Source organism: Wolffia australiana, chromosome 16, assembly GCF_029677425.1.
Source record: "Wolffia australiana isolate 7733 chromosome 16, ASM2967742v1".
Taxonomy (NCBI): Eukaryota; Viridiplantae; Streptophyta; class Magnoliopsida; order Alismatales; family Araceae; genus Wolffia; species Wolffia australiana.
This window is the reverse complement of record NC_135850.1, coordinates 2,503,771-2,575,859: the sequence shown is the minus strand read 5'-3', so window position 1 is coordinate 2,575,859 and position 72,089 is coordinate 2,503,771. Positions and strand designations below refer to the sequence as shown.

Sequence of the window (72,089 nt, the reverse complement as noted above, 5' to 3'; positions counted from 1 at the left end):
CATCACACTGGAATAACAATGAACATAATATTATATTCAATTAACTTAAATAAACATGGTGGTGTGATTTGCTTGATGGATACATAATATCCATCACACATGTGGTCCGCGCAGGTCACCGCAATGCTAGGCGCCGTGTGTGCGCAGGCTGTGCGCGAGGTGTAAGTCGGGTTGTATTGTGCCAGCAGACTTAGGCATGGCGCTTGGGGTGCTGAGACGGCTCTAGGGCATGTGGCACAATTATAGGTAGTGTTGTAACCCATAGGCTCGAAGGCTTGAGCCATCGAGTATGGCAACACCAAGGAGGACAAAAGTGGTAGATGTATCAATGCGAGTGCTGGTGGCACATAGAGTTTCTAGGCTAGAATCGAGCACAAGGGGGCATCAAATGGACATCGGGGAGTATGGTACAACCGATTGGCGGATACCTGAGGCCTTGACCCATGGACATACGGCACATGACCTAGGGGCACACTTGTAGTAGTGTTGCTCACAAGCGCATGGGCAGGGTTGCGGGCCTTAAGGTGCAGGAGTGCCACTACACAACAGTGCACATTCGTCCCCATCTTGTTACTTTGGTGTCATCCTTTGCCTTACCCAATGTAATGGCTACAGCCTCACATGTAATTCTGCTCATTATGATAGAATGTCCTAATTTGATGCTAAGGGCCAAGCACTACCATCTATTCTTAACCTCCAAGGATTCTATGTTGTCTACAGAGACTTCCATCATACAAGTGAAGGCTGCTCTACATTTCTGACCAAGCGATGAGGTCGACATGCATTCGATCCAAACATTGTTCTTAGCTTAAGATTTGGCTGTTTGACACTAGGGTTTAGAATGCACAAATTTATAGTGCTAGATGTGTCCCAACATACATAAATGAAATGAGAGGAATTCTAATGGCGTCCATGGAAAGGTGACGTCTGAGTGGCCATACATGCACATGTTGAGAGAGAATGATGGTATGGTGGACAACATTGATGCCTTAACCATTAATGATGGTGTCTTTGAATTTGAGAACTACAGCGCTAGTTTGGCTGCCATGTAGTCTTCATCGTGCCCTGGAAAGCTCATCCATGGGTGAAAGTGGAGCTTAGACCTGATCCATTTGCAGTTGCCTCGAGGATGTGATTTTGGAAGTGCACCAGCAAGTTAATCACAAGTGGAGATGAAAGAGACATGTAAGTTGCCTTGCAAAACACATTCTCAAAAAAAGTGATAATTAATCTCAAGGTGTTTGTTTCAATCATGAAATAATGGGTTTTTACTGAGATATGTAGCTCCTGATTTATTACACCATATAGTAGACTTGATATCATACTTAATACAGATTTCATGTCATAGAGATTTACCTTGAGGAATTCAGCGATAGCATTGGTAGAGACTTTTATTGGACTTCTGAACTGGGTCGAGGTACACTTGCATGTTGTTTTGAAGCCCAACTAAAAAGTTTAGTCCCCAAAAAAATTAATAACCACTGCTCTTTGTTTTATCAAGGGGGTCACCCTTCCATTTAACGTCACTAAATATTTGGAGGTGAGACAAGGAATTAAATTATAATGTATAGGTAAACTAAAAATTATTTTCTTTTAGTCAGTTGGAGTACATGTGGGTTTTATACAAAACACCCATGAAGTTGTAGACGATGAAAATTGGGCACGACACGAAGTGTTGAGCGACTTGCCGTTGTCCATGTTAATAATGTAGATTTTTAAAGAGCATATTGAATTTGAGATAGGGGGATATGAGCAGCACTTTGGTGAAGATTGATCCCTATGAAGTTTTTTTCATCTCAAACTCGGAGCTGAGAGTGAGAATAGTTTTTTGAATACCTCAAAAATCTAGACTTTGGATGAAAATATCATCCATATAGACAATAATATACAAGGGACCATGCACTGTAATTTTTTAAAATAAGGATGAGCCACTATGTGAGCCAAAAAACCTAAGAGTGGAAAAAAATGAGCTAACTTTTTGAAACCATGCGCAGGTAGCTTATCTTAAATTATATATAGACTTACTTAAGTGGCATACATGATGAGGATACTAGGAATAAATTAGCTTGGAGTTGGACGAATGTAGATTGTTCCGGTGATATGTACATGAAGAAATGTGTTGGATATGTCAAGTTGTTGGATCTTGCAATGGTTAGAGGTGGCAATAGAAACAATTATATGACGAGTGATGATTTTTAAAACATGGTTGTAGGTATCATGGTAGTTAATACAGGGAGTTTGCCTGAAACCTTGTATGGCCAAGTGAGCTTTGCATTGGTAAAAGGATCCGTCAGGATAGAATTTGATGCGAAGATCCTTTTGCAGCTGAGAAGCTTGATTTTAGAGGGTGGAAGAACAAGATGCCACATGTGGTTGTCAATAAGGGATGTGTATTCGTCACACATGGCCCAATGCCAGGTGGGATCTTTAAACATGTGGATAGCATAGGAGGGTTCAGACAAAATAGATGCAGAGATGTAGTAGGAGTGTATGGGATATTCTATTGATGGATGATACAACTTGGAGAGAAGACAGAAGCCTTTGGGAGATATGTAGAGGGGGAAGAAGACAACATACACAAGGGAAGTCAATCGTGGGGAACTAGTAGGTGTACTGACCAACGAAGGGGAAGGTGACTATGGGAGCTGGGTGGTTTCAGGGTGCATAAGCTAGGGGCTGAGGGGATAGGGAAATGGACTAGGGACAGTGATGTTTGGAGTGTTGATGTTTTAGTGTAATTTTTCATACAATGGAAATCGTCAGTTTGATTGAAAGGATGAAAATGGATGGACATTTTCATAAAACACTACATCCTGCAAAATGAAGATGTGATTAGTGTGAATGCATATAGATCAATACTAATGATGGCGTGCATTATACCCATGGAAAACACACCGGTCTGACCGTGCGCTTAGTTTGGAGAGGAAGATCAATATCTTGCGGATTCCTAATGGGATACATTTCAAGAATTCATAATTTGATCTATTTTCTGATGAGCACCAGATCCTACGTCACTTTACCATGAATAAGACTCCTAAAGGAATGATGTTTTAGAATACATAAATCACACTATCGCAATGAGAGCATTGTGCTTCAGGTTAAAAGCAGGTTTGCACAAGGAATTTTGGCAAAGGCAGTAATTTGATAAATAGATCTCCTAATTCAGATCTTGACCGGAAGGTGGTTGAAGAGGTATGGAATAGCAAGACTTGTTGACTATTCCATGCTGCAATGTTTTTTATGTTCATCTTATGCACTAATTCATTCTAATGAGATATCGATGCTTGATCCAAAGTGAAAGGCTATAGGCTCGAAGCTCTTAAGGAAATAAGATCATCAATTGGGATGTGGTATTTATTGAACACCATATCTTGAAGGCACCCCTGATTGAGCTAATGTATAAACGATTACAATATATTCTTGTGGAGAAGACGAGTTGGATAAAGGTGGAGGAAGTGACAATTCCAACCAGAGTTGGATAAAGGTGGAGGAAGTGAAAGTTCCACCCAAATAAGTGGTTGAATGTGGTAATACTTCAGATATTGAGGTTTTAGAGTTGTTAGAAAATACCATTGCAACTAGAGAACCCACAAAGTCAGAATCAATGAAGCCTAGTGTCGACATATAATTTTGATTCTCAAATAGAACCCCTTACACACAAATATATCAACATTGTGTTAATGGTGACTGGTGGAAATGTGAGTGTAAGTCAGCATTACAATGTATTGTCCCTCTATCGATAGCCAATGTGAAGTACAAGGCAATGGGTGAAGCAACACGAGAGGGCGTATGGTTGATGGGAGTGATGAAGGCGCTAGGAATCCTAAAATGGGAGGTTCCTTTACTTTGTGAGACCTCAGATTGGTATATGCTTGGTGACAATTTTGGTATACTATGAACATTCAAAACATACTTACATGCAATGTTCCATGATCCACGAGTGACTGATTGTGGGGTAGACTGCTCTTCTAAAAGTGCAAGCTGTAGATATGTTGATGATGATGGTCACAATGGAAAATTTCCATAGGTGCTTCTGCATACTGCATATTGGAGGTATTTTGATTGAGTTTGAGAAGATCTGTGATGATTGGGTGACATGTGATTAGGCTGGGGCATCTGCCAAGGTGGATATTGTTGCAGTGTGTCAAAATCTCATCTCCATATTAGGGGATTAAGGGGTTGACCCCGCCCTTACAACTTCTACATTGTAGATCTTAGAAAATAGATGTGCCTACTTCTAGGATGGTGGCTACTTTTTAAGGGGCCACTAATGTCATGGTTCTCTCTATTTAAAGGTCATTCTTCCTCTTGTAATTTCATCCCAGTTTTTAGGCTTCTTCTTTGAAAGTTCATATTTAACAAGGAGTCTCTCTTTCTCCACCTTCTCTCTCTCTCTCTCTCCATTGGTGCTGAGGGTGTTCTCTTGGCAATGACAGCACGGAAACGTGGCAAGGCTGAAGACAACATTTTAGGCATTCTCCTTGCATTTGTTCATTGATCATCATCATTATCTTGTGAATTCGTTCTCACCTTAATACTCTCGGTGAGTTTTAACTTTCTATAAACATTTTAAAACCTTGGTTAATGGTTCTTTTTAACTGGATTTTCTTCTTGTAGTGAGATCCTCCTTGACAGGGGAGTAACCAAATCTTGATGGGAAAGTCATCACCAAAGGACAAAAGATAACTAAAGTCTCCGCTTGACACCACATCAATAGGATCTAACACATCAGGATGACTGTAGTACAGATTTTTTTCAATAGTTTAATTTTCTGCCTTGAAGATAACTCCTGCTCAGTGTTCTGCTCTAAGCACAAAGGTCGGCACGTGCCAGATTGGAGCGTTGTTCCTCGCTCAAAATTTGACTGTGTTACATTTAGATATAGGTTGCCTATTTAAGAGCTTTTGAACTCATAGAGGTATTCCCTAAATGTGTACTTGGTTTGAGAGGGTCACAAACATAAGATTAATAAGATATCTGAGGATATGTTTTTTTGGAAATATCACATTATGTGTTAAAGGACAAAAACTCTTATTTTAACTCCAAACTCCTTGATAAGTTGCATAAAATATTTATAATTTTTATGTAACTTAAATTCTAAAACAAATCATAAGACCACCTTAATAAAAAAATCACTGATAAAAAGAGTATGGGGTTGAACGCGGAGGAGTAAGCTCACCTTAAACACAAAAGTTCATCCCGAGCTGCCCTTTTCCTTCCTCACCAACCATTATTGGCGAAAAGCTTTAGAATGGATTATTGACATTTCTAATCTCCCCTTATTCAACCGATGACATTGGTGCAAACAAGAGACAGTGATGAATATACCCATAAAATCTCATGTAAAGCTGCCTTGAGGATTGTCAGTACTTATGATCTAATGTAAGGCCAATCTGAGTTTGTTGTTAGGTTTTCTGATATTATGATCCAATTTAAGGTTAATCAGTCAATATTTAAAAACTTTATTTATTTTTAATGAATTTAATTAGGGATCAAAATATCAAACCATTGTCAGATAAGGGGGAATCAAATTATTTAACAACAGTCTAATCAAGATTTCAAATTAAGAATCTTGAGTTCCACACAACATGATTTAGTTTTCAATATTGCGCCTTCAAAATTCATGCAAATAATTTTTCAATAAAGTATCCAAGCCTCGGGATAACCTAACAATAATGATTAATTAACCTAGTGACGACTCTTTAAGGAAACTAATGATAAATGTGTCCAACAAGTTTGCAAGTTCTCCTGTAGAATTTCACAAAGTTCTCTATTGTTCCTATACAACATCTTCAATCCTAAAAAGTAGCATCATTCTAAATTATTTAGGTTTTTATGTATTTTTAAACAACCTTTATGTTCAATTAAACTAAAATATTATGAGTAAAAATCACCAAAATATGATATGTAGACAAAGGTTGCCAATAGTGTGAATAACAAGGCACAATATTGCCCTTGTTAAATTATTAAAACCTTATTCATAAATATTATCCAAATCCTATGGATATGGTAGGATTTAAAAAAAAAAACTATTTCTAAACATTTCTAAAAATTAATATATAAATTTGTGCTGAAGCTTATATATGATTTGTGCTATTGGTAGTGTCATTTATCACCAAGAGAAAATATATGTCTTGAAATTAGGGATAAATTTGCCAATATAGGATTATAAATTGGCAAAGTTTGCATTTTCATAAACCAAACGATAAAATAAAATAGAATAACTTCTTTAATTTCAAACAGACACCAATTGCAATTCACATCATAAATGAGAAATACCAAAACAAATCATTGTATTTCCTTCATGGTTTCAACTTTGAAAAATGCGAACTCATCTCCTTCAATATATTATAAATATATAGTTTTATTCATCTATAGTTATGGATATAAAAGAATACATTTATTTGAGTTTAACTATGTAATATAGGTAGATAAGTTCATGTTGGTCATCATGTTTCACTCACCAAGCCCTTTCTGATTAATATAAATATTTGATGTATGTGGTAGATGAGGCGTAGAGTGCGGAAATAATGGGAAGATGTAATGTTATATAATGCATTAGGCCAAGTGCTACGCGATAGAAATATTTTTCATTAAATTAATAATGATACATATAACTAAATAGGTATTGAGAATAAAGATACATATAATATTTTTCACTCAGCTGGGATTAAGCCAGCATCAAGACAACTTGCTTCTCCAAGGTGATATTCTCCATCTCTTTTTTGCCTCCAGACTTAAATAAACTGAGAACACCTAAAAATATTTATGGGTCATTAGATACCGTCTCTAACTAGGCCTAAAAGTTTTAGATTATATTATAGGTGGCTTTTTCTGATTAAGGTTGTACCCTTGAAGATTCAGCTCAATCTGCCTTCTAGAAATGCAGATATCAAAACCTCAAAGTTTGCCGATTTGAAATATCTAACCTCAATTGTACCTCCTAATCAGCACCATTGCGGCATCATCTTAGGATTTTCCCTAATTCTTCTTTCATTATTGGCCTTGATTTCTTAGTCTTTGTCGGCTCTCTTATCATGAATTGCAACATTTCCTTGTAATGAATTGAAAATTAGCCCACATTTGTATACTCTTTACTTCCTGACATGGCTATGCATCTTTGAATGTGTCCATGTGCATTTAACTTTAAGTCCATTTATTAAAATTTTAATGTTTTTTTTATAAGAAGCCAATGTAATTTTGAGGATAAGGTACTTTATGTACTAAGGAAAGATACTACTCTAGGGGATACCACTCCCTAGAAACGATGCCAATTTGATAAGGCATTTTATTTTTTCTTGTCATTCTATGCAAAATCTCTTTTGAGACTGACTTTTCTTATTAATTTTTATTTAGATAAGTATTACTTTGTCTTTCTATATATGTGGGAGTAAAATCGTTTCCACTGACTGTCTCTTCGAGCTGTTCACTATCATTTCTTGATCAACCAATAATTATAAATAATTTAGGATGAAGAGAATAAGAGTGAAACACTTGTGCCTTTCTGATGCAGAGGATGTGTACGTGGTATGAAGCAAGGAGTAGAAAATATGAGAAGGGAAGAGAATGAATGGAAGAGATGTTAAAGACGTTTGAGCAAGATTTTTTTCTCTAATTGGGTTTCACAATCAAATTAATAATTACAGAAGGGTGTAATTTCGAAAAGGATTCCTGAATGTATCTTTGTTAAGAAATTGAATAGCAAACATAATGATGGAAGAGAGTGGGCCCAAAAAATAGAATCAAGATGAGGCAGAAAACTGCAGTGCAGAATCTGAGAAGTGGTGGACAGTTAATAGACAAAATTTACCACTTCTGTAGAAATTCAACAAAAGAAACTCTGTAATTCTTTAAAGAGACACCATCTTGAAAGAGAAAACTCTTTAATTCATTAGATATTTAATGAATAAAAAGAGGCAAAACCTAGACTGACCAGATAGATACTATTAATGCACGAATTTAACTTGGAAATTAAGGATAGACGTGGTTATGAAAATTTTGTAGCCCATCATTTATCCAAACTAAAGCTTAGTAACCCAATTCCAATTGTTGAAATTTTTCCCGATGAGCATATCATTAAGATTAGCACTAGAAAAGTCCCATGGATTGTACACATAGTTAACTATTTAGCTTCAGGAAGAACCAAGAGGATTGGTCTGAAAAAGAGAAGAATAAATTTATGAGAGAAGACCTAAACTATTTTTGGGAAGATCCCCAACTATTTCATTTAGAGTTTGATCAAATTTTGAGGATATGTGTCCCAGAAGATGAACATAGCAATATCTTAGAATTATCTCATTCATCTTTTTGTGGTGGACATTTTGCACCAAAAGTTACTGCTTCAAAAGTTCTTCAATGTGGTTTTTCTAGCCTACTTTTGAAAAAGTAGGCTAGAAAAATTCATATCAATTTTGAAAAAAATTGTTTAAAATTTCAATCCATGATCAATCTAAGAAAGAACGATGGCATGCCATTAAAACCGATTATCGAAATTGAGATCTTTGATATATGGGGTATATATTGATGGTTGTGTATTATGTGTCCAAGTGGGTTGAGCCAATACTCACTAGGACAAATGATCATAAAGTAGTATTGAAATTTGTAACTCAATATATATTTCTAGATTCTGATGTCCAAGAGCAATCATTCGTAATGGTGGATCCTATTTTAACAGTTGTCATTTTAGATATTTACTTAAGCAAATATGGGTTACATCACAAGATGATCACTCCATACCATCCTCAAGCTAATGGCCAAATCTAAGTAAGTAATAGAGAAATCAAGAAGATTATAAAAATATAATACAGCCTGACGGTAAAGTTTGGAGTGAGAGATTACTCGATGCTTTGTGGGCATATAGAACAGACTATAAGGGACCCATTGGGATGTCCCCTTATATACTCATATTTGAAAAAGCATGGCATCTTCCTGTTGATATTCAACATCATGTTTTTTGGGCACTTAGGAAATTGAATCTCACTATGGAAGATGCAGGGAAGCATCGTATGTTACAGCTCCAAGAATTGCAAGAGTTAAGAAATGATGCCTATGAAAATTCTGTAATTAAAAAAGCCAAAATGATAACCACTTGAATAGAATAAATTTCCATGAGAATCAAAATGTATGGCTTTAAAATTCTTGTTTGACATTGTTTCCAGGAAAGCTTAGGAGAAAATGGGATGGACCATCTATTGTCAGTAAATTTTTTGCTAATCAAGCTGTTTTGATTTCAGATCCAAAGACAGATCGACAATTTAAAGGTCCACATTTTAAAGTAAATGGACAAAGGTTGAAGCCATACCTGGAGCTAGAACCTCAACCTATGGAAGCAATGATAGATTTTCATGATGATCCTGGGGTTTAGTCTTGTTTGCATAATATATAGATTTGCTTTGTTCACCATTTAACATTTCTTTTAATAATTGGCTATCAAATTAGCCATTTGATCTCATTAAATATCTTTCTAGATAATTTAGGGTTTTAGGAGTCTAAATTGCGTGGAGGTAAATGTACTGAACACAAGGATCCACAGCAACACAATAACATCGCTGGCAAAAGAATCACGATTGGATAATCCCTTCCCCTAAAATTTTATTTCTTGCATTAGGGACAAAGCAGATTTTAGTTTGGGCGGGGAGGAAGATTGTTAACTTACAAATTCATGAATCAAGTCAAGTTGTGGGGTAAACTGAGTTTCTAAAAATCCCATGAATCAAGTCAAGTTGGGGGGTAAACTGAGTTTCTAAAAATCCATTATTTTTTTTCAAAATATCTCCCTTCATTTAAACCAACCCCACATTGGGAAGTTGCCCCACTTTGAATCCTTGAAATATGGGCATAGAAGGTAGGCAGTTGTAGCAGATTGAGTATACCTCTTAATGGTAGGAGCCGTGATTCTAGACCCATGATCTCTTTCTAAGTGGCTAGGATATCTGGTAGGGTGAGGAATAGAAATGAAAATCAAAGGGTTGATGTACTATTTTCAAGGTTGAGTGCCGAAAGAACCACCTATCATACTACTTTCCAATGAAAGGGATCTTTGTTAACTGGAATCTTTCTTGGGTTAGGGGTGATCATTCAAGTCTTAGAACACATAATCACTTTTTATTGAACGACCTTTATCCATTTTTTAAATATATATCAGCTTCACCTGTTTGCCTAGCCTACCTTGAGCCAACTCACCCATTAGTGTTTATCCCTATAGGAACCCATCTATACCATCACCCCGTATTACTTATGATATGCTTTATTCTCATAGATTTCTCCTCTTCCCTTTGTGGTATCATTTTCTCACTGTTATCCTTCTCGTTGTCTTCATCTACATCATCTCATCTCAAGATTGTCATGAGTAGCATGAGAGTAGTTTTCTTTGAGATTAATTGGTCAAATACTTCTTTGTTTATAAAGTTTCCAAAATTTGGACCCCTTTGCAAAAAATGAAATAAAAAAGAGAGAGAAAAATAAAATGGGGTTTCTTGTTCCGAAAGTTATATGCTCATTAGTTAAAGGAATTTATTGATCAATACATGCATCATCTCATGCTTAGGTAACAAGCACTTATATAGTCCACACTTATGAAGATTATCCATCGCCATCATTATCATCATTCTCTACGCCCTTCTCCTGTATTCTACTCATTCATCTGTTATTGGGATTAAGCGATCTAAGTATTACCTATCACCTGACATCCCTTACCAACCCTTACCCATTCTTTTGAGCCATCCACCCTTCGCTTCTTTATTTTCTCTTAGTTAGATAGGAATTTCACTACCCATGATTTGTTGATACACATTTGATATTCTGTGCTCAAATGAGAGGATAAGAATGATCACCTTTTAACTTCAAGTGAGGGGAAGGTTAGTAGGGAATCCCAAGGTCAACATAGCTATCACAAGTGAGAGAGTGCCCTAGATTGCAAGGAAAGAGAGAGCACCACATTGATTATAGTATCATACCCTACGAGAAGTAAGCTTCCCTCCTCATGACCACCAGCTCTTTCTGAAAACCATGAGAGAATTTATCATTTGCGGTCCAGAAATGCATGGAAATATTCTTACCTAGAAGTGTACTTGATATCACCAACACTTCATATCCAAGTTCTAGGATCACAATGTGAGTAACAACCCAAGGAATCTTCAAAGCCATCACTAAGGGACTGGCAATGATTTAAGTTGGGGGGTCTAATGAAATGCATTTTTTGTACATTAATCTAATCATATTTACATATTTATTTGCATTAAATTACTTAAATTTTCATGTTATCAAGCTTAATATGATAAAATTTATTTTTAAAATGATGTTCTCTATTTACATATGATTTTTCTGGAATTTGTTGACATTCAATGTGGAAACATATGATTTTTCTAAGTCGAAATATTATTTATATGTATTTTTTGGGTTTTATTTTATTTTATATGAATTTTTTAAAATATCTAAAGTGTTTATTTCACACCGCCACGTGTCACCATTCGATTCATCGAATGACGACGAATTAGAAATAAAGCTAATGATTGGAAAAACCAATCATTAGCTTGGTTAATGATTGGCATCAGCCAATCATTTGGCTACACCATTATGGCATTGCGAAAACTGATGCCATAATGGCATTTAACGAACAAATTTCATTTTTATGTCATTTTCTAGCTCAGGAATGTCATGGATGAATAAAACAAGGAAGCCTTTTTTGCAATCAATGCACGCATGGGCCGAGGAAGAAAAAAACAAAAAATAATTTTTTTCCTTTGTCTTTAAAAGAGTCAACAAGGATGGCTGGTGAAGTGACAGCACGACATGCTGCCACGCGTACATGTAGCACATACGTGTACATGTGGCACGCGTGTGTCAATGGCTGATTGGACGAAGAAGGAAAAACCGCTGACGTGGTGCGCGTTGACACGATACCACATCATCGGCGGGCTAGAATATAATACATTTAATGATATATTATTAATATTCTTTTTTTTTTATTTTAACTGCAGGTACATGTGGCTGCCTTGAATGATGTGAGTATGGAAAATGATGTGGCATGGAATTTCAATGACATGATGATTCAATTGAAACTGAAAAAGAGGAAGCCTCAGCGACGCTGACGAAAAGAGAGAATGAAATCAAGGTCTAAGATTGCTCCAACTTCAAACATCGATATTTAATGATCTACAGCTCCAATTGAGCTGAAACTTTGAGCACCGCTTCATGTCCCCCTCCTCTTTCCATCCATACCCTATGATCTATAAATAGAGCATGGATCACTATGAAATTCATCTTGAACTTACTTCCTACTTGTGTGGGCTGATTGAAAGATAGTGAATTTTGAGATCCATCAAGTGTGTTCTTGATGTCCTCGGTGTGTGGGAAGAACTCAAAAATAGGGGGAGCTTACCGGCACTCACAAATTGCGATGATCCTGGTGGAACATAAGGATCCAAAGTAAGCATCTTCGCCGTACGTTTCTCTTTCTCAGCATCACCGTTAGCTTAATTAGATTTTACTATAACCTTTTTCATTATCATTCCACTCATTGACATTCCCTAATCTCTTCTCTATCTTTCCATCACATAGTTCCTAAATTCAATCACTATCATATCATTCGCATTCTCTATCTCATCCACATATCGCTTAGCATAATTCTATTTTCACTTCCTTTTTTCTTGCTAATTTAAGTGGAACTATAGCTATAGACAACTCATTACTCGATATCACTATCTCGCCTAGTCTATTCTTGTCTTTATCTTTTCTCGTATCGTTAATAACTACAATAAGAAAATTCAATCCTTAATCATCATTCCCTGTGGAGACGATCCGCACTCATCACTAGCTAGATATTCCTAAGTACGGTTAGATATATTTTTATTAAATAATCTCAATTACAAACGACGAATTAAAACTCCTAATATTGAGATTATCAATAGCTATAGTTGTGGTGTCTCTTATGTAACATTGGTCCTTGCATCACCTCAGCATTTCCTGTCAGCCACCAGTTGCCAACCGTTGCTTTTTTACTCATCCATGTCAGAAGCATTTTCACTGATTTGCTACCTAAAATATGAAGAGAATGTATTAGTCATCTTAAGCTCGTCCATCCATTCTTCATAATTGAGATAAAAACATATTCTTTAAAGTCAGTCCACAATAATAGGAGCTTTGGGTGGGGACGATTTAAAGCCCGCACTCTCATATATTTTATTTTATTAACCTTGGGCCATTATTAGATTTTTTCCATGTCATTTATGGCCCAGCCCACTTGTCGTAAAAAAATACTTACGTGTTAATCCCCAGTGGAAAAATAAATATACCTCTAGCCGATATGATTTCCACTCACTATTCAACTTTGATTTGGTAAAAGAAACCTCTCACCCCATGGAAGCACAAGGATAGGGGGGCCTCTACCGCTGAGTTTGGCACAATGTCTTGTTCGATTTTCAATACTTGTAGTTGTCAAAACTCAAAAACATCATTAATGCCACACAACTTGACCTAAAAGGTGAAGCATTAACATGGAAAGCATAATTTATTGCATAACATTGAAGAGTAATTAAAATTTTTATAATAATTAAATCAATAAAAATGGCAATTATGGATGGCCTCAAACTCTTAAGAAAGATACTAAATGGGCTTAGATGTATGCTTGAATTTTTTTACTTTACCGGCCTTGTGATTTGTGATGACACAATGTAACCGCATAGGTATGGTCATAGAGAATCATCGTTAAAATTCAATTATGTGTTTCTGCCCAAATAAATCCTCATTTAATTTTTTATTTTGTATATTATTATTTTAAATATGTAAAAAGACCATTAAACCTTCACAACTTTTCATATAGAGTCAAGCATTAGCATGTAAAGGACAATTTAATGCACAAAATTGAGAAGTAATTAAAGATTGTTGAATATGCACAAGAAAGAATGAAATCAATACCAAGTGACAATTATGGATTGACCCAAACTCTTAACAACATATTAAAAAAAATTAAATGCATGCTTGAATTTTAACGCATTACCAGGCCATTAAAAAAAGTTAACCTTGTGATTGGTGCACAATGGCCTTGTGATTTACAATGACATAATGTCACTTCGTAAGTTTTTTAGAAAATCATCATCATTACTCAATTATTTGTTTCTCCCAAAATGAATCATTAGTTCATTTTTTTCCATTTGGTATACTTGTAAAGTGACGAATATTAATGTGCAAGAACTAAATCAATAACAAATGCCACCGTGTCACATCAGAGTGATGGGCATAAATAATTATCATTAAAATTCAACTATTGGTTTCCATCTTAATGAAATTAAAAGCAATTAAAATCACAAAAAAATTTGGGGAATAGAATTAAAAGCAAAAGAGGAAAACTGGAACACAATAAAACTGTATACAATTTATTAAAAAAAGTGCTTTGACTTATAAAGTGAACATCTCTATAAACTGAATACTGTTTTACAAAATACTCAAAATACTAGAACATTTTGAATGTTTGTGGATAAAGTAATTTTATCATTTCAAGCCTTATACCAGTTTTGTATGCAAATTTGTTATGAAATATTACTATAATAATGCAATAACTATGATGTTATCATAGGTTCAACTATCCTCATCACATGAGAACGAGTAGATAGGGCTATTTTTTATAGATTGGTTTATGTCCTTCTCGAATATTGTACTAATAAGAATACTTAGAATTCATCATTAAAATAGCTATAAATAGTTAAGAATATAAGTTATATCAATGAATTGTGAAGCAGTAGAATGCGTGATTGTCTTCCAGTCCATAAGATTATATCAAGGCATCTACAAGACAAAAAACTGATAGGATGTAGGTGGTATACATTATCAAATATCAAGGAAATGGGACACTTGGAACGTACTGAAGACAAGTTTGTTTCACAGGGCTGCAAAGAGGCCTCAGTTTTTTTATTACAGGTTTTTTACGACCACTGAACCTCAATAGAGTGAAAATTTGGTTTATTTGTGACACTTCGTAATGGAAATTATACAAGCATGTCGTGAAGAATTTTTTCTTCAGAGAGATGTTTATGAAGATATATAAAAATGGAGCAACTATACGGCTACTATTGTGGAATCCCTTGATATAAAGTTTGCAAGTTGAAGAAGCCCTTGTATAGGCAGAAAAAGTTGTGTTGAGCACGATTAGAGTAATACTCTAGCAGTATGAAGAATATGAAATACCAACAAACCAAAGGAGAGAATACTTTAGTGAAGAAGCTTATATTGTCGTACAAAGTATTCATCTTCCTATTTTGTGTCCATAATATACTTTTTAGAGGTAATGAAAAGGTTGATCTCCATTTTGTGAGTAACCTTTGATCTTTGATCCCAGCATTAACATAGTATTGAATTCTTTGAAGAAACCAGAATAAGTGGGAAGTTATAGCTCTTTCCCATCAACCCAAATCTAAAATGTGGTTGAGTGAAGATGATGCATTAGTGAACTGAGAAATAATACCAAAGGTTGTACAGGATACTAATTTACTTCACTGTTTTACGACCTGGTGACCTGACGTTGCCTTCTATATTGGCGTAATGAAATAAATTTATGCAGTCTAAGAGGGTCACCCTTGCCGGAAACATACAAATGCTTTTCATTATTGAAATATTTTTATTACTGTTTTTTATTTCATCAAATTCTAGTTCTTATAAAAATTATAAAACACCCTCATTGAAAGGGTATTTGTTTAATGATGAATAAAAATGGGATATTTTTTTTGGAGAAAATAAAAAATGGGATATTCTTCATTCTTGGATAGTGACTTTATTAATTGGCAAGATCATTTTCCGAAGTCTAGTACCATGAACTAGAAAAGGAGATATGAGAAGTAAAATAGATCAAGGGAATACTAGAAGTGATGGGTCTGTATCAAACCAGCCAACTGCCGTGTACCATAATACTGAAGCAATTATAAACTAAAGCATTGTGCATAACCTAATGCAACATGCAATGACAAAGCATGCAGATTTTAATAAACTTTCCATAAATGCTAAGAGAGACCAGAAGAATATTCATCTGGAATTTTGATTAGGCTGATAAGATACCTACAAAGAGAGTACCGGCCTACTACACAAGCTCTTCAATCAGCTGGTGAAAAACATGGCAAATTAAAATCATTTACTCATTAGCTTGAGGTTATGAGTCAGCTGAAGAAGTCACCCTATGTTTCTGATACAAATCTCCCCATCAGTGCTGGAGGCCACATGTTAGAAAAGAAGCATAAGTAAAAGGGTAAGTAACCATCAAGACGTACTCGGCTATTATTACCTGATTGGGTGTAGCATGATGGAGTCTCAGAGATTGTCCAAAATCCATTGCAGGGGCAGCTAATCTGACAAGTTCTCTGATGAGGACACAGCCAATCCGGCAGCATACTGGTTAACCTTTTGTCATTCATCTTCCTTCATGCGAATTATTCTCTTCCCAATTCTTGGAATTTGCCTCAGTGCATAGACTCAGTCCTGTAATTCTGGGGGCATAAGTTAATGTTCATTTTTCTCTCATATTTCAATGTTTCTTTATCGGATCTTCAGGAGGCCAGTATCAGTTTCTTGCTTGTGTGTTTTTTGTTTCCCTTGAAGTTACCCTATTCAAAAGTTTGTCGTGATAAGAGTCTTGCTGTGAGCTTATTTTTGCCAGTTTTATGTGGCCCAGTCGTAAGCACGAAAATATGAGAACATGCTGGGGTTTCATTGGTTTCAATGATTGCACCATTCTTGTCTACTACACCACAAAGTAGGACCACATTCTTGGGGTTAATTATTCATTTGTCAACATAAGACAACCTAACAAATCTTTCTAGTTACTGAATCAAATTTAGGGAAATGACAAATAGTTCCCTAAATAAGATTATGAAGGTGTTCCAGCAATTTGCTTCCAGCTTCAACTGCAAATCCTCATTTTAAACCTCTAACTTGTATTATCCACTAAAGCTGTCCTCTGAATGGGCAAATGGCAATAGTGCTCAAAGAAAGAGTGAAACCAAAATATGAAAGAACACGACATATGATAGAGTTTGGTTCTAATCCTGTAAAATATGATTTCTCAAAGTCAGAGGATATCATAGTGAGATTTTAAGACAGATAAAATATCTAAAAGATCCACTTCTGCTTTTTTGGGATTTTATCACTTTCCATTGCATCAGCCGATAAATATTCTTCAACCTCTATATTTTTTTCAGCCGTTTAAATGTCACTCTCAACACATTCAGAAATCAATATTTACGTTCCAAAAGGCCCTTCCAATTGAGTAGAATAGAGTGGGACATAAGGAAAGAGATACAGATATAAATAGAGATTTAGACAGAAAGAGAGACAAAGATATAGATATAGAGAGAGCTAGACATATATCAAGATAGAGGAAGAGATGGAGATGGCAAGAGAGGTCAAAACATCTTACCAATGCCATTGCCGCGCTGGACTGCATCACCAAGAGACATTCGCCGCCAGTTCCCAAGTGATGGAGCCAATTCACTAGACTTGTCGTAGAGGCCGAGAAGGCCACCTGTGTGGATGAAGAGAACTTTCCTCCCCTTCCATTCCGCAGGGTTCTCTGCCATGTCTCTCAGCATCCCATACGCTGCTTTCCCACTTCGGCAAACCCATAGGGTTAGAGCAAGAAAGAAGAAAGAGCGAGATAGAGCAGATGAAGGTAAGAGAACCAGTACACAAATAATTAAACAATGAGGAAGAACGCAACTCGGAAACATGGGAGAGACAGATCGCGCGTGGGAAAAGAGAGATGAACAGAGAGACTAAAGAGATCCGAATAGACTTGAAGACAGATGGAATGCATGGAGAAATTTGTTTCTGAAGGAAGGCATAAAGAAATAAGGTAGAAATTAAAGGAAAATAAATAAAGATTGAGAGCGAATGAAAGGGTGAAGAAGATGACAGATGGCAAAGAGAAAAGAGAGGGTGTTGGGAGTAAAGGAATGAAAAAAAGATAAAGTAAAAAATCGGGGACTGGAACAGAGAGATTGTGGTGTACCTGTATACAGGGTCTAGAATAACTCCAGTGGTCTCAGCCACCCGTTTGACAAATGCGAGTTCCTCGGAAGTGCTCATGGCATATCCCAGCCCCTTCGCCTGAGAATACAATGTATCAGTCTCCAAAAGGTGAGTTAGACTTAGACATGGTTGTTCTGTTCTGTTCGTTTGAAACGAATAAAAAAAATGCACAAAAGAACCGCACAGGGCCTTGTTCTTTGTTCTGTTCTTTTTTTGTGCACAAACGAACAAAATTTGCACATTCGAACAAAATTCGCACATTCAAACAAAATTAGAACAAAATTTGCACAAAGCAAGCAATAGAACCACACACAGGCCTGTGCGATGATCCGTTCAAATTTGATATTTTTCTGTTCGTAAAACCGAACAGAACAAACAATTCAAACAACTATGTCTAGTTAGACTTCAAGAAGAGTATTCTCTATCACAGTGTTCGGGCCTGCCAGTTTCATCTTTTCTCACTTTGGCATTGATGGTGGCATTGACAATTTCCAATGTCATCCCAACATTGACTTTGGCAGTCAACAACAGCATCAATGTCATGCCAATAATGCGCCTACACCAATAGGATCACCCCAAAAGGCAAAGGCAAATGTCAACCATTCTCAGAAAGTTGACGATGACGTTGACAATATTTTGATGGTTCACAATGACTGTTACTCCAGGGCATTTGACGATGATGTTCACGACATCACGGATAAACTATCAGTCTGTCATCAACGCTAACCGCCAATGTTCTATGTCAACCTCTTTGGGATATGCCGAACCCTTCTCTATTATTTCAAGCATGAGCGAAAACTTTTTCAAGCACACCTATTTGCTTCTAGTCAACACTTTCAAAGGCCCATAATCTGAGTGCCGAATTCAATGATGCCTTTTTCTAACCAAGAGTAATTTTGAAACAAAGGATTGAGATGGGATATAAATCTTCCAGAATTTATAAACTTGAAGAAGTTCAATATTTTTTACTAGCACTCACATTTTTAATGTCAACCAGGTCCCTAGAAGAAAGCCCAGCATGAAGACCATCTATCAGGCCCTGAACGTAGTCGTAGAAGTAATCAGGGCTGTCACAAACGGAGTACGCATGAACCTGCGGCATTAGGGTTTGACAGAAACATCAGCAAATCATTTCATGGATAATGAGAAGCCAAAAAAATTAGCACATACTTTTGCTTTTAATCCGCTCAACCTTGATCCCAACGATAGACCAGCAATTGTTCCTCCGCTGAAGAAATATCCCCAAATAATCCTTCTTTAGATAATTTTGACATAAATGTCACCTTAATTAAAAGAAGCGATGTACAAAGAGACTGAGAAAGAAGGTAATAACCTGCCGCATGCAACGACAATATCATCAAAGTTAATTCCACCCTTTGATTTCTGGACTTGCTGTTCAACCTCCCTGATCGCTTCGATATAGCCCCTGAAAAGTAATTCCAAATAAATATAAATCCAATGAATGATATGTAATCACGCAAAGAAGAATAACCTCACCATGTCCCCAATGAATTCGAGCCACCTACTGGAATTACATATGGCTTTCTCCCTTCATTTACCAGCCTCTCTTTCAGCAAGTCAGCAAGCACCTAAAAACAATAACACTTTTCATAAAACTCAAGTTTAATATATATATTTTTCTTGAAACAACTCAAGTTTAATATAACTCCAACATACTCTGCACTGGAAAAAAAATTTACTGACAAGATGACATTAGATGAATCCTTTCCTGATTTACAGTCTTGGGTTTTTACATGCAATCAAGTTTCATGAACCAGTTATCATTGAACGAAAGACTATAAAATCTGATGAAGAAATCGACAGACCACGCTCCCAACTTCAGCATATTCTTCTCGAGAGATTAGATCAACATGTGCTCCCACCATTCGTTCCACAAGCAGATTACCAACCAAACCAGGGTCTTCGTCCACCAATCTCTGCATCAAAGAATCCAAATTCAGTGGAAATTCAGAATATAAATCGCCAATTTCACGTTGATCACGACCTTCGCCGTTCGTAGAATCAAATAGGAATCAAGATTAAGGTATCTCGCAGCAACAGCCGTCGCACGGCAATGGTTGCTCTGTATTCCACCGACAGTGACGACGCAGTCGGCGCCTTCCTCCACGGCATCGGCCAAGAGAAACTCCAATTTCCTCACTTTGTTCCCGCTCAGCTGCATCCCCGACAGATCGTCTCGCTGGAAATTTAAAATTTTCCCATCCCGAAGCATCAATCAGGTCAATCGATCTATCGAAACCAAAAAACTCTGAAAAAATTTGTCAATTCAGGAAGAAATCCATCCTCCTTACCTTGATCCAAACCTCGGTATCCTCGGGAAGATCCGGGAGATTCCACCGGTGAATGGGGGTGGGAAGCTGGACGCAAGAGAGAAAATGAAAAATGGATAATTGCGAGGGGAAGATGAAGGCGATGCTCACATGGCCGAGATTGTAGCTGGAAGACGGAACAGGGCTGAGATTACGAGCCCATTCTGGAGGCTGGTAGGTTCTTCTTGCTAAGAACGTCCCGATCGCGCCGTTTACATCGGCCGAAGAAGATGAAGACATGGCTATGGCGATCTTCGAGCGACGAGCCGTAGGAGAGCGATCTGGATGGGCGACGCCGGCGATCGCGAAGCTACCCCGAGGGAAGAAGATCGTCGAGCTCGAGCTCATTCGAAGTTCAGATCAATCCTGGTTTGGAGGATGACTTCCAGAAGAGCTGTTAGTACTTTATATGAACTAAAATCATATGAAACATGATTGATTTAATAAAGACTAGGGAAGAATAAATGTCATCATTTATGAAAGTCCATGATAATAAATCCATAGTTAATTGTGATTTATTTTTGACATGGTGTAAAATAAAAACATAGTTGCACGAGATTTTCTTCATTTTAATGATATTTTTAATACCTTGAATAAACCATAAAAATCAAGTTATAGAACTTGGGTTCTCTTTGGAAGAAACTGAAATTGAGCCAGACTCAGCAGTTTGTGACTTGGATAAAGGGATCTTAACTTTCTTTCTCAAGTATTGGATTTGCTGTGTCTTCCCCTTGTATTATGAATTATCAACTGAAGCATTGTAATTTATTTTAAATGTATACTCAGGAGAACTATGAGCTTTATAAGATGTTTGAAACTTTGCCCATGATCTACAATACAAGTAACAAGAGCCCTTTGGGAAGGGAAAATGAACGGCTAAAGAAGACTACAAGAAGTAATAAGGTTTGCCCATAATTTCTCATGGATCAATTAAGCGACCCATTAAATAAATGGATCAATTAAGTCATTAAAATTAGCATATTGCTTGCTTTACAACATTAGAATCTATTTCATGGGTAAACTATTAAACAGCATAAACCCTATCTACATCGTGAAGCTCTTGTGACAACATTTGACAAGTGCAATGGCAACTTCTCCTTCTCCTTTAAAACCACCACGCTAGGGGGACGAGAAGCAGCTGCTAGCACCCCGGGCCTTCTTTGCAACCTGGCGAGGTATCACTTTCGTATGTCATTCATTTGTTTCGTGATTGGGTGAGTGGGGTCAATGTGTAACTAGGATATTGACTCTCGCACCACCACACGAGGGGGACGAGAAGCAACTGCTAGCACCCCATGCCTTCTCTGCAACCTGGCGAGGTATCACTTTCGTATGTCATTCATTTGTTTCGTGATTGGGTGAGTGGGGTCAATGTGTAACTAGGATATTGACTCTCGCACCACCACACGAAGGGGACGAGAAGCAACTGCTAGCACCCCATGCCTTCTCTGCAACCTGGCGAGGTATCATTTTCGTATGTCATTCATTTGTTTCGTGACTTGGCGAGTGGGGTCCATGTGTAACTGGGATATTGACTCTCGCACCACCACGCCAGGGAACGGGAAGCAGCTGCTAGCATCCCAGGCCTTCTCTGCAACCTGGCGAGGTATCACTTTCGTTAGCCATTCATTTGTTCCGTGACCGGGCGAGTGAGGTCCATGTGTTATTGGGATATTTACTCTCGCTCCTTGCCCTCAAACTCTTGTAAACACACACACACATACATATATATAAACTCTCCCACGTTAGATCAGTCTACGAGCACGACCCTCTGGCACACGCCAACAAACTCGTACCTAGTACCATGTTTTTGCCAATAAAACAAACAAACTATTGGACATCATAGTTAGTCTGATGCCAATAAGACAAACTAACTATTGGACATCATAATTAGTGTGAAGCATGATCAATGCAATGAAGAAAGACAGATGAGACCTTCTCTTCTAACAAGAACAGCCAAAACCACCAATCCCATCATCATACGAAGCTCCTACGCCACCATCTCCTCAAAGCTCTGTCCATGGTACTCCATCCTCCGCCAGGCAGCCTTCTCCGGCGATCTTCGTCTTCTCCAACGAGCCCACGCGAGAATTTTGACTTCCGGCTGCTCAGCCGACCGGCTTCTCGTCAACAATCTCATCTCCGGCTACAGCAAATGCGACTCCATAGCCGGAGCTCGGCGAACCTTTGAAGCATCCCCTAACAGAGACATCGTCTCCTTCAATTCCCTCCTCTCCGCCTTCGCTCTCCACGATCTCCCTGAAGATGGGTTTCATCTCTTCTCCCGTATGGCGTCTCCCACGGCCCTCTCCTTCGCTCCAGTCCTCAAGCTCTGCTCCTCCTCCCTCGCATTCTCCCCCTTCGGCTCTATCCTTCACGCTCGCGCCTTCAAGCACGGCCTTCAGTCCGACTCCTTGGTCTCCAGCGCGCTCGTCGGATTCTACGTTAAGTCCGGGCGCGCTGAGCGAGCCCGTCGCCTGTTTGACGTAATGCCTGACAGAGATAGAATCCTCTACAATGTCATGATCAAGGCTTATTCGGAAGAAGGGTTGGCTGATGAAGCTTTCAGCGCTCTAGCGGAGCTTCATCGAGACGGGATTCTTCCTTGCGAGAGAACGTTTCATCATCTTCTCGCCGGAGGGCAGGCTGGCCGCCATGGCGATCAGCTCCAAGCTCTTGGGTTTAAACTTAATCTGCTTAACAGACCGAAGGGAGATGTTCTCGTCTTTAACAGAGCCCTCTCTGCTCATCTCAAAGCCGGGGATGACAGCAGCGTTGTGCGCAAGTTCATCGACATGAGAAACTCCGGGGAGGATTGTGATCATGTTACAGCAGTGATTCTGACGACATCCATTGCCGGCATTCAGAGTTTCGATTTGGGTAGGCAAAGCCATGGGCTTTTTCTCAAGATGGGCTTCCTCTCCACCGTTTCCGTCTCCAACAGCCTGATCAACACGTACGCGAAGATGGGTTCTTCTGCCAGCGCCCTGAACCTGTTCGACGAAATACTTGAAAGAGATCTGATATCGTGGAATTCGCTGATCTCCTGCTTCGTTCAGCAGTCTATGGCAGAACCCTCTATTGCCCTGTTTCTAGATATGATGAGAAGCGGGGTGAGACCTGATCAGTTCACCTTCTCAACCATCCTCCGTGCCTCTTCCACAGTTCATCGTCTCCACGTTCAGATCCATACAGCCGCCATTAAAGCCGGGGTAGAAGGAGACGTCTTCGTTGTGACGGCCCTCATCGACGCTTACTGCAAGAACAACAGCATGACAGAGGCCAATCTCCTTCACGCTGGGCTTCAAACATTCGATCCGGCTTCTTTGAATGCTCTCATGTCAGGCTATGCAGCAGGAAACAAGCCAATTCTCGCTCTCCAGGTCTTCTTCTCCGCGCTCCGCCGCGGTCTTATTGCAGACCACTTCACCATCGCCACAGCCATGAAAGCCTGCAGCGGGGCTGTTGCTTACAAGGAAGGCGCTCAGCTCCACGCCATGGCTGTCAAGCTCGGCCTGGACTCTGACGTTTTTGTCTGCAGCAGCGCGCTGGACTTGTACATCAAGAGCGGGGACGTCTCGGCCGGGCTCTCCGTCTTCAATCTCATCCCTGAGCCCGACGATGTGGCGTGGACGGCCATGATCGCAGGCAGCGTGGAGAATGGCAATGAAGGCCTGGCGTTATCGCTGTTCCAGCGCATGAGGCAGTCTGGGGCTGTCCCTGAGGAGTTCACTCTCGCCGCCATGGTCAAAGCTTGCGCCTGCCTGACAGCATTGCAGAAGGGTCAGGAGGTCCACGCCATAGCCATCAAGCTAGCCCACGGGCTCGACCCCTTCGTCGCCACCTCGGTCATCGACATGTATTCTAAGTGTGGCAGCGTGGAGGAGGCCTATCAGCTCTTCAAGAGGACCAAGGCAGAGGTGATCTCGGCTTGGAATGCAATTATACTGGGCTTCGCGCAGCACGGAGATGGGAATAGAGCTCTTGATCTCTTCAAGGAAATGGTGGAAAGAGGCCTGGCCCCAGACAAGATTACCTTCATTGGAGTGCTCTCAGCTTGCAGCCATGCAGGTCTGGTCTACAGAGCAAGAGAATTCATGGCAGAGATGGAGCCCGGCTTCGGGATAAAGCCCGAGGCTGAGCATTATTCTTGCATGGTGGACGCGCTCGGCCGGGCCGGGCTGCTGCCGGAGGCAGTGAAGGTGATAGAGGAGATGCCCTTCTCTGGGTCTGCGGCTATGTATCGAGCTCTGCTTGGCGCTTGCCGGAGAAGAGGCGAGAGGGATATCGGAGACTGGGTTGCCACCCGGTTGCTCGGCCTGGACCCTTTTGATGCCTCCACTTATGTTCTTCTGGGGAACATGTACGCTGCCGGAGGGCGGTGGGAGGCAGCGGCCATGGCGAGGAAGATGATGAGCAGCAGGAATTTGAAGAAGGACCCTGGCCATAGCTGGATCGTGGTGAAGGGACAAGTGCACTTGTTCGTGGCTGACGACCGGAGCCACCCTTGCAGTGCCGCCATAGCTGCCAAGGTGGAGGAGCTGATGAGGAGGATCAAGGAGGAGGGGTATTCTCCTGAGGTGGATTCTGTGCTTATGGATTTGGAGATGGAGGAGAAGGAGCGAGCTCTGTTCTTCCACAGCGAGAGGCTGGCCATTGCATTTGGGATTATCTCCCTTCCCCCGGAGAGGACGATCACTGTCATCAAGAACTTGAGAGTCTGTAGCGACTGCCACAGCGCTGTCAAGCTCATCTCCTTGGTCACCCGTAGGGAGATCCTCCTCCGGGACGCCAACCGGTTCCACCGCTTCGTTGCCGGTCGCTGCTCTTGCGGTGATTACTGGTGATTGTTTCCTCAGTTGAGTTTAAGAAAGTATATGGCATGAGCTAGCCTGGAAACAGATATCAACCCACTTCACTGAAATCTCAACACTACCCAATGTATTATCGCAACACTAATTCATGTCAGTCAAGATGGCTCCCATCATTATAGGAGTATAGTTCCGGATTGTCCCGGACGTGGGCGATGGACGGGACGGGACAAATTTTGTCCCGTCTGACGTCCGGATTCAGTGCAGGGACGAAGGATGGGACTAATTTTCGTCCGACGGCTAAAAAACTGTCCCGTCTAGTCCTCCCGAGACGAATTTTCGTCCCGTCCAGTCCTCCCAAGACGAACTTTTGTCCTGTCCCTCGTCTCGGACGAAGGAAACCCATTTTATATTTTTAGAATATTAATATAGATTTTTCTAAGTTTTCTAGGGAATTATGGAGGAAAGAGAATGCGAAGGGCCATATGTACAATTATTTCCGAGCGGTGTCCCTTTGCATGCAAGCTAAAAAACAGGGACTTTGAAACAAATTGTCATTTCAAGGCCACGTACATCTCAACCGTCGGATGTGAATCCGGCGGTTTTCGGTCCAGATTCGTCCGTCCAACGTCGGAAACCTCCGGACGGATGGTTCTTTCATCCCATGGGACGAAAATCGTCCCGTCCGGTGGTCACCCGGAGGAATTTTCGTCCCGAAATTCGTCCGTCTCTTTGGACGAGACGATTCTTTCGTCCTGGGACGAAAAAATCGTCCCGTCGGCGTCCCTGCAATGTACCCATCAATTACTGTCCAAAAAACTGTTAACATCAAGACTCGATTCAAGAAGGGTGTTTTGTATTCTCAATTTTCCATGTCCTTTTCTCCTCCCAGTGATTTAGTATTTGTGGTGATAGAGAAAGCCGGAGACCGAGTTAGAGTGCGATAGAGGGGCCCAAGGCATTATCTTCAACGCGGCACGCGTTACCGTATATTAGCGAAGACCAGGTCCGCTCGTGCATTAAGCGATACTATCGTTGGCTATAAAAGGAGTATTATCCCCACCGTTTCACCCACAAAATGAACGAGCTCTGCTGGGTTTCTACTTGTGCTAACGCTCGCTTGGTGCCCACCCGTGGGCGCGTTCTCAGGCGTATCATCCGACTTAGCTTTGGGTTTCTTCTCCGTCGTTGCCGCCCAAAGAGAAGAGTGATCAAGCGAGAGGTTCTGCGCCGCGATGTCTGCTGATGTGAATGATGACTTCTTTTTCTCGATTTGTGCTTGATTTTCTGTCACTCGTTAGACCCCACCTCTTCCCACCTTCGGACTTGTAAGACGTTGTATAGCTTGTTTTCCTGGTAGAGACGGGATTATAAGTGTTTATTCTCTTGTGGGAGTAGAGTTATGACGTCTGATTCATTCAATCCGTAGCTCCCACCAGTCTCCCGGACAAGCACCGCTGACCCTCCTCGGTATAAGTGACAAATGATGAATCTGACAGAACAATCTGCCACGTGAAGATGTTCCGGCCATTAAATCGTTGATTTTGGATAGGAATTGCTGGGGAAAGAACTCAACAACGTCACCGTATTTTCTCTTCTTCGGCTTTTTTTTCCGGTCTCATGATCAAGGTTCCGCGGCGACAATGAAATCTTATTTTCTAGGGGGAATTAGAGAGCTTAAACGATGATATAAAGGTTTTAAACATCTTGCAGAAGCTGGAAAAATACAAAGATCAGAATAGGATTCGTTCGAACAGCCGTTTGAGTCTCCCAATAGCTTGTACAGGCTGTCCATGCCCGCGTATTAATTATCACGCAATAGATGGAATTACAGCGCGATGGAAAAGAATCAGATTAGAACTTTTAATCTCTTTGAGCAGAGACTGGCTGCATAGGACTTCTGACGCTACGCTAGCCTGTCTGTAACACTGAACGCATTAATAATTTAACCCAGAATCTGTATAAATAAGTCGGCCATGGAGGATGCTGAAGTTGATTTTTCAGTACTACCCAATCATCCGCATCTGGGCAGGCTTTATTAACAGTGAATACAATATCGAACGGTGAGAGTTAGATATTCAAGAGCACTAACTACTTTTCTCTGTAATGCGAATCATCAATCATTTCATTCTTACTCGTCGGACATAGTTGTAGGAAACATGGACTAGTTATCAATTTGCTGCTTTCCTTGTTAGAATTTTGTATATATGGCAACATATAATTGGTTTGGGACAAATAATTTATTTACCGTGCGGAAATAGTTAGCATGACCATATCGCGTATAACAAATTTATCATGTGTGTGACGTAATAATTTATTTGTTTCACTATAATTGTGAGGCATCATCAATGTGTCATCGACGTTAATGAATGTAAAACTGTGGTTATTAGTATGAGCTCTAAGGAATAATGAAGCATGTTTCTTCAGACCTGTAAATCCTAGTAATTGAAGACGAGGATAATACGTCTAAGCATACCTAGGTGATTGTTTGAGACCATAAATAGATTTCTTTAGGGGTGAAACTACACTTATCGGGCCAATTCTATGTTGATGGTATCTGCTAAATATCCATGTAAAAATGTGTTGGAAACCTCCAATTGATTAATTCTCCATAAATACTAACAGATAGATAATAGTAAGCTGATAGTGGAATTCTTAATAATGGGACTAAATGTCTAAGTAGAATTCAAATCCTCTTGTTGATTAAATCCCTTTGTTAGTTGGTTAGTATTTTTTGTATTAACCCTCTTACAGCCTATGACATCAAGAATTGGATTTGTAGGAGCAAATGACAAAGTGTCATTCTGCGTCATAGCATAAAATTCTACAGACATAACCTGCATCCAGTTTTCATTTTTGATGATGTGTCAAAAGAGGTAGGTTCTGCATTATTGGTTATAGAGCAGTAAGATACCTGGGCAATGGACGACTAATGTCTAAGTCAGATGTTTGTTGATTTTTGTGATGTTTTCTTTGAGTTATTATCATTCTAATCGGCCCTTTCTTGTAAGAAAACTTCGGGAAGATTTGTGGCTTTCAATTGAACTTCTGGCTCCAGAGTTCTATCGAATCTACTAGAAGTGTATGCAACGGGTTCTTCAATTGTAGCTGATTGAAAATTAAATATACTCTTAGTCTCTGTAGAAGCAGTTAGATCACTGACCTATGATTGATCTTTAGGGGACGATGGAACACCAGAAATAGTGGGTAAGTTGATTAAGTATTCATCATTATTGATGATGCCAGAAGATGATTTGTTAATTTTACGGGGTTCTGCATGTCATGAGCGACATCTATCACAAGAGATAGATTGTGAGAGTTACTAGATGTAAAGATTGTGTGAGATCCAAGTAATCTAGAAGCATCATTGGTTTTCGAAAATGATAAAAATGGGTAGTCGTTCTCTTTAAAGACAACACGGCAAGAAATTAAAACTTACATGTTCGAAGCGGGAGAGACCTGAAGCCAAAATCCATTGAGCTATATCCCATGAAAACACAATTTTCACATCTGGCTTCTAAATTACGCTTTAAATATGGCCTCAAATATGGATAACACATGTATCCAAAAGTTCTCAATACCCTGAAAATAATTTCTTAGGGTCACTTATTCTTTAGTTTATTTATTTCCATTCTACTAATGAGGTACGTACGAGTTGCTACAACTGAAACACAAAAGTTCTTGGGCATGCTAGCTTGGTTAAGTCATGCAAGAGATGTTTCCACGATATTTTATCTCTGTGATTCCATCCTTTTTAGGGTGCGGGGGACTGCATCGTGTGAAAAAATTGTTTTGAGTTATAAAATATGAGTGGGAGATTAGTGTTCTCCACCCCAATCTAACTGAAAGTAGTTAATACTATTAGAATTTCTTTTTTAATCACTTTTAAGACTTGATAAACCTGGGTAGTACATCATTTTTGTCTTTCTAGATGATGAAGCCAGGTGTATTTATAAAAACCTCAGCAGTATAACATATATGCAAAACTAGAAGGTGATTGAATGGGTAAATGTCCCCACAAGTCAGAATGAATTATTTTAGCAGTTTTATTAGAACTATGAAGTGTAAAGTTAAAATCAATTTCATGAAATTTGGAGATGCTAAACGATTCACACAATTATTGTCTGTTAAAATGAGTAATGGGGATACCAAAGTTTGTAATGACTTGTAATGTTTGAAACTATGGATGCTGAGTTCTTGTAAGACCTATATAAGATGAAGTTCATTTTCCAACATAAGTGACAGGGTTGGAAGGAAAAGGCTCCAAGTGATAGAGTTCACACTAAATTGTATGTTGAGGGAGGGTTAAATTGGTTTTGTTGTCATTCATCAGATAATAGGAATAAGGAATTTCAAACCAAAAATAACTATCTAGAGTTCAATTGTGAATTGATAGTAATTTTTAATTATTCAGGCAACATAAACGACATCTTTAGGATAAAAATGTATAAGGTTAATCTTTATGATAATCATGTATAAATTTTTAAAAGACCACCATTACACAGCTGAAGATGGTCAATTCCCTGGTAATTCCTTGGTAAGCTTGAAATGCTTTGGTCTGGAGTTAAATGGTGAAAATTTAACAAGAAAGTTTTTAAAAGGTAGCCAATTAAAACTTTTCCTGAAAGAAAACCACCACCACATACACGTTTTTTAATTACATCTTAGAATGGATCATACTTGGCACATAGGCTGGAAACTGATGGTTCTGCCTCTTGCTTGACCCACAACTCTCATGATAATCCCTTGTCTGATGGTGTTCTCGTCGTTGATAGAATATCTGAGATTGTTGACCATAGATTTGGAAATTATATTCCAGTATAGGAAAGTTATTCAGATTCATATCTTTTTAATAGGCCAAATACACATCATGTCATGTGAGGCTTATCACAGTATCTCCAAATGCCATTATGTGTTTTAATGCACCAAGGAACTTGCGTACTCTATCCCAAGGCATTTAGGAATGTGAAGATCACAGAGGCTTATCCAATTTTTTGTCAATATGACTCAAGAGATTCCACAACTGATCTGAGCAACTAAAATTAGTCATCTCTAGACATCATATAGTTTATCATACAATGGAATTTTGTGGAGTTTGATGACTCTTCCTTTATTATATCCAAGAAAATGTATTTTTCAGATTATCCCACTCGTACTTAGATGTCTTAGCCTTACCAATGCATGGGATGATTGATTAATGCAGAGTCTGATGAAGGAAAATGAAAACCTGTTTTGAAATATTCTACCAAGTCTTGAATATTATATGTTTCATTGTGATTCTGCAAGATGTACAAGAAGATAAATTTCTTCCACATTTTTAATCAGATCATACACATTCAGAAAACATAATTGAGCTTCTAAAAAAATTAATAGCATTTAATCTTTAGCTTAAGAGACATAATCATTCCCAAATGAAAATTCAAGAGGACTTTTTCAGCAGTGTCCATGATTGCCTTGATGAATTTGGGGAAGAGATTTCTCCAGACTTCTTGATTAAAATTTCTGATACATTTAAACAAATCCAAATATTTCAAGAAGAACCCAGAATATATAGTGACAGAGAGAGGGTAAAAGGACAGCGGTATACATGGGTTCATATTTATGTTAATAATATACTAGTTAATAACATATACTTCCTAAATTGATGATAGCCAGCACAAGATTTTCTCAATGGTCCCCTCTACATGTGATCCAAACTGTCTATCTTTTCCTATCTAATATTGAATACTACCCATCTATCTTTCCAATATTGAATCATGTCAAGTAGCCTTCTTGAGGAGTATAGGGTACTTATCCATTGATTACTAGTCTACTCTTATAAGAAATAGTATTGCTCAAATAAGAGGTCTAAGTTAGAGTTTAAATCTAAAATAGTTACATCATTCTAGATCTAAACAATTTATCTTTAGATGCTGGACTTACTTCATTGAAATTAATGGATTTGGCCCCCAGAAAGAAACTGACATATGAGCTCCTTCATCTTTGATCCTTTGTAGATTTTTATATAAATGTTTATGAATAAAATTCATGCTATTTCTGAGGTTCATTTCAGTTTATATTTTGATCATTATCCTTCCAGAATAGACAATCATTATAAGTCTTAATATATGTATGAGACACAAATATGTATGAAAGTTGTAATAAAATACTATGGTATAACATTCAGCCCATTTAATTGGTTTAGCTCTATGCATTAAGATGATTGCGATAAATTAAATTAGTATATTATTACTTTTATATGCATATCATCTATGTGAATTTAAAGCTTAAGGCAGTCACAAATGGAATGGGCTCAAGAGGATTAAGCTACCTCTTGCCTCGATATAGGGGTCTCATACTTGGAAGACAGTTTTTGTTGACCATCAGAGCTTCTCCCATGTATACCATGTTTCTACAATTCAAGTATGATTTTGATTTAATGATCAAATCACTTGTTTTTTGCATTATGCCATTCATTTTCCTGGAAATCTTATGTTTTTGACTTTCCATTTCCATAATAATACCATATTAATTAATATATATATATATATATATATATATATATATATTAAAGCAGTTTTCCAAATCAGACACCTTTATAAAGAGCAACCATCTTTTGTGCTTCTCATTCAATCTAGTTTCAATTTTGTGTCAAAATCATGATGGATCTCGTTGATTTAAATTTTTAGTTTTCTTTCTTTACCATTGTATTTATTTAACTTTATAACTAGATTATTAATATGTACTTAGATTAAAAAAATATATCCAATTATCTTAATTAATTAATAAAAAATTGGTTATAATTTTAAGAAAAATTTTACTTAATCTATTATATGTAAATAAATTCATATCTCAAATGATGTTTTATTGGTGTGTTGCTTCTTTGGAAAAATTCTCCACAAACATTCATTCGTCCATCAGAAAAAGATAATTTAATATTTAGGGAAATCGAATTTATATTGGGCAACCCATATGATTGATTTTTAATTGTTGGTCTCCCATGCGTGTGTCTAAAAAAATAGGAAGCCAACATCTTCATTGGTGATCATTTTAAAACTAGTAGAAACATTGAGGCATGAATAAAACCCTAAGAGTGGTGTGTAGGCCATGAAACTAAATGAATGAAAAACATTATGGACTCAACCTTTGGGCTTCAGAGTTCATGATGACTATGTAAGAGAGAGGGCTTCACATCAAAAAATATGTAAGAAAATACTAAAGATTCAACACCATTGAACTTAAGTCAATGTATTGATATTAATGAATTTACCCAATGAAGTCCACATACATCTTGTTCAAACCATGCAGTGGGTCAACCCATGACTATTCCATGGTCAACATCTTTCCAAGCCATGATAAACAAATGGAAATCATGTTTAGTTAGTTTAAGATGAGTTGGGAGCTCACAATCATACATGCACATATCACCTATCCTTATGGTTTGACATGACGTAGCTGACTTTGCATACAAGTTCAACAGGTTAAAATACATACTTTGACCCCAAATTGGTGTGATCCACCTCATACATGATGTCTAACACAATCCAATATTTTCACATTGATTCAAACTTGTCAGACTAGTAAAACACATTGAAAAATACAGTGTTTCTCTTTTCGAGTCAACCCTAAGTCATTAAGATAAATATTTTCTGCAAAATATTTTGGGTCAAATTTATAATTTATCTTTCAATGAAGGTTTCTCATAATTTATGTAGGAATCTTAAAAAAATTATTTCAGAATTATATGAAGAGCTAAATCATAGGTAGAGAGTCTGGAATCATAACTTGATATATGCATGATCATCTCAGATCCATAATGCATGAATCAATGGAATATTTTATATTAATTAATATAGATCAAATCAAAGAATCAATAAAAAAAATTTAATTGAATTAAGCTTTTGAAAGTTATTGATTTGAGATTTTTTTGAGGAGTATTAAACCAAGTTAGTGTTGCACATTAAACAAAGCTCTATAGCCATGTGATTATTTTTATCTTTATGATTTGTTATGTTCCAATTTTTTATGCTTTGTGTGTACAGTGAGATGTTCTTCAGAAATTTGATAAAGGCTCTCACGTTGTCTGAGTCTAGTAAGAAAAAAAAAATGGTAAGAATTTTATGGCAGAGTTACAACAAAGCAAAAGATGTGGATTTAAAGTTGCTGTCCACCTTTCAATAAAAGGAAAGTCCCTTCCCATGTTTTCCACTGCCGTGGATGAAATTGGACATCTCCTTAAGCTCTCAAGGTTCAAGGATTGGAACCTTCAAAGATAAGAAACAAGTGAATTAAAGAATCTCCCATTACAAAGAACACCGCTCACTACTTCCATTGTGCGAGGTTGTCAAGAGAAGGAAGAAATGAGGAGGTTATTTCTTCTCTGTACACCAATTTTTTTCCCTATTTTGTGAGTTTGATCATTAAGAAATCAGATTCTTTTATTAGGTACACAACTCCTAACCCATATTTTCTAAATACTGATAGGTTTGAGAAGAAATTTTTTGGATTTGAGCGGGGGGCAGAACATCAGCAATAAATTGCAAGGGAGTGATCAATTGAGAGAATTTAATGTTAGAAGAGTTAAAAAAAGAGAAAAAATAAATTCCATTTGACAGAAGAGATCACATGCGAAAGATGTATTGTGGGAAGATTAGGGCATTGATTTTGAGAAAGAATAAATTTGTGGGTTGATTTTAGGAATATTTTGAGAAGTTATTTCGAAAGTAATATACTCTTAATTGAACCTTGTGTGAGAAGATTTTTGATCGATTTACCATTTTTTAGACTTTAGAAAGGAACCCTAGAGGGTTCATAATGATTCTACAGCGTGGGAGCTCTCTCGATTGAAATTGATGAATGAAGAAGATATACATAAATAAAATTCAATGAAGAGATTTCAAGACTTTGTTATATCATATTGTGTGATTTTTTAGCAAGATATGAGATGGAGAAAATATATGTGGCCTGACACACATCTTGTTCCATGTTCATTAATACAATGTATTCATTATAGTGCACAAGTGATGCATATGATGAGGTCCATGAATACATGATACAACTTAGTGAATTAATATTTGATCACAATATGGATATCACTATTCCTTAAATAGTGTGTTCTAAATATTCCTATTTGAAGGATACTTGATAAAGGCATCAAAGTATACAGATAGAATAAAACTATATAATCTCATTAATAAGATAATTATGATTGGTCCCCTTGGCATTAATGTGAACACCCCAAGAATAAATACTAGGTGCTCTTCACTAGACAGGGTTTTTTTAATTAAAAAATTTGAATCCTAGAATGGTATTATACCTGACTATCAATCAAGTTGATTCATGTCAAGGTTGTGTAACTGGTCCTTAGTCGTGAGACACTAAACATGTCTTGTGGACGGACAATTGTACTCTAACGATGACCTATGACTTGCTAATCATGAATTATAAGCAATCTTAATTTGGGTGTACAAAGATGTTCACAAAGACAATCCAGTGGTCAGGACAGGATCATCCTCCCTTGGTATAAGAGGATACAACTAAAGGAAGATGATACAAATGAAGTCCTTAGCCTAGGCAATGGAATATCATCGATGCAAGATGATGCAATGAGTTCTTCAATGATTTCTGAATGCATTAGTAGTAACTTAGATGATCGATTAGGGTTTGATAGTTGACCATTCGCTAGATCGCCCTAAAATTGTCAAGTGGATGAGGGACTACACATTAGCCGATGACAGGCACGTTCAATGAGTGAGTCCATACACACTTCATTGTATCTTGTAGAGCACAAGGTGTAGCTTGGCACTTCACGGGCTGGAGACTCGACCTATTGATTGTGTTCAATCCATACGTCATTAATTAATCGTTATGATGATATTGTTAATTAATTTTGTTTGTCAATACAGGTCATTCGGCTACTAGAGTCATTAATTAGATGGATACATAGGCCTAGAGGGTCACCTGCAAATGTCTTATAGACATCAATAGATATACTTAAAGTTTGGGATATTATTTAATAAAAAAGACCCATTGAGTCTAACTAGAGGAAGGCCCTCAAAAAAATTCACCCAGCCCGAAATCTTTTAGGGTCCTTTCCTTTCTTCCTTCTCTCTTCTCCCCTTGGCTCCTCTCCATTCCTGATGTGATTTGGGTGATGTAACAATCACAGTAGAGTGTGAAAGAGGCTCCTCATTCTGAAGGAGGAAATTCCATTTTCCAGGGATCATTTGGATACATCTAGAGGCTGCACAATGAAGCAACACAACTTGTCTCACTTGAGGATCCAATAAAGCATTAATCTGATTTGTGCTCTAGGGATTTTATCATTCATTTTCTATATCCCATTTTGATTATGTTCCACATCTTCACTTGCAGGAATCCCTTTGTTTCATCCAGATCAAAGCCATATAACTCAATAATCAGTTACTATGTAATTTAATACTTTTTCAAGATACTTTTTATAAAGACTTCAGACACGGTCAACTACCAGACATCTTAATTTAATAAATAATATATATTTAATATAATATCATCTTGCTTAATATATACCGCTCAAACTTTCTGTTTTCTTCCATATGGGATGAAAGGATTTGGAGTTTAACATTAAACTCCAAATCATGTTATCCCTTATGGAAGAAAACAAAAGTATTGTGCTGTATATATTAAACTAGCTGCTACATAGCTTTAAAAGCTATTTCTAACCCGTGGCCTAGTAATTCCTCGACGCTGGCCCATGTAGTCGATGACTAAATTATACTTTCAACAACCTTCTACGTTGGATATCGAAATCCGATATCCAATTCCGATATCCAATATCATCATCGTCCTCGAGAGACAGAGGAGGATGACAACATCGAGATGAATACCGGTATCGGATATCGGTACTGGAGCAATCAATATCCGACATCCAGATATCGGAAAAAATGGATACCAAAAATTTGATTTTTGGTATCCAGCAAGGCATCCTTCCCTATACAGTAATCTGATATAGGTATTGGGATGGGGAATCCCTAGTTGAGACATACATAGAATTATCTGGATATAATATCACTATATGATCCTACATATAAAACATGTATGACCGATCGTATGGTAAATAATTTCCATATACTAAGGATTATAGTGGGCGCCAATTAGAGAAAGAGTTAACTAAATTGATCCGTATGAATTTTTAAATGGTATAAGAGCTAAATGTTTATTTGGTTGATTCGTGTCTTGGATGTATAAGTTGGCATTGACATGAGACACCAGGATATATTAAGGTTAATATATGATATGTTATTGGTTGAATATGACTATCATTGTTAATATTAAGGTTAATATATGATATATTAAGGTTAATATATGATATCTTAAGGTTAATATATGTTAAACCATGATTTATTAACATGATTAAACTAAACCTTAATATAATTCTTCACATTTTACATGCAATCTGGATAATTTGGAGAAGTTGAGAAGAGAGATAAAAATACTTTGCTTTGAACATCACCGCAATCTAGATGTTGAACTGAAATTATAATTTTCCTATTGGTCATTTGATTTCTTACTTGAACATCTCCAATACTCTCAGGCATGAAGTGCATGTACGTACCCTTGAAGAATTTTCATTAGTAAAATCATTGTACTTCATTCACGAACACATTAAAATGCATAATATTTTGGTCTAGCACGTTTCTAATCAAAATCAAAATCTTAGATTCCCAGATCCTTTTGAAAGTCCCTTTGAAAATATTTTTTGCTCAATATTTATATTCACTCTCCCTCTAAATACAAACATTTGTTTTTTGAAATATATTTTCCCTCCCAACTTTGCGCTATTTAAACTTTTGTATGCGGGTTCACTCAAAGATTTTCAGATACAAAAGTCCTTCCTCTCCACAGATTGATTGGACCTAACCCCCCCCCCCCCCCCACCTGTGGCTGCTCTATGCCCAACACTGCACACACCTCTGCCAACCATCAGGGGTACGTAATTTAGAATTAAAATACATAAAACATTCTAATAAAAATCAGTACAATATAGGTCTACTACATTTCAGAAAATAATAAAAATTTTATAAGGTCTATAAGTTTCTAAAAGTCTTTAAAAAGCACCTTAAATATTTATTTCTCTTTAAACTTTTGGAAATATTTTTAAATAAAAATTCAAATCAGCATTATTTTGGATAAGTCCCTCTCTGATGGTTAACCCATTTCTCATCTGATATGCTTATAAATGGATGAGCATAACTCCTTAAATATAATGGGATATGGCAAAATCCTAAGATCACATTTAAGTCTCACAAATCAATCCACTTTTGGCTTCTAACTTATATGATGATAAATATGGTTTTTAAATTAAAATGTAGGAAAATAAAAAGGTATTGTCGATTTTTTGACATATTTGCTACAATTTTGAGATGCCCTGGTACCTTAAGGATGCATTTGTCTGGCTGAAATTAGGTATTTGGCTGATGATCAAGGATACAGGGAAGATAATTTGAGATAAATTAAATATAAATGCTACTTTTATGTCTATTATTTAAATGTCAAGTTATAGAAGGTAAAGTTTTAATGGGAATCTCTGAGATTACCCATGAATTAATCGCTCTCCTAAATATATCAAACAATCACGTTATGACATACAATTTATGTTCATTTGTTTGTGAAAATTGTGCATTCGGGGAGAGACTCCTAGGCATCAAATCTGGTTGGGGATATCATTTCTGAATACATGCGGAAATCAGCCCATAAGAGGAACAAGAATATGGGTAGAATATATCAAAATTTATTCATGGTCTGATTTTCCAAGGGCATAAACTAGACAAAAAAAACCAATTGAATTTTCAACACCCCAGATAAATCTGTGAACTGCACCCGGCATGAGCTTTGAGAAATATACGGCCTCAACTTAAGCTTAGGCAAAAGTCACTCTCGGAAAGAAGAGGGACATACACTGAACTTGGGGATTCCCAAATTTTATGTGAAGATCAGTTACTTCCACGTCTCCTGCTTCTTTAGAAAGGCGAGATAGTCAACGTGTCAAGAGAGCATGGATGTGCACGCTGACTAATCTTTCGGTGGCTAATATGTAGCCAACAGAAAGACACCAGAGTGAGCCCCATCGTCTACATCGAACGGTGGGGGAGAAGCAGAGCCGTCAATAGTCTCTGTTAATCTAATGGCCATGCCAATGACAAGTGGCCAAAGGAGAGTTCCCCCCTTGCGTCATCTTTACCAGAGTAAAGTCTGAGCACGCAGAAGGCGTTGTACTAAAACCCAAAGACATGTGGTGCACCGAGAAAGGCCCTACGAGGGTGCTCCGATAGGCATTTCCTCGGAAATGAGTAAATGTTGCGGACAATGCAATGAAAGCTAGAGAAAGAATCAAAGTACGGGGTACAGAAAGAAAGAGAGAGAGCAGAAGAAGAGAGTTTACAAAGACAGGGAGAGAAAGAGCAATGAAAGATAGCGGAGGAAGAGAATAAAACCGAAAGGAGAGAGGAAAAGTAAGATGAAAAGTGTGCGGGTGAGGCGATGGGGAAAGGTGAGAGGAGACCAAGATAAAGAGTGAGACTGAATGAGGGATAGAGGAAAGAGATGGATTGAGAAAGAGAATGAAAGAGAGAGAGTGGAGAAAGAGAAACCTGGGGAGGACATGGAGAGCGATAAGGAGAGGAGAATGGAAGTAGACGAGCAAGAAAGAATGTCCTCCACTCGCTAATCGTCGCAGGAACGCTAACCGATAATAATTTGCCACAACTTCGAACCATACATTACAATGAGACGACCCCCCGCTCGAACAAGAACAACGATAGAGATAATTAACTAGAGAGCGAGCTACAAAGTAGAGAGAGAAGAAAGCTAACCTAATCCCCACGTCATACCAATCAAGGGAAGGTTGTTGCACCAGCAATAGAGACTATTCTACCCAACCATGGCGGGTGCAACCCCCCAGCGAACGAAACTACTCGAAGAAAGAAAAACTCCCCAAACTCACCCAACCCGCGAAGTCGCCGCCACGGCCAAGACGGCAGCGGTGGTGGAGCGCTCGGGCTGGTGCAACAAGCTACTGATAGAGCGAGCCTTCACCATTCCAATCTTCTTCTTCGTCGTCTTCTTCTTATTGCTTTTCTTGCCGGTGTCAGAGTCCTCCTTGACGGGCTCCTTCTTGCACCGGACGCTGTTCACGCTCCGGATTCGCCCTTTGCGGAGGTGGTGCTCGCACAGAGAGTAGCCAACGAGGGTCTGCTGGCAGCAGCGCCACCCGCGACCGTTCACGCGGCTGCACCGGGAACCATCCATCAGCACCGCCGGGCTCCGCCGCTTCTTCCCCTTTCCCCCGGACGGGCCCTCTCCTCTCTTCCTCTTCTCCGAGGCTTCTGCACCGATCCTGCCAAACCCGATTCCATCAATAAATCCCAACCCGACTTCGGCAGATTCTACCCTTTCTCTCTCTAAGCTGCGGGTGCAAGGAAAGCGCGGGGAGGCCATGCATACTTGTCTTTCTACGGGGAAAATAGTCTCGAGAGAGAGAGAGAGGGAAGGACCGAGCTCACCTCTTTAAAGGGTCCTCGTCCTTGGCCTCGGCCTCGCGCTTCGGCGACTGAAAAGGAACGAAGTCGCGAGGGTGGTCAGATCCGCCGCATCCTAAATCCGCGGCGAGGGAAGGGGGAAACGAGAAGAAACGAAATACTCGATCCGTCTTTCTTACCTCGCCGTCGTTTTTCTGGGTCGTCGCCGGCGGAGCGATGGCGGGCTTGCCTTCTTCTGTCGCTAGCCCGGCGGACAGAGCCGGCGGAGAGGGAAATGGCGAATCTGAAGCAGAGAGGCTGAGCTGCGGCCTCTTTCTGATCCTCATCAGCGGCGGCGCTTGCGAGAGTGCGAAGCTGAGAGCGTCGAAGGAAGGGAAAGAGGACAGACGAGGGATGAGGAGAAAGCGAGGATTTTTAGCCAGAGATGGGCTGAGTGCAACCTCTCTCTCTCTCTTTAACGATCTACAGTTTTATCTCTCCGCCCCGCTGTTCAAAGGCCAGGACTGCTGGGGATGACGATTTTTTTAAGCTCGTTGAATTTGCAGATTTACCCTCCGAGAGAGAGAGAGCCTCCCCGGTGCAACTCAGCTCTCTTTCACGTGCGGAAAGAGGGTGGGAGAGGAGTGAAGCACGTGTGCACAGCCTGGCCTTCTTGGTCTAGCGTACAATAATATCAGATCTTATACGCCTTGCATTCATAGAGTCCAGTGGTAGGGATAGTTTGATACAGCCAACAGTGGGATTATAAGGAGTGGGTAATTGGGTTTAAAGAGTTTGGATGGGGGATCTGTCCACAAACGTAATCCTGATCGATTAACTGTCCGAAAAATAAAAGACTCTGCTAATGATTTTGCATGGCCGCTTAACCTCAACTTGCTATTCCCCTCCTTAGCTCTTCTGCCTTATGTTAAGTCTACCTCATCCTCAACTTTATAATATGAATCATGTTCTGCACTAGCAAAATATAAAAAATCAGCAGGATAAACAAAGGTAATAACTTTGATTGATTTTATTAAGGTTAGTCTAAAATACAAAACGTTAAAGCAAAATGTACATTTCCAGGACTCAAATGGACACGTATAAAATCTATTATAACATGTTTTCACTATCTAGGGGTAGTTTAGTAAATTAGGGTGAAAAAATACATGAAAACATCTCAAAATTTCATACAATCATAGATGAATTAAGATATAGATGCAGAAATGGAGAAACAGAGAGACAGAGATAGATAGGGATGAAGGCAGCGAACGAGAGAGATCCTAACAAATTGTTCCTTGCCTCATCAATAAATATACATGTTCGATTTAGATAACCCTATTGTTTCAAACAATATATTATACAATCCAACCTCTAAAACAAGTAGATTGTGACAACAAAATCTAATGATAACATGACTTAGGCATCACTATTTACATTTTTGTGTAATAAATATATATCCTTTTTTTTCCAGTAACTCGAAGAACATTCTGATATCAGTTTCATCCAGTCTCATGATCTGTCGAGAAATTTAAGATCAATATTATTTACTGTTGTTATACGTAAAGTTATATGTTTTCCTTTTTATTATTAGTATTGGTACTCTTATCGTTTGCGTCTGAACGATACCGTTATCCCATGACTATTCCAGACACAGATACCATTTCAGCATTGTATATTGTGCTTTTGATATCAGTTGAATTCAGCGTCATGAAATGAAGAGAAATGGTATATCACTGTTATTAAATACGGTTATCCTTAACGTCACATCGATACCCAAATTGATATAGGACATACGTCAGACTGACGATATGACAGTATCTGATAACAGACATCAGATACAGATACCATTCGTAAGATCCAAAATGGTGCTTCCAGGTAACGTTCAAAACTAATATCTGGTCAAATGAGAGAACCATAGAGGGCCCCTTCATCTAAACCTGTCTGGCCCAGAAATCCCCTAGACAAATCGAAAAAGGTCCAAGGGTGGAGAGAAGCAGAGCCGTCAATAGTTTCGGTTAATCTAATGGCCATGTCAATGACAAGTGGCCAACAAAGAGTTCACCCCATGGCGTCATCTTTACCAGCGTAAAGCCTGAACACGCAGGAGGTGTTGCACTAAAACACAAAGACGCGTTGTCCACCAAAAATGGCCTTATGTGGATGCTCCGTTAGGCGTCGGCCCGGAAATTAGTAAATAACGTGATAAACCCAGAGGAAGCACAAGACAAACAAAATAATGTACCGGTTGGAGAAGTAAAGGGGGAAGCGGAGCGGATGATGGGCCAGAAAATAGGTGGAGAGATAGATATAAACAGAGAAAGAATAGAGAGCCGGGACGAAAGGAAGAGATAACGATATAGGTAAAAGAGAGAGAGAGAGAGATTTAGGAGAAGATAGCGAGTAAAGGAAGAGAGATACGAAGAACTGAAATAAAGAGAGACGGAGAGAAGAAGAGGGAAGAAAAGGCAGACAGAGGGAGCAAGCGAGCCGGGTAGAGAGAGAGAGAGAGAGAGAGAGAGAGAGAGAGAGCGAGGAAGGCTGAGAGGTGGGGAGAGGCTGTCTCATTGGCAAATGGCGATTAAAAATTTGCTGTCCATCCACGACCAGCGCAATCAGTAAGCGATAGAAACAACTTAAAACTCTTGCAACCCCTGTTGGCCGGCGGCTCAACGCGTGCAGATGTATCGCGCCTCGCCCCCGCAGCCGCCGGAAGTCGCCGCCACGGCCGAGACGGCAGCGGTGGTGGAGAGCTCGGACTGGTGCAACAAGCTGCTGATGGAGCGAGCCTTCACCATTCCAATCTTCTTCTTCTTCGTCGTCTTCTTCTTATTGCCATTCTTGACGGGGTCAGAGTCCTCCTCCTTGACGGGCTCCTTCTTGCACCGGACGCTGTTCACGCTCCGGATTCGCCCTTTGCCGAGGTGGTGCTCGCACAGAGAGTAGCCGACGAGGGTCTGCTGGCAGCAGCGCCAGCCCCGCCCGTTCACGCGGCTGCACCGCGAGCCCTCCATCAGCACCGCCGGGCTCCGCCGCTTCTTCCCCTTTTCCCCGGACGGGCCCTCTCCTCTCTTCCTCTTCTCCGAGGCTTCTGCACCCATCCTGCCAAACCCGATTCCAACAATAAGTCCAAACTCGACAGCGGCAGATTCTACCCTTTCTCTCTCTATGCTGCGGGTGCAAGGAAAGCGTGGGGAGGGCATGCATACTTGCCTCTCTGCGGGGAAAATAGACTGGAGAGTGAGAGAGGGAAGGACGGTGCTCACCTCTTTAGGGGGTCCTCGTCCTCGGCCTCGCGCTTCGGCGCCTGAAAATGAAGGGGTTCGCGAGGGTGGTCAGATCCGCCCCATTACAAACCCGAGGCGGAGAGAAGGGGGAGAGGGGAGACGAAAAGAGGGTAGAAGAAGGGAGGAAACCGACAGGGAGCCGAAATTACTCGATCCGTCTTCCTCACCTTGCCGTCGTCCATTTCCTGGGCCATCGCTGGCGGAGCGATACCGAGCTGGCTTTCTTTGGACGCTGGCCCGCGGGACTGAGCTGGCAGCGCCGCCGCCGCTCCGGCGGCCGGCGAAGGGGGAAACGGCGAGCCCGGAGCCACGATGTGGAGCTGCGGCCTCTTTCTAATCCTCATGAGCGGCGGCGCTTACAAGAGTGTGAAGCTGCGAGCGTCGAAGAGGGGAAGAGGACGGGCGAGAGATGAGGAGAAAGAGAGGATTTTTAGCCAGAGAAGGGGTGAGTGCAACCTCTCTCCATCTACCCTTTTATCTTTCCGCAATCCCCGTTTCTTCAAAGGCGACTCTCCGAAGCGCGATTTCATTTTAACGCTGTGGAAATTGCGGATTTAGCGTTTGTGGTGTAGCGAGAGATAGCCAACTCTAAGTTAACGCTGTGGAAATTGATGGGGATTTACTGTTTTTGGTGTGGTGAGAGAGTCCCGGCCCCAGAGTGCAACTCTCTGGCTGTCACGTGAGGGAGGGGGAGAGAGAATACAGCTGCAAGTGCACACGGCGTGGCCGTCGCGGCCTATGAGGTGTAATAATTCTTCTATTGATTATAACACTAAAAAGAGTTTGGCATAGGCAAAACGAAGACGTGCAAATTGTTCAGTGACTGAACAATGAGTTGCATTCCACTTCTTCATGTTATTTTTCATGTCTGCCATATTTTGCTTCGTATTTTTCATGTCCGTCTTACTTCTTCATAGATGGATAATGTGTAGATCAATATTTTAATTTGTACTCTTTAGGTCCAGGGCTTTAAAAGAATCCTACAGAGTTCTTTAAAATTACGACAAAGATTATAAATAGAGGAGGGCACCTATTTTTGATACCCATCCGCGCTATTATTCAGTGCGCTCCCCTCGCTTCTCTTACTCTCCCCAATTCCTACTACCAATGTGAGACTCAATGGTGAGCAAATTTAGTAAGATTTATAGCTGTACAGGTCAAGGGAAGAAGGACATATAGTTCTTTGATGATTGCCTGAACACATCTTGTCTTGGGTTCTATGGCCTTGAACTGAATGAAAAAAAATCATTCCTATAAACGGAAAACTTGAAACGGGATCAAATCAGCATCGATAAAATAATGAATCAAACCACCTTGGCACAAATCACATTCATAATGTATTCGATCCTCAGGTGACATGAGTTGAAGTGCTCACATGTGCAGCCTCTAGATGTACCCAAGTCATTGTTGTTACATCCAATCCATCCTTCACCTTGACGAGCTTCGTTCATGCTCCTTAGTCATCATTACACTGTCTAGATTGCTATGGAAATGGAGAGGAGCTATCGGAAGAAGGGAAAAGGAAGGAAAGTGCTATGAACACTCCTGGCATGGGTGAATTTTGTTCACGACCTTCTCCTATTTATACGAAGTTATACTTTTTCATAAAAACCTATAAACTTTAAGTATATCTTCCGACTTCCAAAAGACTTTTTGCATGTGACCCTCCAAGCGCATGTATTAGTTTTCTTAATGACTCTAGTGGCACAATAACATTTATTGGCATTCTTAATTTAGTAAATGTATTATCATCTAGATTAATTAATGATGAATTGAGCCATTCAAGGAACTCATTTGTCTTTGGTTATCATGTAGCTATAGTCCCTCTTCCACTTGATGCTCCTAGTACTACTTAGGGTCTGGTCAACTCCCAAAACATAATCAAGCATCTGAATCAGTACTAATGCATTTCAAAAATCATCTTAGACTTATTCTCCAATATTCTATTATGTTGACCAAGGACTTCATCCCATCATCTTCCTTGGGCTGTCTCCTCTTATACCAAGGATGGAGTATTCCATCTTGACCACTCAAGAGTCTTTATTACCTTCTTAATGAATCTGGACAAAGACTGTTTAGAGTTCCATGATTGGGAACCCATAGGTCTTAGTCAAAAGTAGAATCACATGTCCACAAATATGTCTTTGGTGTCTCAAGTCTAAGGACCACTGACACAAGCTTACTATGAATCAACTGGATTCATAGTATGGTATAATATCATTTAGGAATTAGTGAAATCTTTCTCCGAAATAACACCTATTATTTATCCTTAGTGTTTCCACACTAATGGTTATGATACCGTCCATAAGCATCATAAGAGTGAGACCAGATAGTGTTATTTTATCCAGGCACTTCTACGCATTTCTTGAATATCATTAAAATATGAATATTTAGTGCACATGCATACGGACTAGTAATCTCCTTATTAAGATGTCATCATAATTCACTACGCCCCATCATGTGTTAATGAACTTCATTATAAATATCCCATGTGCACTATGATGAATAAGTTTGAACATGAACTTGATATGGAATGTGTGATTTACTTGCCAGACACATATATTTTCATCACCAACCCCCCCCCCCCCCCCCAAATTTTTTTTGAAAAAAAATTCAAATATATTCTGCAATTGGGATGGGAATCATGTGATTTCAAAAACTCCTGTTATAAGTTTTGTATTCTCTCAATTCTAGATGTGGGTATATAAGATAGGCTACGTCCCACAGAAAAAACACCCAATCATGATATCAAACTCGGAAGTAAAAAACCCATGAGGATTAGATATATGTTTTTGAATCCCAATTGGCTAAGATATCTAGTAGACTCAAGCAATAATATGAAAATTTAGAGGTTTCTAGACGGGTGCACTTCAGAGAATAATATTACCTTCTTGGAGAAGATGGTGCATTAGGTTGACATGCATCTAAAACCCTTTGTGTGTTCGGCATAAGCCAAATTGAAAGATTCCAGGCTAAGGACAACATGAGCATGAGCCTCCTTTGAATTTTGAAGATTTTGAGTTGAAGTCAACTTAAACAACTGGGATGTTCTTGATATACTGGCACTGAACATGCTAAAAAACCAGTATTGGATGAGGATTGGAAACCTATAAAGACTTTTCAAGAATAGTGCAACACCTCAAGATGCTGATCTACCTCACTTGCCAATCAAAGGTGATAACAGCATATGAAGCCATCATTATCATCAAAGCAATAACGATACGTTCAGATAGTTTCATGTGAGATACAATAGATGTTATCTTATTTCAGGCCAGTAGTGTCATCTTGACACAACAACAGACATCATTTTACAATCCATTCGAACATGTAAGCATCAATGCTCACTCACCATTAGGCCTTTGCTATTGGCTCATTTTTTTAATCCCTTCGTCAAGCTGTGTTTAGTTGATTGCCACTATTGGAATGAAATGTTATCTAATGTGAAGAATTTTTTTACATGCTCATGGTGTCATCTTTGATTGGAGCATGGTTGGGACAGTTTCTTAAGGATTTTTTGTCTGGTTTGGACAACTAAATCCATATTTAATGACACACTTCACAGATTATTCTTTGAGAGCAAGCAGATGGACACCGATTATCTCAGATACAAGCTAGATGTGTACATCAGTTGACCTCATATCAAATGGAGAGAGCCATTGTAATGGTGGAAGATAACAAGGGTTTCAAAGGATTTTGTGTCATTCTTGGCAAGAAGCGAGCCCTGAAAGGGATTCTGCTCTACTAGTCATCTTGTCACATATTGCGAGTGATCCAAGTTGACATTAAAGAGGTGAAACACCTAATGACATTAAACTCCAATAATCAAGTCCAGGATAACATAAAATATGATACAATCACAAGGATGAAGATAGTGAAGTGAACCCTAGGGCTGATTAGGTTGAACGTCTTTTTGCATAAAGCTTATGCACCATTTGCTCGCTATTTGCTTTATTCTTCATAAAAAACTCTAATTAGAAATTCATGTCTACATTATTTGTATAAAGCTTTATAATATGTTATCAATATCTATTAGAAATTTTTGTGTAATATCTTGTGGTTATAATTTATATAAAATATTCATTATTATCTAAACAGTGGTGGATGTCAATATTTTTAAATGTCATATAAAACTTGTAAAGCTATTATCAAATAATTCATTTATTGATATTCTTAAAATTTATAAGACAATCATTCTTAACAATTAAGTTTTGGACGTCAATAATTGTAGATTTGATTGAAAACTTGTAAAAATTATTGTCTATGTAATATCATGGTATAACATATTTCTCAATAAAATTTTAATTGGAATAAAATATTTATTGCTTTTTGTGGAGTGATGGATGTCAAAATTCTAAATTTAATCTCAAACTGATAAAGCAGTAATAAAATAAGTCACTTCTGAGTGATATCTGGTGCTTATAAAATATTTAATAAAATTTTGATATGTATAGAATGTTTATTATTCTGTAAAAACTTATGGATGTGAATAATTCTAAAGGTAATTTCACAAGTTGAAAACTATGAAATAAAGACTCATGTGTACGTGATATCTGATGCTTATAAAATTTTTTCCATACGTAGAAAAAATTCATCAGTTTAGTTTAAAATTTGATTCAGTCTCACTTTGAATATCAACTTTTCACCTAATTCTGATTTTTTTTGCATGTGCAATGTATTTTTTACAAAAAAATTTACAATAGACCAAGTAGAGTATTTTGTGCAATCAACTTTCAAAACTTTGTGCAAACAAATTCACCGTGTGACCACCTCAAGAAAAAGAGATATATGAGGGCAAGTATACTAGATTATAGTAAAGTAAATTTGACAAAATGGACCTTATGTTTTAGGTATATCATTCCATAGTATAGTTATCAAATTATGCTTCCAGATTTAAGAATTGGGTAGCTCAGAGATTTTGAGGAAAAATAGAAGAGGAGGCTTGAAGAAAAGTGATAAGATGCTTGGAGGGTATGGAGAAGAGGACATACATGTACCTTAAATGGTGGAGGAGAAACCTCATCTTCTTGTGCCAAGAGATCACAACAGATAGACTTGAGGAGAAGAAAGCAAGGTGCCTATACATAAACAATGATCACATTGTAAGCTCTTAAATAATTTAAAAACAAGAAGGGATTTATTTTTTTATACAATTTGACATGTATCTAGTTTCTGCTTTTCTCTTATTCCTCGGAAATAGCAGCAAGGTAATGAAACCTTTATTTTTTAAAAGTTTAATACCTTTAACTTCATGCTAAAAATAAGGTATTCATTCTTCGAGAAGGAGGTGTTTAATTCTTAAAATTCATATGTAAGGAATGTAATTAGTGTTTCTGTTCTTAATTTTTATTTTGGAATCTTTATCCTTTTTATAATAGCTTTCAAGTTTTTATTTTATCTTGGCATGACTGGTAATGTGGTCGAAACCAGTTTTGGCATGGGGCTGCATGGCTTATCCATGTACTTACTCGTGCTTCTTAATACAATCAGTTTAGTGGTGAATGGAGCCAAGGGCCAAGTAAAGTAAGCAATCCATGTCCTCATGTTCATTCATTTTTAGTTTTAAAATAATAGACTAAAACCTTTTACATGATCATGAACATTTTGAAAAACTTTTCAATGAAAAGTCGTGCTTACTGATATCTTACTCTCCAATTCAAACCTCTTTAAAATAACCTTTTGTTTTCCATTCATGATATTTGAAATTGGAGTACATACTATTCGCACATTCTTCCAATGCATAAGTATGTGATTTTTTTTTAAAATAATATTTTAAAAGTGGAAAAACATTCTACCGTAGTATTTGGAATGCAGTCCTTTACCAGGGACTTCTGCTCTACCTAGGCTCTTATTCCTTTTCTAATCTTAATGGTCTACAATTGATTTAAAATGTTATTTATTATAACATTTTTTACTATACTATTCATATTTAAAAAGCTCTTTTATATTTATACAGCTAATTTTATTATGGATTATCAAATTTTTAAAGAATCATTTTTCTCTTGTCTCAAATCCTGACTTATAACAATTGAAAATATTTTAGAAGGCCTTTAACTCGTTAAAATTCATAATATATTACTTATTGAAGAGGTCCTTTCATATCCTCTCTCCTATTATTTCCCAAACCTTCAAACCTTCTCTCTGAGATCCTTGCTCCAGAGGAAGGCTTCATACATTCAACTTTGATATATGTTCTGTTGGGTTTGCTCAATTTAAAGCACAAAACATTTTTCAAGCAATCAATTAGGCATTGACCCCCCCAATATGCGCAATTAGGTCTGAAGTTGACTGTGCATATCATTTTTTTTAATAGGCAAAAAACACTGTGCCAAGTATGACCAACCCCTAGGGTCGTGCCTATAGATCGATTCAGCCGTACCCTAGATGCCACTCAGGGAGATTTTATTTATTAAATGTAGTGTTCAACAGCTTTTATAGACGTGGAGCGAGCGTACATGTCCCAGTTACGCATGGACCACACTCGCCCACGCCCTTGATGGATAAAAGGAGAAATACATGAGTGGAACCTATAAGTCGCCAAGAGAAGGTTGCTCATCGTCATTAGTGTGATGGAGCCCACAGCGTAGTAATGCTGGAGTGTGCGCAGTTCACCCTGCCGTCTAGAGATGTCAACTTTGTGGTGCATATGATAACTAGGACTATTAAAAGGGGAGACTAAGCAGATCATACACTTTGTATTTATTTGAACAATGTTTGTGAAAATAAAGGGGATAGAGTTGGATGGTGAAAAAATGTTGTTGCAAAAAAGGTTTGGTTTTCTAGCCAATTTTTTAGAAAGTGAAATATGATAACTCACCTGGTTCAATTTTGTCACCGTGGGATCTAGCTAAAGGAGTTCATGAAACTGTTCAGCCTGCAAGAGAAACCCCGGGGTAGAATCCCAGAAATATGAGCCTTGGAAGCTGTCATGGCATGCATTAGGAAATCAAGTGGGAGGGAAAGAGAGAGAGAGGGATTAAGACAGAGAAAGAGAAATCCTAACAAATTGTTTTTCTCTCATGAATAAATATATAATTTAAATTACGTAACTAGATTTTTTCCAACAAAATATTATACAATCCTACTTCTCAAATAAGTAGACTGTGAGAAAAATCTCATGATACCCTAACTTGGGCATCATTAGTAATATATATTTTTGCATAATAAATCATAGAATATCCTTCTGTAGTAAATCAAAGAAAATTTTTAAGTGAAGAATTCATGACATATAGTGAGTGCACTTTCTTTAAATGATATGAAACTCTTAAAGTGAATCCAAATGATAAAGTGATATGAATCTCGGAAATTAGTTAAAAACTAATATTTAGAATGGGAAGTAAATTTAGTAATTCAACTCTTTTATTACCATTTCAATCGTCTTTAAAAAAACTTTAATATATACTTTATGATTTTAAGATATTAGTTATATTTTGTGTCATGAGCTGTACATAAATTTTTTAGATCAATGTTATTAAATGCAGTTATCCTTCAGGTTATCTTGTTTCCATATAATTATCAATTTTGGTATTCTCATCACTACCGATATTCCGTTTTATTTCAATATTGGCATCATTATCATTTGTGGCTAAACGATACACTTTCACTCCTACTCAAGACAAAGATAACATTTCAGCATTCTGAAGTGTGCTTAAAATGTCATGAGCTGAAGAGAAATTTAAGATCACTGCCATTAAATACAATTATCGTTTAAATTATCATTTTGTTGTTCCATTGTCGACACCCATATTCGTATCGTATACATATGATATTTCTATATCTCAATAAAGACGTATGTTGCCTCCTAAATTGTGCTTATAGTGTAAACTCTCGGTAAGTCCCATGGAAAAGCAAAAGAAAAGTCAAGGCTGGAGCTCTCATTTACACCTACGACCATCCATGTCAATTATGCGTGGCCCACGGACAGTTTCCTCCCTTGCCTCATCTTTACAAGACTAAATACTGAACACGCAGGAAATGTTCCACTAAAACCCAAAGACGTGAGGTGCACCAAAAATGGCCTTTTGTGAATGCACCTTTATGCGCTGGCCCATAAATGAGTAAATAATGTGGAACATGCAGTGAATGCATGAGAGAATGAAATGGTGTATGGGGGTGTGAAAAATGAAAGAGAGAAACAGAGAGGAGGATAGTTGGGAAGATCAATGCAGAGAACAAGATTCAAAACCAGGGAACAAAAAAGAGAAAGAAGAGATAGGTTTTGTTAAAGACACGTGCCTCTACAAAAGAATCGAGGATGTTCCTTAACCTCTGCCACTGCTAACCTTGTCTCAACCTCCAGCGATGCCATCGCCGTGTGACACCAGGTGTCATTAACCTTTCCAAGCTATCAAGCACCGTGATGATGGCCACAACATCATATCAATAGACTTCATTTGAATCTAGTATCCCTATCTCATAAACTAAGGGACGCCTGCCCTTATAAATACTCAATGTCTTCTAATGTTCAACAAACGGAAAACTTCTTTGGCAATATTCATTCCCTTCTTCCTTCGTCTTTTCTTTGTTTCATCTCCATTTCAAACATGGTATCATAGCATGCTCCGTCAGACTCTGAAGGCACCTCTGCTGAAGGAGTCATTCAACGCCAACTGCAACGAAGAACAAGATTGCCGAAAAAGGTCCCAGCGCTCGATGTTCCACAAGTTGGAATCAAGTTAACCCGGACAAACTATCCGGTGTGGAAGCACTGCGTACAAGATATTGTGATAGCTCAAGGTTTTAGTAAGCATCTAACATTTGAGAGACCTTCTTCTGAGCCAATGTTTTCAGATCTAGAAAATCCATGGTGGAAGAAGGACATGGCATTCATGCCTATAATGATGTCCATAAGTGACGATGCTCTCCCTATCATACAAGACAGCATGACCGCTCTTGAAGCCTGTAGAACACCTAACAATGAACTCTCCTCTAGCTTAGAGGCAAGAGTCATGGAGTTAACCAACAAGCAGCACAACATTCGCCGAGGTACGCGTACTGTTGATAAGTTTGTTCAAGAAATATGTAATAGTGGGACCTCACTCGGCTCCGTTTGATGCACTGTTCATGAGCGCAACCTGAATTTTTTTCTCCTATAGGGACTGGTTCAAAAGTATCGAGCATTTAGGACCCGTGTAAACACACACTCTAGCTTTCTCTCCTTTGATGCCATTGTTGCCATGCTACGAGCCGAAGAAAACTTGTCAACCTTTGGTGATGAAGATGAAGCAGAAGAACAGCTACCACCCAAAGAAAATCAGACCTACACGGAACAATAGCCATCGCGTCAGAATTGAGGACGAGGCAATCATGGTTGTGGTTGACATGGGGCTAGTCAGCTTGCACGAGCGGGTCCTCGGTGTTAGATATATGGAAACATTGGCCACCAGGCGGACATATGCTATGACCACTTTGGTCCAAGAACACCACAGAATTGGGCTCTGGCACTGAATACCAAGGTCAACTACCCACCTGTTCAAGCATATTTTCTCTCTCTAAGCGGAGCATCCTCTTACACACCACCAACTGCCACTCACTGGTATCAAGATAGTGGAGCTACTCATCACGTTACTGCAGATCCTTAGATTCTAATCGATCAAAACCCTAATCAGGCACGGATAAGCTCTACATCAGAGACGGATCAGGTTTGTTCATCAAAGCTACTTGAAATTCTTTTCTTCCTACAAAATTGCAAACTATATCTCTTCTAAATATTTTGCATGTTCCTAATATTACTAACAATTTACTATCAGCTCAAGAACTTACCCTTGATAATAATGTATGTGTTGAATTTCATCCACATGATTGTTTTGTCAAGGATCGATGGGCAGGGAAAATCCTTCTCATGGGTGATGTTCAGAATGGGCTATATCACTTAGCCACCTCAAGACCAATGCAATCTTTTATCAGGCAAGCTTCTTCGGAACTTTGGCACAAGCGATTGGGCCATCCTGCCTTAAAAATTTTAAACAATATTATCTCTTATTTTAGTTTTCCTCTGATTGATTTGCTTCAACCAAGCATATGTGAATTATGTGCTATGTCAAAAGCAAAAAAATTACTGTATGGTCACTCTCATCATGTCTTTGTTAACCCAACTTGAACTTATTCACTCGGATCTTTGGGGACCAGCCCCTCTATATCTCATTTCAGTTTTTCTTATTATGTTACCTTTATTGATGCATTTAGTCATTACACTTGGTTATTTCCTCATAAAAGGAAAATTGATCTCCTTGAAACTTTTATCATGTTCCAAAATACAGTCAAACAATGGTTTGATTCTAAAATTAAAGTATTTCAATTAGATTGGGGTGGAGGATACAGGTCCCTATATCATTATCTTCGTATAGAAGGTATACATCATCTTATCTCATGTCCTCATGCTCATCAACAAAATGGTGTGGCTAAGCGCAAGTATCGGCACATAATCGAGACTGCTCTCTCCCTAATGCACCATGCTACAATTCCACATTGCTACTGGGATGAAGCAACTACAACTTCAGCTTACCTCATCAATCAGCTCCCAATGGCACAATTAAAGTTCATATCCCCATACAAGGTATTTTACTCGCAACCTCCCAATTATCCTTTTCTAAAAAACTTTAGTTGTCTTTGCTATCCAAATCTCAGGCAATATGTTGGTTCAAATTTAAGCTCTCGGTCTAATAGGTGCATATTCCTAGGTTGTAGCTCCTGCCTTGGGTACAGGTGTCTTAACCTTCGCACAAACAAGATCATATGTCTTGGGTACATTATCCTTTTCTAGAGACTTTATTTTTGACAAATATATATATCCGTTCACCTCTTGTATAAATTCCATACTTCTTATGTCTAACCCTCCTTTATTGCCTCCACCTACCTCTTCTCTTCCTGAAACTTGTCCCTTACTTATTGAAACTGAATGTTCAATTTCTTAGCAACCTCCATCAATCGAAAATCCCAATACTCCTTCCAGTTCAACTCCATCAAACATCCCCTCACCAAGTACATTATCAACCACCCCACCTTCCACACCTCCAAAATGTTTTTGAAATGTTTCAGAATTTTATCAATTATCCTCTTCCCGCATGTTATGTTTTAACCAAAACTCCCACCGAACCTCGTAATATCACCATTGCTCTTAAAGATCCTTTCTGGCATAAAGCCATGTATGAAGAATAATTCAGCTCTCATGAAAAATTCAAGATGGGATCTTGTTTCTCCACCCATCAACACAAAGCTAGTTGGTTGCAAATGGATTTTTTGAACAAAGCTTCATCCAGATGGTTCCTTTGATTGTGCAAGGCTCGTCTGGTCGCTCAAGGTTTCAATCAAACCCCAGATATTGACTATCATGAGACTTATAGTCATGTTTTAAAAATAACTTCTCTACGCATTCTTCTCTCTCTCGTCGCCAATCATCAATGGCATATTCATCAACTTGATATTTCTAACACATTTCTTCATGGTGAACTTGCGAAGACCATATAGATACGTCACGCCCCTAGTCTCAAAAAAAAACCCTGTGGCTTCATTTCTCAACAACATCCTCATCACGTCTGTGATCTTTGCAAGTCGTAATATGGGCTCCTTTTTATTATTGGAAAAATACACGGTGTCAGGTATGTCTAAGCCTGCGGTTGTGCCCCTAGACTGATTCAACCGTGCCCTGGACGCCACCTAGGGGGATTTTATATATAAAGTGGATTGTTTATCAGCGTTTATAGGCATGGAGCGAGCATAGATATCCCAATTACACTTGGATCCAGATATCGATAACCGGTATCGACAGATAAAATAAATTTTATCATCACATTCGATGACTAATGTTCATCAATGCCATATGCTTTTGATGTATTTTTCAACCTCAGTGTATATATGGAATGCAAGATTTTTATTTTATTCCATATGGGATAGTAGGATTCAAAGTTTAATGTAAACTCTGAATCCTGCTATCCCACATGGAAGAAATTAGAAATTTTGCTATGTATATATTAAATGAATCGGACTATACATTAAATGGTAAAATAATATTTTAATCTATAGTCGCTATATTTAAAGCCCTACATAATTGTTGGTTATTTAATGTAATAACACGTCGTCCAATAAATAGAGCTGTAAATTTCTATTTTCTTCCATATGGGAAAAAAGATTTGGAGTTTGATGTTGAACTCCAAATCATGTTATCCCATATGGAAGAAATTGAAAAGATTCTGCTGTAATATTAATAGAGCCACTTAATCAATCAAAAAATTCCCCAATTACCCTCTAGTCCACATTGATCCATATTAACTGCTGAATAATTATGGGTTAATTATATTTTTAAATATCCTCTCTAACTTGGATATCAAAATCCGATATCCACGTTCGACATCCAATATTGTCATCCTCCCTGAGAGACGAAGGCGGATGACGACATCAAGATGGATATCGATATCGGAAATCAGTATTGTAGCAACCAATATCAGATATCGATATCCAATATCTGGATATATAAAAAAATGAATACCAAAAATTTGATTTTTTTTATCTGGTACAGCATTCGTCCCGATAACGTAATCTGATACTGGTATTGGGACAGGGGAACCCTAGTTTGCAAGGTCATCCGTAGTCTGGTTGCCCTCTCACAACTGGTGTTGGATGATAATCAAACGGGGGCGGCACCGTATGATGTCCTGCCATACTTGTTGTAGCCGCCACTAGGAGCAGGTACCTGCATGGACCATGTTTACTAGCACATGTGAGTCTGATTCTATGACGACATTGTGAAGGTTCCGCACCTAATAGAGGAGCAAACCATCACGAATGACCATAGCCTTGCTTGTTGTGTTAGTTTGGATACCATAAAAAAGACAAAAAGGCGAAGAGAATACTCCATGTGTGGTCGCAAATGATACCGTTCCCTCTTACTGGTCCAGGGTTCCCTTTGGCCACACCATCTACATTCAACTTGAGGATGCCAATTGGCGGTGGGTGGCAATGGACAAGCTATAGCCGAATGGTGATGGGGGCGAGGGTCATCGATATGCCCCAAGTGCGAAGAAGATCACATGTGAGGGCTGAGCTGCGGGCGAGGGGAGGTATAAGATGGTGAGTGCGTCATATTCGCTAATGGACTCGTTTCATGATATCTAGTGCTTGCATGGGGGTCCCTTCAAAATGAGAAGAAATTTTCTCTTTCCAGATCTTCCATAGTAAGTAAGTTATGGTGACGTGAAGGAATGGGGTCCACTTATAGTGTGGTGGAGATAGAAAAATCTTGCCACAACACTAACGATGTTAGAATAGAAGGGGTACGTAGTAGTGGGCACAAATGATGTGTAATTTGGCGCCAACAATCTTGGGTTGTCTCACTATGAAAGAAAAGGTGCTCCATAGTCTTAGCGTGGGGAGATGCGGGACAACACTGGCAACGCAAACTGAGGGAGAGACTGATACAAGTCACTCAATCATCAGTTGGAGGCCACGATGTGTGAGTCTCCAAAGGAAGAAGACTCAAGTGATGATCGTCGGATGCCATATGCGGTGACCCTAGTGCTGGATGGGGGATTTCTTGTAGAAATGCTCCTTAGAGGATCAGCAAGAGAAGGACCCATCGAGGGTAAGCGTCCAAATAGGACGGTCATGAGTTGTCGTGATGAGAGTCTGTAGGCCTGGGATAAAATGTCTAAGGGGAGGCCATACTATTCCCAAAGTAGGTGTGTGTTGCCTGTGAGTAGTTGTGCCACGATCAATCATAGTCGGTGGGGTGCCAAGTGGGGCTAGCGGGCTAAAGGCTCATCGGCAAGCCATGTATCATACCAGATGCTAATTGCACCCTGTCCTACATGCCAACGGGTGACATTGGCTATCTCTAGCTAGTGGCACTGCTAAGCTCTCCATGTACGAGGGCCTTGGATGTCCAACTATGTACAAGCCCATTCACCATACTTGGCTAAGATGAAAATCCCCAATAGGGAGTTCGTGTTATGCATAAGCCACACAAGCTTCTTCTAAAGCATGTCTTGGATGTCATGAAGGCGTCTGATCCCTAGACTCCCCTCGTACGTTGGTCGACAAGCTTTCTCCCAAGAAACCCAGTGGTGATGACACTCTCTAGCAAGGTAACCAGACAATAAGAAACGTGTGCACAATCACTCTATAGAGTGGATGACTTTGAGTGATAATGAGTGGATCGCTTGGATGTGTAGCAGGATGCTCTTGAGGACATGTCAAATAAGCTTGATGCAGTTGTCATAGGATAAAAAATGAAGTTTCCATCCATCTAGTTTCTTTCTCAGCTTGGCAACCAAGGCATCAAAATAATGATGTCTAGCGTGTCCGATAAAGATAGAGCATCCCAGATATTCGAAAGGGAGGCATACTCAGAGCATCTGGTATATTGTTGGATAATATGAAAACGCTTTGCACTAGTGGATGGACTGACCATAAAGCTGCTCTTCGAGGCATTTACGAGCTGGCCAGAAGCCCGCTCATACGTAGGGAGGACACTTATAAGTTTCGTAATAGATTTTTTAGATCCATTGAGGAAAAGGATGGCATCATCTGCAAATACAGGGTGCGAGAGTATTGGGCATCCCCGTTTTGTGAAACATGGTTGGATGAGTCTGCAGGTGATCGCTCGAGTGAGCAATCGGCTAAAGACCTCCTCCATTAATATGGAAAAGGTGGGTGAGATGGGATCACCTTGCCATAGACCTCTCGCGGCCGTGAAGAAGCTAATGGAGTTTCTGTCCACTAGGAGAGAGAAATGATTATCTTTAATGCATGCATCCACTAGAGCAATGAATGCATCAATAAATATTAAGTGACGTAACACTTTTGTAAGAAAATTCCACTCAACTCGATCAAAGGCCTTCTCCATGTCTAGTTTGATGATAATGTTCTAGCCCCGAATATGAGTGTCTAGTGACTAGGCTAACTTGTGAACTAGCATGATATTATCTTGGATATGTCGACCCCTGACAAAACCACATTGTTCAGGCAAGATAAGTCAATCAAGAAAGGTACCTAGTCGATTTGTAATGATCTTGGATGCAACTTTATAGCATAAATTACAAAGACTAATAGGGCAAAAGTCTCTAATAGAAGCTAGAGTGTTCACTTTTAGAATAAGCGCTAAGAAAGTGGATTTCCAACTTCTAGGTAGAACTTTACGCGTAAAGATCTCCTTGATAGCAAGCACCAAGTCCGTGCCTACTATATCTCAACATCCTATGAAGAACTCCGCAAAAAACCCATTTGGTCCCGGGGCCTTGTTTTGACAAAAGAAGAAGACCACCTCCTTGATCTTTCCTCTCGTAGGAAGAGCTGTAATTAGGGCATTTTCCTGGTCGGTCACCAAGTGAGGGATGGAATCTAGTAAATCCTCACAGTAGTCGACAGTGAAGCAAGGAGTGTACTATAGTATGCAACGCCAACTACCGCTAGCTGGGCGGGGTCCTGATTATGCGTTCCTAACAAGGTCGCATAATTAGGAGAAGCTCTGTGCCGAATTGAGGCATAAAAGAAACCTGTGTTTCTATCACCTTCTCTCAGCCATTGGATACACGATTTCTGGAGATAGAAAATCTCTTGTCGCCGCATAGCATCCTCAAGCTTTTCACTAAGCATAATCTTGCACTCTCCCACTTCGTCCGTCCAACCATCATGTAGTTGTCACTCGATAGCAGCTAGCTCCATCTTGAGCACTTGGACTGGTGTGTGCACATCTCCGAATACATGTCAATTCCACTAGTTTAGATGAAACTTGAGGTTCCTCAATCTGTAAGTGAAGTTCTCCATAGGCGATGTAGAGATCGTCCTATGCCAGTGACTGTGAACAAAGCTATGAAAGTCTTCATGCTCTAGCCACATAGCATGGAATCAAAATGGGGGGGCAGCAAATTCTAGCAGTCGAGTCCGAGAGAAGGAGAATCAGTGAGTGGTCTAAGTAGTATCTCGATAGGATCTCAATCAAGATAGTACAGTGCATCAGCGCAGTGCTATTAGTAAAACAGCGGTCAAGCTGCTCATACATGCGTGCATTCGCCTGGCACTCATTGCACCATGTCCACTTCTCACCTATAGTGGGAGGCTCCACAAGTGAGCCCTGATGAATAAAGTCATTTAACGCTTGCATGGATCATGATCTAAGAGGACGACCTCCTTGGTGTTCAATGACTGCCCGTATGTAGTTGAAATCCGGGGCTATAAATCAGGGGAGATCAACAACCCGCTGGTGGGCTTAGATATGTTGAGTGAGTTTCCCCAAAGGGCCTCCCCCACTAAATGTCTATGAGAGGCATAGGCTATCATGAGCTTGTATGGTTTCGGGGAGTACGATACAGTAAAAGTAATGTGCTATGTCCCTTTGGCAAGTAATTCCAACGAATAATCCCACTTCTAAAAAAGCTAGAGCTTATTCAAATGATGACAGTAAATGTGGTCCATTTTGAGTTTCCTCGTAATTGAATGGGAGTGATCTGATGTAGTCATCAGCTTAATAAGCCCAACTATCTCTAGGTTGCGCTTATTGATAAGAGAAAGGAGATGTGACTGGGTTCTAGGGTTGTCAATGCCTCTACAATTCCAAACAAGATTGGGGATCATAAAGCTATCAGTTCGTGTGACGCACCGTCGATTGGGTGTTATATATGTGATATGTATGAGGGGCATCCGAATGATGTTCTGAAGGAAGGGAGGTGTCCATGTTTGAGTCCTCCTCCTCTCCCATGGAGGCGTGTCTACTAGTATCCCTAGAATTGGTGTGCAAAGCTTGACGGTGAGTTAATCATTCATCTCGATCGAACGGGATATGGGATGGATGGAGGTCGGGCAAGGAGGTGAGTATATCGGGTGGGGATGGTATATGGCTAGGATGAGATGGTGGGGTAGGGCTATGGGAGGGGAAAGGAATGGAAGGGGATGGAGACGAAGCGACCGGGGGGGAGCAGGATGTAAACGGGGGGGATTCAGACTTTAATATTATCTGATATCGGTCAAACTCTGATATCTGACATCGTCGTCCTTCCCGGGAGACGAAGGCAGATGATGACATCGAGGTGAATAATGATATCAGATATTGGTACTGTAGCAACCAATATCCGATATCGTTATCCGATATCTTGATATTAGTAAATATAGAATCAGAAATGTGATTTCTGATATTCGATACGACATCCGTCCCGATATCGTAATCCGAGGTCCATATCGGGACAGGCGAACATTACGCCTTGGCCCCCCCCTACCGTGGGAAGTGGCCGCCACTACAAATCAAGGGAAGCACGGGGAGGGCATGCACACTTGCCATTCTGCAAGGAAAATAGCCTAGAGAGAGAGAGAGGTAAGGACGATGCACCTCTTTAAGGGGTCCTCGTCCTCGCGTTTTGGCGATTAAATGGGAAGGATGTCGCGAGGTAGGACAGTTTATCTTGACCCAGTTAATTTAGGATTTAGATGTTTGAATAGGTCAAGGAATAAAGTAGGGAGATGTGGAGGCAAGAGCTGAGTTTTTGGAGCACAAGACGAGGTGTCTTGGAGGACCAAGTATACGGACAGGTGTGTGGCCATGCTTACTTTTAGTCCACAAGTAGTTAAGGGGGAGTGCCTATAAATATGTATGAGTTCCATTGGTTTAGTCTGATGTGTGCATCAACTAGTTCCTTCCTCTCTCAAAGTGTTCTTTCTTCTTGTTTCTCTGTGTGAGATCAAGAGAGTGAGAGCTTAATCTTTCTTTCTCTGTGTGAGATCAAGAAATTGTAAACTTAAATATTTTTCCTATTTTTGAGTTCAAGAGAGTGAGTGCATGTGCTTCCCTTTTGTGTGTGAGTTGCTGAAGTCAGAGAGGTAGGTTCCAAAAAATGCGAGGGTGATCAGATCTGCCTCATTCTTAATCCACAGCGATAGAAGGCGGAAACAAAAACAGGGAACAAGAAGATTTACCCTCTGAGAGTGTGGCAAACACCAATGATTTTTTGGGTCATCGTCGTCGAAGTGATGGCAGGCTTCCCTTCTTTTGTCGCTGGCCCAGTGGACTGAGCTAGCAGTGGAGTGGGAAACGGCGACTCTGAAGCTGAGAGGCTGAGCTGCGGCCTCTTTCTGATCCTCATCAGTGGTCGCGCTTGCGAGAGTGTGAAGTTGCAAGCGTCGAAGGAAGAGGAAGAGGACAGACAAGAGATGAGGAGAAAGCGATGATTTTAAGCTAGAGAAGGGCTGAGTGCAACCTCTCTCTTACTCTCTGCAATGATCTATAATTTTATCTCTAACACTGTTGTTTAAAATCCAGGCCTGCTAGGGATGATTTTTTTAACCTCATGGAATTTTCAGATTTACCCTCTGAGAGAGAGCCTCCCCGGTGCAACTCAGCTCTCTTTCAGTTGAAGAAAGAGGATGGGAGAGGAGTGAAGCACGTGTGCACAACCTGGCCTTCTTGGTATAGTTTATAAGAATATCAAATCTTATACCCCTTGCATTCATAGAGTCCAGCGGTAGGGATAGTTTGATACAACAAACAGTGGGATTATAAGGAGTGGGTAATAGGGTTTAGAGATTTTCGATGGGTGAGCTGTCCACAACCATAATCCTGATCGATTAACAGTGCGGAAAAAATAAAAGACTACACTAATGGTTTATTTGTATGGCCACATAACCTCAACGTGATATTCTCCTCCTCTCTTCTGACTTATTTTGAGGTAAATTTATAATATGAAACATGTTCTGCACAAGAAAAATATAAAAAAATCAGCAGGATAAAAAAGGCAATAACTTTGGTGTATTGTAGGAAGGTTAGTCTAAAATACAAAACATTAAAGCAAAATGTACATATTGGGGAGTCAAATGGACACCCATGAAATCTATTTTAACATGTGTTCACTATCTCAGGATAAGGTAGTAAATTAGGGTGAAATAATACACGAAGACATCATAAAATATCAAATAACCATAGATGAATTAAGCTATCTTTCGAAAATACATTTGGATAAAGAAATTTTTTTACCTACATTTTGGAGTAACTACAACATAAAAACCTTAATGGAGAATATAAGTATTTTAATAGTTCAATTTATTATTTAAAAAAGGTTAAAAAGCATATATAATAATGAAATTACTTCATTCCTTCATGTGTTTTCATGTATAAAAATTTAATTAATTTAATTGCACAATCTTTTTTCTCTTGTGTCATTTAATTATTTTTATACCATTAGATCTATAAGTACGCCTTTTTCTCTTCGGAATCCAAGTGTGAATTGTCAAGGCTCTTCCACAAGAAAAAGTAACTATCATCCTGGCAGAATGACTATTTCTAAGTTGAACTTTATGTTCTTAATGTGAGATCTTCTTCTCAAGAACCATCCATTCATATTCACCCATATCCATCCACATCCATTCATCTATCCCTCCATTCACATATATTTAAATCTTCATCATCACCATTTCTTATCATTTCAGTGTGCCCCCTTATCACATACACATCTATCATATTTATCATCCCTCTCATCCCTTCACTTATGCACTTTCTTCATCTTCTCTATATTGTCTATATATTCACATGCTTTCATATATTATATTTAATATTTATCACATCTTCATCCCTATATTCCCTTTGGATATATTAATTAACATTTACAAAGACATAAGTTCCCTGGTCACCATTCCATATGGAGATGACTTCTACTCGTCACAATCTAATCATAATTTACATGTTGTACTTCCTTATTCTAACTGTTGGTCCTCAGACAAAACTATAATATTTTCATATAGATATTTAAGGTCTCACATAAAATTGATTCATTAGTACAATTTCAAAGGACAATTAAGCCCCAAAAATTGGTGCACCTAAATATGAGAACTTTTCATTAAGCATTAAGTATATTTACCAACAGCTAAAAAGCTTATTCATGTGGCCCTCTTGGCACTTGTATTATTCTGGATTATAATTTTAGTCGCTTAATTAATAAATTGACTATCTCAAAATGTAGCTTTATTAGTCAATATATTACTTTACCCAATCAACAGCTATTGTTCCCAACTGGTGGGGTGTCAAGCTACACCTTCTGCTTAAGAACGCACAAATGAATAGGCGGCTCTCTTCTTGAGCTTTTACCATCATTAGTTATTAGGTATGTACACATGTCATGTGCGCAAGACTCCCAAGGGACTTAGGGCATGTTTAACCATCAAACCCTAATCTATCAACATAGTTAGTTGTAATTAAAAAAAAAAAATGGAGAGTACCTTCTCTTATATTTCCACTACATTGTGAAGGGTAAATTTAGTGCATTTTAGTCAAATGCCAAAGTATGAGATTTAATGAAAATTTCATAGTTAAAAAATCAAATTCAAACCTCATTCAATGGGTTTGCATCTGTGAATACATATTTATGCATATCAGGAATTATGCATTACCAACTTTATACGGTTCAAACTATGCAAATCAGACATGCATTGAATCACTGCCTTCATGTATATAAAATTCTGTGATGTTTGGCCATTTAGTCCACAAAGTACATTATTCAGTTGGATAACTACAACACATAACACAGGTAGTGACACCAGTTAGGTCAGTTTGATAAAAGTAATGTATTAATTACTTAAAACCATCTTTTATGCTCTATATAAACAGAAGTTTCTAAATTATTCTCTTCTTACTGAAATTAAAACATTTTTCAAAATTAGAGCTTTGTCTGAAATTTATCAATGTCCTAGAGTCTGGATCTTTATCTATTATTTTATATGAGTTCAAATCCTGAATCCAATTTAATCCCAAGAAATGCTTGAGTTTTCCTCCCCTTTCCTATTTACTTTTTCTTATTTGTTCTATTGGTTTTTACATTCTTTCTTGAATTCAGCTTTATCTAAGTATTGAAACTTTTAAGATATAAATTCAAATAGTCTTGAAACTACTTTCCCAAATTACATCAAACCGTACTATATTTATTTTTATTGAGATTCGAAAAAATCACACTCAACAAAAACTTAAGAGTAGTTTTTTTTGAAAATGTGTTGCGTAACCCTCTGATTCCTCAACAGTTATCTGCCTTGATTCATACATTCTTCAATTAAACCAATTTAAATCCATGTTCTTTTAATGAGATTTAATAAAAAAGGATTCATAAAATTAAATCTCAGAAGAAGAAATCAACGAATTCTAATGCATAGGTCCTCACACAAAGCTTATTATGGCGTTATAACTTAAAACAAAGTCTTTTTTCCCCAAAAATCTTTAAAAAACCTTGTATGAGATGAAACTATTACATTTATGTTAATCATTGGAAAAGCATTTGCATTGAAAAATCTCAAATGGAGTATGCATTTTATATATTGTTATTTTGCTCGTTATAGTGTGATTTTTACAAGCAGAGAAAATGACGGAGGAATAATAAATTACGTCTATGCCAAGGTTTTATGGTATCATAAAGATAATTTTTCAGTCCCAAAACTAGGTATCTATGATACATTAACACACATTAATTGAGAAAATTAAAGTATTCTAGGGATAATCCCTTAAGATTACAACCATCGTAACAAAAGTGTTTACATCCTTTTTTAGTGTAATAAAATATTGAAATAATAATTACATTTTCCCCATGAATTCAATTTACACAATACTCAAAAATTTATAGCATATGTCTAACTAACATCATTACTTAAAAAGTATTATGATAATAGATTTTAGTTTTCTGTATATCAATTCCATAGATAATGAACTAATTAAAATAAAGATATCTAAGGTTGATATGTCTATACTGGCAATCAAATTATTTGGTCAAATGATGTCAGATAAATATATAAATGACCAGTGGTGGCTCTCATTAATATGTGAGTATCATACCAATCTTGAGCCTAAACTTGATGATTTAGCCCATAGACCTGATGTCTATATAAATATATTCACATAAATTTATAACGCCATTCAATCTATCATGGAAAGATATGTTGTCCTCAAGCCAATCACACATTCCATATATCATTCATGTGCATTTATGCAATGTGCTTATTATACTGCACGTGTAATGCTTATAATGAAGTCCATGAATATAAGATCAGACTTCGATAATTATGATGGTATCGTAATGCAATCATTATATTTTAAGTATGTATTCTAAATATCCCTATTCAAAGGACACTGAAGAAGAACATTGAAGTATCCAGATATAACTATCACTATCTAGCCTCACTCTTATGATGAGTATGGCTGGTACCGTAGCCATTAGTTTGGTAACACTTAGGATAGAGAGTGGATGCCCTTAGCAGAAAGAGTTCATTGAATTGATTTATATGAATCTCTAATGGTATTAGATGGTTTTGTAAGATGTCCTCAGACCCGAGACACCAAAATTTTGTTGTGGCCATCCTGTGGTACTTTGACTATGACCTATGACTTCCTAATCATGGAATTCTAAACAGTTTTAGTCTAGGTGGAAAAAAAAGTTTAGTAAGATGATTGAGAGGTAAAAATTGGATTTTATACTCTCAGTATAAGAGGAGATAGCTCAAGTAAGATGATGTGATGAAGTCCTGGGCCAAGGCAATGAAATATTAGAGAACACTTGTACAAAAGCATCAGTACTAGCTAGGATGACTGATAAGGGTTTGAAAGTTGACCATACCCCAAGTCATCGTAGGAGCATCAATTAGATGAGGGACTATACATAGATGGTAACCGGTGATAGATAGGTCCTATGAGTAAGTAGATACAAACTCCTTTGTATCTTCTTGAGCACCCCATCAATACTAGATAGGTCCTAGTGTAGCTTGGCACCCCACGGGTCGGAGACAACCTTTCAATTGGGTTAAATCAATCCGACACTAATTAATTTAAATGATGATATATTTATTTGATTTGAAAGGCAAATAAAGGTTAGCGGACAACTAGATTCATTAACTAGACTTATAAATGGGCCAAGAGGGTCACACTCAAATGGTATTTAGACAAAAGATATACTTTAAGTTTGGGGATTTATACCGAGTTAGTAGAAATAGGGGAAGAGCTTGAATGAAATTTAACCATGCAAAATTTTTTCAGGGCTCTTACCCATCTTCTCCCTTGTCCCGATTGGCTCATCTCCATTCGTAGTATGATTTGGACAGCATATAAATAGAAATAGAGTGTGAACCGAGCTCATCATTAGTATGTAGGAAATCTGACATGCTTGGACTATGTGCATATGTCTAAAGGTTGCAAAGATGAGCTAGTCAACATGACTCACTCGAGAATTCAAAAAGATCATGGATGCAGTATGTGTCTTGGAGACTCAATTCATGTTTTTTTGTTGATGTCATTTGATTCCATTCTCAGTATTCCACTACAAATCCTTCTGAGTTTTCATCCAGATCATAGCCCCCGAACATGAAAATACGTGTAAGTATCATGATTTGAGCCGTCTAAATTTCAACATTCTTCTTGATATGATTAATCACAAATAATATGATGTCAAACCCCTTGACTAAAGGTCTTCTTGGGCCTCTATAAAACTTTCAAAAAGTCCCTCCCTATCGTAAAACCGTATAATGCAATCTATAAAATGTAGTTGCATTATTGCAAAATCCAAAAGGCATTAAAGTACATACAAATGTGCCAATAACACATATTGAAGTTGTTTTATCTTGTTAGATCATGTTTTTTATTGGGTATCTCCATAATAACCGTTAATAAAATAATTATTTTGAACTTTTGAATTATAATATGATTAAATCATCACAGAAATAGGAAATGATCTTTCCTCCAAAAACATTCACCTTCCTATTCTCAAAAATGGGATCCACCTAGAATCAATTAATGGTTGAAGATATTCTCCCTCACAATTTAGGTTCACATTAGTTCACGTCTTTTAAAACTCTACAAGGATGGGGCCTACTCAGAGACTCTCTAAAATATCTTAAATAAAATTTTCTCTAAGCCATTTCATGATTTATATTCTGAAATACTTTAAGCGCATGTCTATTTCATTTGATTTGTTCTTTTGAAGCTGGTTTAGTATTATCTTTTACAAAGCAGTATTGTCAAACGTATCAAAATGGTATCATAAGTCAACCATATTTGGTCTGTTTTATGATTTTTTAATTGAATTAAGTAAATAGAAATAAATACAGGCGATCTGGATCTTAGTCCAAGAAAGTTGACTTCAAGTGAGTAAGCAGTGCTTTAGAGGAGACTTTTTTCCAGAGGATTGAAACAAAGCTGAAATAAATTACATGAAAAAAGTGATAAAAAACATACTCTATGTTGTGCTGGTTATCAAATAATTAAGATCATTATAAATTTTATCACAATATTCATTTGAATAGAAATAAATCCAAATTTAAAGAACGATGAAATTAACGAGAGTTGAAATGCCAGATAAGAAAATTAAACTCAATATTCATAAGTAATCAGAGTTAATAAAGCAGTATTTCATACATTCATATAGGGTGCTCATTGAATATATGTTTATATTTTAATATGTTATTTATTAATATCATGGTATTTTATTGAAAATTTCAATTTAATCTTTTATATGTAGAAACCCTAAATGGCTTGTCAAGTCTAGGCTAACAGATTTTGGCTTCAATAAAATAATATTTTAAAATTTTCAAAAAGTCTCAGAACTTATATCAAATATGGTAAATAAAATTAATTTGGTTTTTAACTGCCAAAGTCATAAACTATATTTCTCTTGGTATAGTACAGACTACGTAAATGGTGATCAGAGAACTTGTACATGAGATTTTCTAACTGAATTTTTTGATAAAGCATTAGGAAATTTATTTTCTTATAGGTTAGGAGGGTCCCTGACGAAGTCAATTTACACATCTACTTTTAATTTCGTGGTAAATTTAATTTCCCTAAATCAAATAAAATTTATAATTATAGAAAACTCACTCGAATCTGTATAGTAGGAGTGAGGTCCTCTCCGCATGGACTGGACTTTAAAATCAATCTCTTACTTAAGATTCGGATAAATTGAAAGATAATATTAGAGATGAGTAATAATCGTAAATATAGTGAAAGGAATGATAGAAGAATTTTTTATAGTCTCATAATGAAGGGATATGTCAAGAGAGGTTACTGAAGATTTATAATTAGAGTTTTAACTAAGATGTACGAGAGAGGAGATGAGCGTATTTTACTAAGAATACCATGGGTAGTAACAGATAAACTTTGTGAAATTATTTTTCTTTTGTAGTAGGTTATATGTAAGAACTTTAGATGGTGAAGAATATTAAGATTTGCTTAGATGGTGCATATGGAACTTTATTTTAGTAATATACAAGAAAAAGAAGAAAATAGAAAGGGAGATAAGAATTAGGTTTGATCGAGGAGAGATATTTTTAGTTGTGCGTAGGTTAATTAAGTACAGAAAGGTGTACATGTGTATATATATTAATAGAGGTAGGAAGTGAAAATATTTCCTTTAAATTTAGAAGAGTTTAATAGAACATAACTGGAATAATAGAAGTACTTAGATGTGATCATAAATATTAAAGTATGGTTAGGGAATATAATATAGTAAGATAATTTAGTTATATCATTTATATTATTAGTATCTATTTTTGGTATTTTTAATAATTGTCTAAATCATGAAAAATACTTGGGACCCATTAATTGTTCGTGAAACTGCCTTAGAGAGGCAAAATTATAAAAGATTGAAGAAATCAAACTTGGCAGGTCATTTTAGCTCAACTGATGCATCTGAGTATGATAAACTGGTTTAAACCTACTAAATGGAGACCAACCGCTTGCCTGAATTTCCCTAATTCAAGGGGGTAGAGAATGGGGGCACCAATCACTACCCTCTAACGTTTGTATGTGTCTCTGCCCACTTTCCTATGTGCTGGCACGAATCCAAGATGATCTAGAGCTCTGTTGGCATCATTCTGAGCTCCTCAAGCCTCCAAGGAGCTCACAACACCTGTAGAAGGCCAGGAAAATCCAAGGACAGGTCTCCTGCAGCAATTGAGAAGGTTGGTCAGAAGATGCAAAAAATTGGGGCCAAGGTGTCATTTTAAGGACTCGGAATGACCTCTCATGGCCGTAGATGGTGTAGATTCGCAATAGGGGTCCTCCTAGGCTGGAACTGCCGCCCGCCCAGAGAAGGATGTTAGCTACGGATGCAGATGAAATAGCTGCCCCTAGCTGTACGGTCTCGTGTGATGAGGGGTTAATTGATGTGATTAAATCGTAGTTGTGGATCCCTTATATGTTCAGTTCACCCTTGATCCACATCAGCAGCCCCGTCAGTAGACATGTTAGTCACCCTGTCAGTGATCCCATTCCCATTTCACTATTCACATGGCCCCACTCATCCCATGTATGCGTGCGTGGTTGCACTCTCTTGATGCGATCACTTTCAAAGATTCATAAATATTATCTTCTAGGAAAAGTATTATTTATCAAACAAAGAGTTCCAGATTTCTTTGAAGGATTAAACACATTGAATTGTGATACAAAATTATAAAAATATTTTTCATTTGAAATGCTGCTGAAAATGAAAAACAATTCAGATCAGAAAATCCTATGCGTATCCTTAAAGAAACACTGATCGAATTGCGTGAAACTAACTACAATTTGATAACTAGGTTTTGAAGATAGACGACTTCACAAACTATTTATTGCATTATTTTGTTTTTATATTTCTTGTTTCCTTCTCTTGTATGCCCATTCTTCAAGTGAGCAATCATTAGGACAAGGTTTTTAAATTAGGGTTAGGATTTTGGCACAGATGTGGTGTTATGAAGAAGCATGCCAAGTAATGTGGCTACACTTAACTCTTTCGGTAGAAATATTTAGGTACTCTAATTCTTATTAGTTTTTGTCACATGTCTTGTTCAAAGAGATGTGTATATCTATTTACAATCATATAATTATTCCGTCTTGTTGGAGGTTGACCTTGTTGACTAGCCCCCTATTGGGGGATTATCATCTTTTCCATAGTTGATGATTGCACACTAGGGCTCTCAACATCCTATTTTTTAGTTCCTTACCTTATAGATCCCTAACCCATATAGAGAACCAGAAACTTCATGGTGCCATTCCATTTCCATCAGAGAAGATCCAAGGCACTAGGAGACCATATGCCAAGGTCGTGACACCTACAGTTATGCTCCTATTTCCATCTTGTGGTATCCGAGCCAGTGTTACATCTAGAGACAATTTTAAGGCTTCTTACAAGTCTTTGTTGCAGTTACAGTATTTCCTCAAATAGTAGTAGGATATCTGCTTGAGCATAGCCCATTAGGGCTGCCACTCAAATGAGGTGTGATAAAACATGGACCCTTAAGGTCCCACATGTGAGAATGGCCTTTTAAGTGCAGGCCCCTTTGGGATGAGCATTTTGGTCGCCCAGTTGGTCCATCACATAGCACAGTGCTTTAAGTGGGACCAGCATTTGGGCATCCCTATTAGGCCACTCTGGCGCATGGCATACTATGAGCATATCCCAAAGGGGCCAACATTTTGGCAGCACAATTGGGCCACCACAGAACACGACCAGCTCAGCACAAGCCATTAAGGGGCGGGTGCTTGGGAAGCCCAAATAAGGCAACCTCAAAGCATGAGTGGCTGACGGAGCCTACCTAAAAAGTGTCCCTTTTCAACCACTACATAATTGTCCTTATGAGCCTCGACTAGAGAGTAGCCCATGCCCAGGAGTAAGCTAGGCCTTGGTACAGCTTAAATAGCAAAATAAAGCTCAATAATTTGTGTATTGATAAATTTTTATTTATTGTTTTTCTAATCTTTGAATTCCATAATTTGTGTGTTGAAATTTTCATTTTTCAATTCTATTTTGAGCTGAAGTACTGTAATTGAATGTGCTTGATTGTGACATTAAATATCCATGTAACTTTGATATCAAATAAGGACACTTTGGGCGATCAGCTATATGCCAACATATAACAAGAATTATTTACTGAATTACATAAAGCTAATTTATATCAATATCCATGGCCTCAGACATTTTTATGTTAATATTTATGATTCAAATTTACTCAGCTATGTTGGAATATTATGCTCATTATAATATTGGCCGAAGTTGGCATGCGCATTAAATTCAGATTATTAAGTACCCCTACATTACTATCATGGAACTCAATACGTCCATATTAAATTTAACAATGGAATAATTGATTTCATCCACCTATGTGGATTTATATTTTCTCATGTTGAGTATTAATTTATGAGTTTATCATTTTATTCAGAGAATGTTCGTATTAGAGTTCCCTCGTTGAGTGGAGCAAACTTTCTCGGTTGGAAGGAAATGTTGATCTTCCAGCTTGTATACATGGACTCAAACTTGTGTTTAAATGAACCTTAGCCTACTGTGTCACGTGCAAATCATGCCAAATAGATCAAATCCAAAAAAAGGTCCTATTTCGGAGGATTGTCTAGCATCAACATGTATAAGCAATATTGAACAACCTTTTTTTGGTAATGATAAAGCCTACGCTAGAGCCTTCATTCAAAGGTTCAACAACACTCGCTACACAAAACAAAGACACTTTCACAATCACATCATGCAACTAAGTGACATCATCAAGAAAATGATTGGGCTTGAAAGACACATGTAAAGAAATATGTGGTTCACTACGTCTTCAAACTGCTACCAAAAGCCTTTGACATTTTCAAGGCCACCTACAATGTGATCAAAGATCAATGGTCACCAAATGAATTAAATGTGAGAATTAAATGCAGAATGCCAAACAGCTATAGTATGCTAGAGCATAAGATGAATAGTGTGAATTCTTCATTTCATGATGATAGGAAATAGCAGTGAAAGACTTCACAAAGATCAAGAACCATGAAAAAAATGGGACACAACAAATCCAACAATTTTGTCCTTAAACTGAAGGATCATCTCTCTAGAAAGCTCAGTCATACTAAGAAAGACTACACTAAGATGAAGGAATGGTGAGTCAAGTGTTAGTTAGGTGATATGGCCTACTTAACAACACATGAATCAAATATAGCCTATATTCATCAATCAACTTGGACAATTTGCTACAGTGTCACTAGCCTATATTCATCTAGTTTTAACCTTGTAGAGATTTCAAACAATGCAGCCCCCAACTAAAGGTGAAGCATTCATTGTTTCTCGCAATAGGATGCAGTCACATATCAAATCGGTGGGATCTTACCGCCTCTCTCTAGAAATTAACAAAGTGCTGATTTAGAGGGACCAACTTTCATTCCATCATTTCAAAAAAGTGGATATATTTAATGAGGGGAAAAGACTCCTATTGGCACACTGA

At 38.3% G+C, this 72,089-nt stretch overlaps 4 protein-coding genes across 5 annotated transcripts; 1 reads left to right on the top strand and 3 right to left on the bottom strand.

Moving 5' to 3' along the window:
• Window positions 1-17,205: 17,205 nt before the first annotated feature.
• Window positions 17,206-20,738, bottom strand: D-CDES (D-cysteine desulfhydrase). Its single transcript, XM_078588502.1, has 10 exons — window positions 20,451-20,738; window positions 20,322-20,387; window positions 20,015-20,209; window positions 19,836-19,946; window positions 19,507-19,598; window positions 19,343-19,435; window positions 19,180-19,237; window positions 18,989-19,102; window positions 17,990-18,087; window positions 17,206-17,589 (listed from the first exon to the last, which is right to left on the bottom strand). Exons 1-10 carry the CDS (start codon window positions 20,685-20,687, stop codon window positions 17,385-17,387), a joined length of 1,269 nt encoding a protein of 422 aa, XP_078444628.1. The 5' UTR covers window positions 20,688-20,738; the 3' UTR covers window positions 17,206-17,384.
• A 1,482-nt stretch (window positions 20,739-22,220) lies between these two features.
• LOC144713865 (Tetratricopeptide repeat (TPR)-like superfamily protein) lies at window positions 22,221-26,578 on the top strand. Its single transcript, XM_078588585.1, has one exon. The coding sequence runs from the start codon at window positions 22,268-22,270 to the stop codon at window positions 25,184-25,186; it is 2,919 nt and encodes a 972-aa protein (XP_078444711.1). The 5' UTR covers window positions 22,221-22,267; the 3' UTR covers window positions 25,187-26,578.
• A 12,276-nt stretch (window positions 26,579-38,854) lies between these two features.
• Window positions 38,855-40,108, bottom strand: LOC144713670 (uncharacterized). Its single transcript, XM_078588326.1, has 3 exons — window positions 39,825-40,108; window positions 39,670-39,716; window positions 38,855-39,503 (listed from the first exon to the last, which is right to left on the bottom strand). Exons 1-3 carry the CDS (start codon window positions 39,969-39,971, stop codon window positions 39,107-39,109), a joined length of 591 nt encoding a protein of 196 aa, XP_078444452.1. The 5' UTR covers window positions 39,972-40,108; the 3' UTR covers window positions 38,855-39,106.
• A 2,077-nt stretch (window positions 40,109-42,185) lies between these two features.
• On the bottom strand, window positions 42,186-43,402 carry LOC144713941 (uncharacterized). 2 transcript variants are annotated; one of them, XM_078588684.1, is made up of 3 exons: window positions 43,058-43,402; window positions 42,888-42,928; window positions 42,186-42,723 (listed from the first exon to the last, which is right to left on the bottom strand). In XM_078588684.1, the coding sequence occupies exons 1-3, from the start codon at window positions 43,250-43,252 to the stop codon at window positions 42,291-42,293; spliced, it is 669 nt and encodes a 222-aa protein (XP_078444810.1). In that variant the 5' UTR covers window positions 43,253-43,402; the 3' UTR covers window positions 42,186-42,290. The 2 variants fall into 2 exon arrangements, with proteins under 2 accessions (XP_078444810.1, XP_078444811.1); XM_078588685.1 differs by having other exon boundaries at window positions 43,076-43,396.
• Between the last annotated feature and the right edge of the window lie 28,687 nt (window positions 43,403-72,089).

What these genes read in the sequence shown, in the direction of transcription:
- D-CDES (XM_078588502.1), bottom strand. Translation starts at nt 20,687, where the DNA reads ATGAGCTCGAGCTCGACGATCTTCTTCCCTCGGGGTAGCTTCGCGATC. An exon ending in TCGAATTCATTGGGGACATG is followed by an intron (nt 19,436 to 19,506) that starts GTGAGGTTATTC and finishes ATTACTTTTCAG; the next exon opens with GGGCTATATCGAAGCGATCA. An exon ending in TGAGCGGATTAAAAGCAAAA is followed by an intron (nt 19,103 to 19,179) that starts GTATGTGCTAAT and finishes CTAATGCCGCAG; the next exon opens with GTTCATGCGTACTCCGTTTG.
- LOC144713865 (XM_078588585.1), top strand. Translation starts at nt 22,268, where the DNA reads ATGAGACCTTCTCTTCTAACAAGAACAGCCAAAACCACCAATCCCATC.
- LOC144713670 (XM_078588326.1), bottom strand. Translation starts at nt 39,971, where the DNA reads ATGAGGATCAGAAAGAGGCCGCAGCTCAGCCTCTCTGCTTCAGATTCG. An exon ending in CCCAGAAAAACGACGGCGAG is followed by an intron (nt 39,717 to 39,824) that starts GTAAGAAAGACG and finishes GTTCCTTTTCAG; the next exon opens with TCGCCGAAGCGCGAGGCCGA. An exon ending in GACGAGGACCCTTTAAAGAG is followed by an intron (nt 39,504 to 39,669) that starts GTGAGCTCGGTC and finishes CGGGTTTGGCAG; the next exon opens with GATCGGTGCAGAAGCCTCGG.
- LOC144713941 (XM_078588684.1), bottom strand. Translation starts at nt 43,252, where the DNA reads ATGAGGATTAGAAAGAGGCCGCAGCTCCACATCGTGGCTCCGGGCTCG. An exon ending in AGGTGAGGAAGACGGATCGA is followed by an intron (nt 42,929 to 43,057) that starts GTAATTTCGGCT and finishes CTTCATTTTCAG; the next exon opens with GCGCCGAAGCGCGAGGCCGA. An exon ending in GACGAGGACCCCCTAAAGAG is followed by an intron (nt 42,724 to 42,887) that starts GTGAGCACCGTC and finishes CGGGTTTGGCAG; the next exon opens with GATGGGTGCAGAAGCCTCGG.